Source organism: Zea mays, chromosome 9 (genome assembly GCF_902167145.1).
Source record: "Zea mays cultivar B73 chromosome 9, Zm-B73-REFERENCE-NAM-5.0, whole genome shotgun sequence".
NCBI lineage: Eukaryota > Viridiplantae > Streptophyta > Magnoliopsida > Poales > Poaceae > Zea > Zea mays.
In genome coordinates this window covers 26,908,538-26,980,626 of record NC_050104.1, presented here as the reverse complement: position 1 = coordinate 26,980,626, position 72,089 = coordinate 26,908,538, and the positions used below count along the sequence as shown (strand labels likewise).

The window sequence follows — 72,089 nt, the reverse complement described above, 5'->3', positions numbered from 1 at the left end:
TCCACCAGGCTCCGGCGCTCCTCCGACGGCCACGACACCACACGAACCGGGTGCCAAAACCTCTCCGGCTGCCACGATGGCATGTACTTAGGGCGCTAGCTCTCCTCCGCTAGACACGTTACCACTCTGCTACACCCCCATTGTACACCTGGATCCTCTCCTTACGCCTATAAAAGGAAGGACCAGGGCCCTCTTACAGAGGGTTGGCCGCGCGGGGACGAGGATGAGACAGGCGCTCGCGTAAGGCTGCTCGCTCCCTCACCCGCGTGGACGCTTGTAACCCCCTACTGCAAGCGCACCCGACCTGGGCGCGGGACAAACACGAAGGCCGTAGGATTTCCACCTCTCTCACGCCCATCTCCGGCCACCTCACTTCCCCCCTTCGCGCTCGGCCTCGCGCCGACCCATCTGGGCTGGGACACGCGGCGACATTTCACTCGTCGGCCCAGGGACCCCCCGGTCTCGAAACGCCGACACCCTCTCTCTCAGACTCGTTTATATTTCTAACGCTAACCCAGCTTGTAGTTGTGCTTAAATTCATAAATTTCAGATTCGCCCTATTCACCCCCCTCTAGGCGACTTTCAATTGGTATTAGAGCCCGGTGCTTCATTAGAGCCTAACCGCTCGAAGTAATATCGGGAGCATCCGCCAAGAGGGAGATTAGAACCGGCGAGAAGCCCGCCACAAGCCATGGGAAGGCTCCATCCGGGGAGTCCGCCAACAAGGTAAAGGGATCCCCTTCACACGACAAGTCGCGTCGGAGCGGTGACAAGAAGAAGAAGATGAAGAAGGTGGTCTACTACGAGACCGACTCTTCGTCGCCATCCACCTCCGGCTCCGACACGCCGTCCATAACTTCTAAGCGCCATGAGGCAAGAAGTTTAGTAAGATCCCCCTATGCTACCCTCGCATTTCCAAACGTACCCCTTTACTTTCCGTCCCATTAGGTAAACTACCTATGTTTGATGGTGAAGATTATAATATGTGGAGTGATAAAATGAGGCATCATCTAACCTCACTCCACACTAGCATTTGGGATGTTGTTGAGATTGGAGTGCAGGTACCATCATGGGGGGATGAAGACTATGATTCAGACGAGGTCGCCCAAATCCGACACTTCAACTCCCAAGCCACCACAATACTCCTCGCCTCTCTAAGTCGAGAGGAGTATAACAAGGTGCAAGGGTTAAAGAGCGCCAAGGAGATTTGGGACGTACTCAAGACCGCACACGAAGGAGATGAGGTGACTAAAATCACCAAGCGGGAGACGATCGAGGGGGAGCTCGGTCAGTTCCAACTCAACCAAGGCGAGGACCCTCAAGCCATGTACAACCGCTTGAAGACCTTGGTGAACCAAGTGCGCAACCTCGGGAGAACCAAATGGGATGACCATGAGATGGTCAAGGTTATTCTAAGATCCCTCATTTTCCTTAATCCCACACAAGTTCAATTAATTCGAGGTGATCCTAGATACACGCTAATGTCTCTCGAGGAAGTAATAGGAAAATTTGTGAGCTTTGAGTTGATGATCAAAGGCTCAAAGAAATTCATCGAGCAAGACGGCCCCTTCACGCCCGAAGCACAACTGGTAGCATTCAAGGCAACGGAGGAGAAGAAGGAGGAGTCTACCTCAAGTAGACTACCCATCGACGCCTCCAAGCTCGACAACGAGGAAATGGCGCTCATCATCAAGAGCTTCCACCAAATCCTCAAGCAAAGGAGGGGGAAGGATTACAAGCCCCGCTCCAAGAAAGTTTGCTACAAGTGTGGTAAGCCCGGTCATTTTATTGCAAAATGTCCACTATCTAGTGACAGTGACAGGGGCGACGACAAGAAAGGCAAGAGGAGAGAAAAGAAGAGGTACTACAAGAAGAAGAGCGGCGATGCCCATGTGTGCCGCGAGTGGAACTCCGACTAGAGCTCCTCCGACTCCTCCTCCGACGAGGACGCCGCCAACATCGCCGTCACCAAAGGACTCCTCTTCCCCAACGTCGGCCACAAGTGCCTCATGGCAAAAGATGGCAAAAGGAAGAAGGTAAAATCAAAATCCTCCACTAAATATGAAACCTCTAGTGATGAGGATAACTCTTGTGATGAGGAGGATAATTTGCGCACCCTTTTTGCCAACCTAAACATGCAACAAAAGGAAAAATTAAATGAATTAATTAGTGCTATTCATGAGAAGGATGAACTCTTGGACTCTCAAGAGGACTTCCTAATTAAAGAAAACAAGAAGCATGTTAAGGTTAAGAATGCTTATGCTCTAGAAGTAGAAAATGTAAAAAAATATCTAGTGAGCTAAGTACTTGTCATGACATTATTGCCAACCTTAGAAATGAAAATGCTAAATTAATTGCTAAGGTTGATTCTAATGTTAGTGATGTTTCAATTCCCAATCTTATAGATGATAATGTTAGTTTACTTGCTAAGATTGAAGAATTGAATATCTCTCTTGCTAGCCTTAGAAATGATAATGAAAAATTAATTGCTAAGGCTAAAGATTTAGATGTTTGCAATACTTCCATTTCCAATCTTAAAAGTGAAAATGATATTTTACATGCTAAGATTGTTGAACTAAAATCTTGCAAACCCTCTACATCTACCGTTGAGCATGTTTCTATTTGCACTAGATGTAGAGATATTAATGTTGATGCTATTCATGATCACCTAGCTTTAATTAAGAAACAAAATGATCACATAGCTCAACTTAATGCCAAAATTAATGAGCATGACTTAGAAAATGAAAAATTTAAATTTGCTAGAAGCATGCTCTATAGTGGGAGACGCCCTGGCATCAAGGATGGCATTGGCTTCCAAAAGGGAGACAATGTCAAACTTAATGCCCCTCCTAAAAGATTGTCTAATTTTGTTAAGGGCAAGGCTCCCATGCTTCAGGATAACGAGGGCTACATTTTGTACCCTACCGGTTATCCCGAGCACAAAATTAGGAGAATTCACTCTAGGAAGTCTCACTCTGGCCCTAATCATGCTTTTATGTATAAGGGTGAGACATCTAGTTCTAGGCAATCAACCATGCAAAATTGCCTAAGAAGAAAACTCCTATTGCATCAAATGATTCTAACATTTCATTTAAAACTTTTGATGCATCTTATGTTTTGACTAACAAATCCGGCAAGGTAGTTGCCAAGTATGTTGGGGGCAAGCACAAGGGGTCAAAGACTTGTGTTTGGGTGCCCAAAGTTCTTGTATCTAATGTCAAAGGACCCAAAACCGTTTGGGTACCTAAAATCAAGAACTAAATTTGTTTTGTAGGTTTATGCATCCGGGGGCTCAAGTTGGATCATCGACAACGGGTGCACAAACCATATGACTGGGGAGAAGAAGATGTTCTCCTCCTACGAGAAAAACCAAGATCCCCAACGAGCTATCACATTCGGGGATGGGAATCAAGGTTTGGTCAAAGGATTGGGTAAAATAGCTATATCACCTGACCATTCCATTTCCAATGTTTTTCTTGTAGACTCTTTAGATTACAACTTGCTTTCAGTTTCACAATTGTGTAAAATGGGTTACAACTGTCTTTTTACGGATACAGGTGTTACCGTCTTTAGAAGAAGTGATGATTCAATAGCATTTAAGGGAGTGTTAGAGGGTCAGCTATACTTAGTAGATTTTGATAGAGCTGAACTCGACACTTGCTTAATTGCTAAGACTAACATGGGCTGGCTCTGGCATCGCCGACTAGCACATGTTGGAATGAAGAATATTCACAAGCTTCTAAAGGGAGAACACATTTTGGGACTAACAAATGTTCATTTTGAGAAAGACAGGATTTGTAGCGCATGTCAGGCAGCGAAGCAAGTTGGTGTTCATCATCCACACAAGAACATCATGACGACTGACAGGCCACTCGAGCTCCTACACATGGACCTATTCGGCCCGATAGCTTACATAAACATCGGCAGGAGTAAGTACTGTCTAGTTATTGTGGATGATTATTCTCGCTTCACTTGGGTGTTCTTTTTGCAGGAAAAATCTCATACCCAAGAGACCTTAAAGGGATTCTTGAGACGGGCTCAAAACGAGTTCGGCTTAAGGATCAAGAAAATAAGAAGCGACAACGGGACGGAGTTCAAGAACTCACAAATCGAAGGCTTCCTTGAGGTGGAGGGCATCAAGCATGAGTTCTCTTCTCCCTACACGCCACAACAAAATGGTGTAGTGGAGAGGAAGAATCGAACTCTATTGGACATGGCAAGGACCATGCTTGATGAATACAAGACTTCAGATCGGTTTTGGGCGGAGGCGGTCAACACCGCTTGCTACGCCATCAACCAGTTATACTACACCGAATCCTCAAGAAGACATCATACGAACTCCTAACCGGTAAAAAGCCCAATGTTTCATATTTTAGAGTCTTTGGTAGCAAATGCTTTATTCTTGTTAAAAGAGGTAGAAAATCCAAATTTGCTCCTAAGGCTGTAGAATGCTTTTTACTAGGATATGATTCAAACACAAGGGCATATAGAGTCTTTAACAAGTCCACTGGACTAGTTGAAGTTTCTTGTGACATTGTGTTTGATGAGACTAACGGCTCTCAAGTAGATTAAGTTGATCTTGATGAGCTAGATGATGAAGAGGCTCCATGCGTCGCGCTAAGGAACATGTCCATTGGGGATGTGTGTCCTAAGGAATCCGAAGAGCCACCACAAGCACAGGATCAACCATCTTCCTCCATGCAAGCATCTCCACCAACTCAAGATGAGGATGAGGCTCAAAATGATGAAGGAGAAGATCAAGAAGATGACCCACCTCAAGAAGAGAGCAATGATCAAGGGGGAGGTGCCCATGATCAAGATGAGGAAGATGAACAAGTTCCAAGACCGCCACACCCAAGAGTCCACCAAGCAATCCAACGAGATCACCCCGTTAACACCATCCTCGGCGATATTCAAAAGGGGGTAACTACTTGATCTCATATTGCTCATTTTTGTGAACATTACTCTTTTGTTTCCTCTATTGAGCCACACAGGATAGAGGAAGCACTTCAAGATTCGGATTGGGTAGTGGCGATGCAAGAGGAGCTCAACAACTTCACTAGGAATGAGGTATGGCATTTAGTTCCACGTCCTAATCAAAATATTGTAGGAACCAAGTGGGTCTTCTGCAACAAGCAAGATGAGCATGGTGTGGTGACAAGGAACAAAGCCCGACTTGTGGCCAAGGGATATTCACAAGTTGAAGGTTTGGATTTCGGTGAAACTTATGCACCCATAGCTAGGCTAGAATCAATTCGCATTTTACTTGCCTATGCTACTTACCATGGCTTCAAGCTTTACCAAATGGACGTGAAGAGTGCCTTCCTCAATGGACCAATCAAGGAGGATGTCTATGTTGAGCAACCTCCCGGCTTTGAAGATAGTGAGTATTGAAAGTCGCCTAGAGGGGGGTGGATAGGCGAAACCTGAAAATTAAAACTTTATCCCCCAACTAGATCCCTTGATTAGTGGTTAGAACAAGATATATAATTATCGGAGTATAAAAACTAAGTCCTTGCTTGTAAAGAGTATTGCTTTCAAATAATGCAGAATTGATAAATCAATACTACTAATAAGTCTATGAGAATAAAGCAAGAGGGCTTAGGCAAGAAGAGCAATAAGACAAGTTCTCTCTTGCAATATGTTGCTTTACTAAATGAGAATTTAACTTAAAGCAACACCAAAAAGAATTAGCAAAGAGTAGTGCAAGAGAAACTTAGAAAAGGGAAAGGATAAACAAATCACAAGCAATAAGCACACGAGACACGGGTGATTTGTTTTACCGAGGTTCGGCCCTCGAATGCCTAGTCCCCGTTGAGGAGTCCACTAAGGACGAGTCTTTTTCAACCCTTTCCCTCTCTCCATCGATCACTCAAGATCGGCGAGCTCTTCTTCTTCTCAAGGATCACTTAAGACCCCGCAAGGACCACCACACTCTTTGGTGTCTCTTGCTAGCTTTTACAAGGCCTCCAAAACTTTGGAGGAAGTTCAATGGGAGTCAATACTCCCCGCATAAATGAACACAAAGATGTAGCACACACTATCTCTCAATGAATCTCACAAGGCACTAGTGCTAAACTCAAATGAGTAGCTCTCTCTTGCTTTCTTTCTCTTTTGTGGCACTTGTGTTGGTTGTAGTGGTCTAAGTCTTGTGTATAGGATGGATCAATGAATATATGTGGTTGGGAGGGCTTGAGTATGTCAACTAGATGACTTGGAATGTTGCTTGGTCTCTCACACCTTGAAGTGGCCGGTTGGGGTGGTATTTATAGCCCTCAACCACCCATATAGCCGTTGGGGCGCATCTGCCAGAAATTGCACTGGCGGATGGTCCGCGGCTAGGGCCCGGACGGTCCGCGACCCTCCAACGGTCGATTCTGACATCTCCAACGGATACTTCTGACAGATCAATGGTTAGATCAACGACTATCTGCCTCGGTGACACCACGCGGACGGTCCGCCCTTGGTCCCGAACGGTCCGTGCCAGCTATATAATTCCTTTTGCTCAACTTGTCACCTTCGGGCTGAACCAGGTCTTCACCCACGGACTGTCCGTGAATTATAGCCGGACGGTCCACGACTTAGTCGGACTTATCCATGATTTATAGTTCCTGGTCAAAGTCAAAGTGGTGTCGCGGACGGTCCGTCGCAAGGGCCCGGACGGTCCGCGCGTAGTCTGTTTTTCCAAAAAGCTTCTCCTGTCCGGAATAATCTACGGTATTCCGGACAGTCGATTTAGTATAGTTGTAGTTGAACCTTTGGCACCTGTAGAAGATATAATCTAGAGCAAACTAGTTAGTCCAATTATTTGTGTTGGGCAATTCAACCACCGAAAACATTTAGGAAAAGGTTTGAGCCTATTTCCCTTTCAATCTCCCCCTTTTTGGTGATTGATGCCAACACAAACCAAAGCAAATATATAAGTGCAGAATTGAACTAGTTTGCATAAGGTAAGTGCAAAGGTTACTTGGAATTAGACCAATTTACATTTAATGTTTTAGACCATGCTTGCACCAATTGTTTTGTTTTTGCAAACTCTTTTGGAAATTCTTTTCAAAGTGTTTTGCAAAACAGTCAAAGGATAAATGAATAAGATTTTGAGAAGCATTTTCAAGATTTGAAATTTTCTCCCCCTGTTTCAAATGCTTTTCCTTTGACTAAACAAAACTCCCCCTCAATGAAATTCTTCTCTTAGTGTTCAAGAGGGTTTTAGATATTAATTTTGAAAGATGTCATACCAATTTGAAATTATATCAAAAATAAGATACCAATTGAAAAACTTCTTTAATACAAATTGAAAGACTACATTTTTTTTGAAATTGGTGGTGGTGCGGTGTGGTGCGGTCCTTTTGCTTTGGGCTAATATTTTCTCCCCCTTTGGCATGAATCGCCAAAAACGGATACTTGTGAGTGAAATGTAAGCCCTTGTTACTTTCTCTCCCTATGGTAAATAACATATGAGTGAAGATTATACCAAAGTTGGAGGGCTAGCGGAATACCGGCAAGGAAGGATAATACCAATGGCGTTGAGTGGAAGCGATGTCTTTGCCGAATACTCCATTTCCCTTTCAATCTAAGACTTAATACATGAGATTCTCATGAGAACATATTAGTCTTAGCCTTGGCACAAAGAGAGATAAGAAATATGCAAAGGTACCAAAGGAAAGAGATATGATTAAAAGGATATGTCAATTAAGCTTAAATAATTCTATATAATATAGATTGCTCCCCCTAAATATGTGCATAGAGAGGAAAACAAATTTTCGGTTTTAAATGCCAAGTGCACATAATTAGGTTAATGAGATCATATCTATATCATAGAGAATGTGAAGTGCATTGTGTCATAGTATAAGTGTGATGCTCATGACAATTGATGCACTTATGAAAGCATGTTGTGAATATCTCAAGTATTTACCCTTAAGGATTTCAAAGAGGCTTAAGGACCATCCACCTTTGAAACAAAGGCAACTTATCCTCGTTACAAGATTAAGCTTTAAGCTCTTTGACAATAATTCACTTCATCTAATTTAAACAAAGATGCATGAATAAATGTCTGATAAGTTAAACTAGATATGAAGCAGGGATAATACATGGACATGCTTTCTCTTCCTTTTAAAACAAGATATGCAAAGAAAGTATGGAAAAATGAAGATTTAGGTACAAGGTAAAATGAAAGGTAGTTGTTTTACCCTTTTGTACCTTCACATGGAGATGCTCTCTTCATTGTGCTTTGTCCTTAGTCTTAGTCGCTTAGGAACTATACTCAAGACAATATATGGAAATATTTTGCACAAGGGAGAGTTCTACAACTAGTGATCTTTTTCAAAGTCATCGTTATTATATATATCAAGTAGATCACAAATTGCATAGAAGTATCATGAATTCTCCTTTTAACTTAGTGCATATCAAGATAGATATCGATTGAGATTACATGATGCACTAAGAAGCATAAGTGTTAATTGAAGCTATTCAATGATCAAACATACAACAGATGCGATCAAAAGAACAACATAGGCATTAGATCATTAAACTAGCTTAAAATGGGAGAATCCAGTAAATATGCTACTTTAACAATGAAAGTTACAATCCTTTATAAAGGGGACATCATTTTACCAAGTTGGATTGAAATGAAGTAGCATGCCTTATGAGAAACTTGTTTTCATACATGAGACTATACGAGATTACTAAGATAACGTGCTAGTCTCAATATAATCAAGATATAGAAACAGGCTCCCCCTAAAGATATGCATCCAGAATGAAAGAAATGGGTGGATGCACCCACTTTTAAAGGCAATTAGGGAGAAGCATTACTTATCTTGATCAAGGCTTAAAAGATTTGCAATAAACAATTTTTGCCTAGTATTCTCATAATGAAAAGATTTAGAATGCATACAACCACACCATTGAATGTTTTGAAAATCTCATTATCCAAGTAGGTGTTGTTGCTCTTGATGTCTTCCTTTTTCATTTGAGTGTCCTCCCTTTATAGTCGACTCTTTTTCCTTCCAAACTTATTGAAAATACTCAAGAGAGATGTTAATAGCACAAGGGAGTAAATGATGAATGATGGTTTCTTTAGATGGAAGATAAGAACAATTCATCATCCATAAGTCATGAAGTAAATTTCTTAACATTAGTGCACATCAAAAGAAATATGCACTCTCTAAACATTTTGATCAATCACAGGAAATTTACTTCTTCATATTGAATTTATTAATCATTAATATGAGAACATATATATCAAAGGTATGAAATAGATTCTAACAGACAAGTGCATTTTTGAGAATGAGATTGAATGCACATCTAGCCGATTTTGGTCCAATACAGAATCTATTCTTCACATAGGTAGAATATGATAAATTAGAGTAAGCAACCATTGATGGGAACTATATTTGATTGAGAAGATGAGTTCCCATACCTTTGCTTTTACCTTCCTTCCTATGGGTGAAGAGCAACCCTTTGAGGCTTGAGGCTTTAAACTTGCACTTACTCTCTTGTAGATTTTCATAAGTGAGCTCAAGAGAAATGTTAATAGCAACACAAGCACTAGTTTCCCTTTGAGTAATCATTTTGATAAGGAATGGAAAATAGATTACTAAAGCATGGAAATTTTATAATAAGAATTAGGTTATTCCATGATGTATGCTTAATTTTGCTTACAAAACAAGCATAAATCATTCTTTTAAGATTATGAGAATAAATCTAATTCATAACATGGAGAGCGATAAATATAGAAGAATCATATCCAACTTAAGCAAGAGGCAAAACAACATAAATCATTGGATTGATTTTTCCTTTTATGTTAGATTACGCATCTCCAAAGAGAAACTTATTCTCTACATGTGAGACTACTTAGGTTATTTAGATAAAAACATTAGTCTCACGATTTCAAGATATAAAGAGAGATTCCCTTTATAAATGTCCTAAGGAATTGAATTCCTTACGTGACACCTTATTCTTTTAAGAACATGGAATAACTCTCTATATCTAGAACATGGCAATAATATGATGATTAGTGAAAAAGCATGCCATGAGGAACTTACAACAATTTAAAGCATGTAGATTGCTATGGTATAGAAATGATGAATATGCAATCTACCATATGCGAGGAATTTCTTCAAAGAATGGTGACTTAATTTAAAAACATTTGAAGTGCTTTCTTTTTCTAAGTGACTACACAAGACACATAAGAAATGATGATTTATGATACTTAAAAGCATAATTGTTACCATCCTTTGACTTTCCTTCAAGTTGTAGGTCTTGACTTTTCGGCATAGGATTAATTCTTTATTTCCTACAACATCAATATCTTCCTTCGAGATGATATGAGCTTAAGATATAGTAATTTGAAGAATAACCTTGGGTCACTCATGGATATAGATCATTGAGGATTGATAGCTTGAGTTAATAAGAATTGACTTGACTCTCTCAAGCACCCCAAAGTTTCACATCATCTCATTCTCCTGCAAAGCTTGTCAAGCATGTTTTGGTACCCATCGCTTGATGGGTCCATTATGGTTAGTCAACAAAGATCTAGGATCCAAAAAGTCCTTTGTGTTAGCGCTTGGTAAACTCATTACCTTATTAGCACAAGTTGCAATTTTGGGTTGCCTAGTTACATGAGAATTAATTGACAAGCTAGGAGTGGAATAATTACCAATGGGACAATCCTTGCATTGATGTCCCTTCTTTTGGCATATGTAGCAAAGGCGATCTTCAAGTCTTGAAGATTTCTTCCTTCCTTGTTTCTTGCTTGCTACATGGTTAGTAAATATTTTCTTTTCTAGCCCTATGCCTTTTTGTTTCAAATGGGGACAAGATTTAATAAAGTGTCCCTTCTTTGAATATTTAAAACAAAGTTTATCATCCTTGTTAATAATCAAGCCATTTTTAATATAGGGACATGATCTAATCAAGTGCCCCTTTTCAAAGCATTCACTACACTTCTTATTTCTATTTGTATGAAGTGTGACTTGATTATTACCTTGGATGTTACCTTTTATGGAGGCATGGTTGAGGCTTTTGGAAGAGGTATTGATTTTCTTCTTTTGCTCCGTCCTCTTGGCAATCCTCAAGTCCTTGAAATTTTCTTCAAGGGATTTAGTGCATGCCACGGTTGTTCCTGTCTCAAGCTTCTTCACCATGTGATCACGGTTATCTTGAGAAGGTTGAGCAATGCATTTCCCTTTTAGTTGGGTCAAGCTAATTTTTAGCCTCTCATTTTCTTCTTTGAGCTTGTGATGTGTATCATCGTTTGCTCCTGCAGATTCTAGCTCAAAGGAAGATTTGCTTGTCGACGGACAACAAGCATTAGCACATGTTAATATAGTTTCAATTTGAATACATGTGCAAGAGTGAGGTTGTTGGGATTTTAAGTTTTCTATCACAACCTCATGAGCAATATTTAATACGATATGATCATCCATAAGATTTTCATGAGAGCATAGAAGCATATCATATTTTTCTTGAAAAGCTAGATTTTCAACTTTTAGCTTTTCTACTTGGTCCTTAAGCAAGGTATTCCTATTTACTAATTGAGCGATACAATGTAAAGCGTTATCTTGCTCAATTGAAACAGTTTCATACCTTTGGACCAAATCAACATGAGAGCACTTTAGCTCCTCATGTTCTTTAGTCAACTCGTCAAGGTGTAGCATTTTCATGGAGAGAATATCTTCTAGCCTTTGACGAGCTTCGCTTTGCTCTCTCGCTCTTTCTAGAAGTTTGAGCATGACCGCCTTATCTTCTTGGTTTAGGCGAGCGTAGAGATGCAAGAAGCTTCTTTCTTCCTCCTCATCCTCATTTGTCCTTCCGCTATCATTTTCATTAGCCACACAACATATGTGGGAATCGAAATGGGAAGACAAACCTTTTGGAGAGGTGGATTCATCATTTGGTCTCCATCGTTCATTTTCTTCTTCTTCCTTGCAAGGGTTAGTATCACAAATACCAAAGGAAGTAGAGGCACAAAATGAACTATCATGTTTGGACTCATCAACTTTATTTTTAATTCTAGTCCAAATATCATGCGCATCATAAATGGATTCGTCATTATTTGATATGAAGGCATGATAATCCTCATTGCTATTAGAATTGCTTAAGATGTCATAAGCTAGGTAGTTTAAGCGAAAACATCTTTGATCCTCCTCGGAGATAATTTTTCCATTATAACTAGGAGGGAAGATACTCTTGTCCATAATTTGTTCTAATTATGGATCTACGGTTCTAAAGGCATTTATCACCCTAGTAGACCAAGAATCATAATTAGAACAATCAGAAAGTAATATTTCAAGAGTTACCTCCTTGTTGTCCTTCGGAGTTGTCTTCTTGTTCTTTTGGGATCTTCTACGAGCCATCACTTCGAGTTGTTAGACTCAATATGAAGTGCCTAGCTCTGATACCAATTGAAAGTCACCTAGAGGGGGGGTGGATAGGCGAAACCTAAAAATTAAAACTTTATCCCCCAGCTAGATCCCTTGATTAGTGGTTAGAACAAAATATATAATTATCGGAGTATAAAAACTAAGTCCTTGCTTGTAAAGAGTATTGCTTTCAAATAATGCAGAATTGATAAATCAATACTACTAATAAGTCTATGAGAATAAAGCAAGAGGGCTTAGGCAAGAAGAGCAATAAGACAAGTTCTCTCTTGCAATGTGTTGCTTTACTAAATGAGAATTTAACTTAAAGCAACACCAAACAGAATTAGTAAAGAGTAGTGCAAGAGAAACTTAGAAAAGGGAAAGGACAAACAAATCACAAGCAATAAGCACACGAGACACGGGTGATTTGTTTTACCGAGGTTCGGCCCTCGAAGGCCTAGTCCCCGTTGAGGAGTCCACTAAGGACGGGTCTTTTTCAACCCTTTCCCTCTCTCCACCGATCACTCAAGATCGGCGAATTCTTCTTCTTCTCAAGGATCACTTAAGACCCCGCAAGGACCACCACACTCTTTGGTGTCTCTTGCTAGCTTTTACAAGGCCTCCAAAACTTTGGAGAAAGTTCAATGGGAGTCAATACTCCACGCACAAATGAACACAAAGATGTAGCACACACTATCTCTCAATGAATCTCACAAGGCACTAGTGCTAAACTCAAATGAGTAGCTCTCTCTTGCTTTCTTTCTCTTTTGTGGCACTTGTGTTGGTTGTAGTGGTCTAAGTCTTGTGTATAGGATGGATCAATGAATATATGTGGTTGGGAGGGCTTGAGTATGTCAACTAGATGACTTGGAATGTTGCTTGGTCTCCCACACCTTGAAGTGGCCGGTTGGGGTGGTATTTATAGCCCTCAACCACCCATATAGCCGTTGGGGCGCATCTGCCAGAAATTGCACTGGCGGACGGTCCGTGGCTAGGGCCCGGACGGTTCGCGACCCTCCAACGGTCGATTCTGACATCTTCAACGGATACTTCTGACAGATCAATGGTTAGATCAACGGCTATCTGCCTCGGTGACACCACGCGGACGGTCCGCCCTTGGTCCCGGACGGTCCGCGCCAGCTATATAATTCCTTTTGCTCAACTTGTCACCTTCGGGCTGAACCAGGTCTTCACCTGCGGACTGTCCGTGAATTATAGCCGGACGGTCCGCGCGTTGTAGCTGGACGGTCTGCGACTTAGTCGGACTTATCCATGATTTATAGTTCCTGGTCAAAGTCAAAGTGGTGTCGCGGACGGTCCGCCGCAAGGGCCCGGACGGTCCGCGCGTAGTTTGTTTTCCAAAAAGCTTCTCCTGTCCGGAATAATCTACGGTATTCCGGACAGTCGATTTAGTATAGTTGCAGTTTAACCTTTGGCACCTGTAGAACATATAATCTAGAGCAAACTAGTTAGTTCAATTATTTGTGTTGGGCAATTCAACCACCAAAATCATTTAGGAAAAAGTTTGAGCCTATTTCCCTTTCAAGTATCCTAATCACGTATATAAACTCTCTAAGGCGCTTTATGGGCTCAAGCAAGCCCCAAGAGCATGGTATGAATGCCTAAGAGATTTTCTTATCACTAATGACTTCAAAGTTGGAAAGGCCGATCCTACACTCTTTACCAAAACACTTGAGAATGATTTGTTTGTATGCCAAATCTCTACTACTCTTAAGAAGACAACGTAGGCGTCCACAGCCACGGTTCTGCCCTGTCCCTATCTCCGACATCCTCCCCTTGCCCCGCTCTTGGTCGCGCAATCCCAGGAACCCTCCATCGCCGCCCACCATCATCGCCCGCTCCCGAGCTCATGCCCATGCTCTCTGTCGCGGGATCCCAGGAACTATCCATCGCCGCCCCGCCATCATCGGCCCGCGCCCGTGCGCATGCCCCTGCCCCTGACATCCTCCCCCGCGCCCTTCCATCGGCGACCGCTCCCAACATCCTCGCTGTGCATCGTGCCCTCGCCCCCATCAACCACTCCATGCGTCGATGCCTGCCCCTGCCCCCACCCCCGTCCCTGCGATGCCCGCGGCCACAACACCCCCGCGCCTCGACGCGCTCTGCGCGCCATGCCTGCTGAGGCAGCGCCGCCGCGGTGCACCCCCTTTGTTTGTGCCCACCCGGACATCAGCCACCCCCACCGCGCTCTGCTCCCCGTCCTTCGTCACCTCGCCTGTCACCTCCACACAACGAGACGCAAGAGGAGAAGCGAGCATGCAGTGGTCCTCCTTGCTGGTTCTAGCTCCAACGACGGAGGTGCAGCCATGGTCTTTTTGCCCTTGATGAGCCTAGACCTACGCGACATGGCGAGAAGAAGCTAATGTGATCCAGGATACGATTTGGAGATATGCTTTTGGGGTCATCCATGTGTGGGTCAGTAATTCAGTTGCCGCCCAATTAAATTTGATCGAATATGTGCAATCTTATTGTTATGGATGTGTGAATATATCATTTACATCATTGGCAGAACAACAGTTATTGCTTTGCTACAACCCGCACCTGAGACATATACGGATTGTTTGATTATAATTCTCCTATCAGGTTGAGTCAGTTAGCTTCAAATGCCCTTAGTGGAAAGGTGTAGCCGACTTAAGTGAGTTTTGAACTTCCATTGCAGTTCTGTATCATGCGTTTTCTAGCAGGGTATTTTATTAAAAATAAAAGTACACATTTTAGAAGTATGTAATGTCATGACCATATTGTTTAGTAGTGGTGATCTATAATAATGCACAAGATTGATGAGAAATCGTTGAAATGTGATAGGTTAATCAAAGAAAGATTAGACACAATATTGGAAACATGGTGATGACACCTACAGATACGTCCCTGTGAAGGAGTTTGCAGTGCTTCAATAAAAAATGGCTTGAATTTCTGCAACTCTCATATGTCGTTCGAGAAAAAATGATGCCACACAACTCTTCTATGTCGTTTGAGAAAAAATATTTCTACAAATTTCATGTGTATCAATTGCATTAACATTGTTACTTGTTGTTACTCCACTAAAATCATCAAGTAATGAAGCTCAGACTCATTTGTCGTTTGTGCACACTCACGAAGAGGAGCATTGGGCACTGCTCATAGAGAAGCAACTACTCTAGAAAAAATTTGAGCATGAAGAAGTTCAGAGTTGTTCTATTAATGTTGTTCTTATGGGTTCATCAGAAGGTCATAAGAAATCAGTCTATCTGTGGAGAAGCGTATCTGGATAATTATGCAGATGAAATTAAGAGGTCTTCCCTTAATCCTCTCAATTTATACATAGCCAAGGGTTGAATGAGATTCTATGTCCTGCTCCGTGTTCCTTGATCTTCTAAATTTTACCTTTCTCACCGCGTGGCTACATAGAAATCATCCCCTCACGTACTCACTGTGATGGTTGCAACTGCACCAACTGTTTTAATACCCTGAGAATGAAGTTGTCAGGCGTTAAGTTATTGAACCTACATTGGACGTGATCTAGATGCTTTCAGGCTTAAGATTGGGAGCATCCCACATACAACTAGGAATAATGTATGTTATGTGATCCAAACATTGTTCGTGTGGTTACTTTATAAATGAACATTTATTGCGGGTCATTATTTGGTCCGTGATACCAGATATCAAACATTCTTTGTTTGGGCATGGCATTGACATGCTGCTTATGGTTGTTCTTTTCCAGTATATCCTAAGATTATATCTCATATTTTCCTTGAATGATAAAATAGTCCAAACTACTAGAGTGTTTGCAAAGACTGCTTGGCAAGGGGCTGCCCACAACCTGCTATTAAAGTTTCAAATTTTGGGAGTTCGCCATATTACTTTTAGACTGTGCTGTCCTTTTTTGTCTTGCTATCCTACAGTGGAATTTCAAATCATGCAGTTATCTTCTTTCAGGTTTTAGGAGTGCTGCTTGTACAACTGTTTTGACTTTTGAGATGAGAAGGTCTTTGATACATTTTAAAATAAAAATGATCAAATATTTATGGTATTTGTGGGGGGTGACATTAACTGTTCTTACCCTTGTGTATCCTGATCTTAATTATAGCAAAGGAAACTTGAGTTGCAGTATAGATAATTGCACGAGCAAATCAACTTGGGGAAGATCCTTTTAGCTTAAGCAAAAGGTTCTTTGATGACTTCTTGTCAGACATGGCCAAACTTCAATGTTTACAACCATCTGTGGAGCCCCGTGTTTCAGATCATGTCGATGAGATTATAGATATGATTAAACAGGTACATATACTTGATTCTGTATGCAGTACTTAGTGACTTGCTTATGCAGTTTCTTTTTGCTGTCCACTTGTGAAAATTATTTACTAATTTCTATACCAGGCTTGATTGGATGTTTAATCTCAGATTGGTTGCAAGGTCCTTTTCTTTCACATAATTTAGTTTAGATTGAATTATTATGATATTAATATGAAAATAGTTAAATGCCATTGTTTAACAAATATTTTGTCAACCAAACTAAGAGGAAGCAATTTAGTCACATTTGACCTTTCAGAGCTAATAAAGGTCAACATCTTTTTTATGTGTAGCTCATTAATTAAGTTGCATGTAGAGATGACAATGGTACTACTAGAAAATGTCTTAGTTATTGTTATTATCCACCACAATTTTACATACATAGAGACAATGATTTAGTGGAGTTTATGCACTACCTTCTGTATGCGCATGTGACTTAAAAGCCTAAATAAATATTCCTGGCTCCTGCCATTCCAAATTGCAAGCCACTTTTACCTTTTATATGTACACAATTTTGGAAATGGTGTATACCTAACCTAGGTGCTTATCAAAATCTAGCATGCCTTCTGTTCTACTTCTATGAGTAGAAATAACCCACCCTAAATAGGGATATGTATGAGATGAATCTTGTATTTATGTTGCTGCCTACTCATGGATGTGCATTCCTCCCTTTTCAGAGCTATGTAGAACAGCTTGCATGACCCAATCCATGTAAAGATCATGAACTGCATCGAGCTCAGGGCAATGTAAGATTCCATGTTCATCTATCTCTTGTTTTCTTCTTACTATCAGTATGCCATGTAGTGTTAAAAAAATTCAGTATGTGCGTAGATCTGCCCGTGCTTCTTATATGCATTTGGTTACTCCATTTTATCAATGTAAGATTCCATTTTCATCTGTCCACTATTTTTCTTCTTACTATCAGTACGGTAGGTAATGTTAAACAAAAATTTTAGTATGTGTTAGATATGTCCGTGCTTCTTATATATTTTGTTCTACATGCACTGTGATTATTTAAACAAGTTCATTTGTGGGGGGGGTCAAGACAGCAAGCGTGAGGAGAAAATTGATGAGAATTTAGGCAGTAATCCTATCGAGGTCCAAACCCACAGTCTGGTTAGTGTTTTTTTTGCTATGCAACATTGGGAAAACTGAAACCTTTATGCTATTTTGAATACATGACGATTATTTAAATTACATCATTTGGGAAAAATGGGTTTTAGGAGAGCAAACATGAAGAGAAAAATGATGAGAATTCAAGCAGCAATCCTGTCGAGGTTCACGAGCACGATCTTGTCAGTGTTTTTTTTGCTATGCAACATGGGGAAACTGAAACCTCTTATGCTATTTATGCAATTGTTATCATAGCCTTATGTTGATTATTTCTTCTGGATTTGTGTTTTAGGAAAAAGAACATGCTAAAGAAGTTGACCAGAAGTCAAGCAGCAACCATGTCGAGATCAGTGAGTAAAAAATTCGGTATGTGTTAGATCTGTTCATGCTTCTTATATATTTTATTCTACGTGCACTGCGATTATTTACACATGTTCAGTTGTATTCTCAAAGGAAAACATTCAGGTTTCATAGTTTATCCTTTTGATATTGCTCAGAATTTGGAATATTTGTCTTACCTCTGTTTCCCACCTGATCAGTTCTGCGCCGCGATGTCGAGGAACATGGCGGCTTCGTTGCTGATCGAGGAGCCGCCGCCGACGAGGTCGGAGAGGGAGCGGATGGTGATGAAGGGGACGTCATGTTGGTGAGCGAACAACGTCGCTCTCCATCTCCACGGGGTGCCTTCAGGCTGCACGTTGCAAGATACCCCCAATGTCTGCAAGGTACAACATAGCAATTACTCTATCTCCTGTACTTGGAAGATTTCAGGTAGGTTTTATGTTTAGATGTCTAGCAAATCCTTGCAGTGAATTTCCTGTCATGGCCCATGTATACCAGTATGCATGACTTTGGTATTTTTCAGAAATGCCCATATTAATTCCTGATAATTGTATTGTACTTGTGATAATAATAAGAATCATCATAATCCTCCGCACGATGGTAATATCGAACATAATACTTTGTGTTGTTTAGTCAGAATACTACCTATTAACTGATGTTCTAGATCTGACACTTCTACCTTGCTTTTTTGTTTAGTTACCCGCTCCATCTAGGGGATCATATACTTCTATGGATTGAGCCCTCTAGGTATCTTCTTGTCTGTTGTTTAATCGATGTGACTCGTCAAAATTTTGGCACTTTTTTCTTGTTCACCACAATGAAGAAAAGTAATTTCATCCTTGGTTTTGCATCTGAGCTTTAATAATCTTTAATGTGTAATCTTAGGGGCTCTAAAGATCTCTTTTCCCTGTGCCTTGTGAGACAAAGTCCATCGACTCGACAGAGAAAGCAACAATTTGGTTTTGATGGGCAGAACAAAAGAAAGCTTTACTCGACTGCGGATGGTGTCTACTAATCCTGCTCACTTTGCAACTAGAGTGTGTAAGATTTTACCTTCGGCTGATTGTTTTGTGTAAGCAAAGTTTGTACTAAAACTAAAGAAGTTGTGTGAGTCAACTCTATTTACACTGCTCGCCCACTATTTATGTTGCAGAAGGTTTTCACATCACAATTTGTAAATGGTTTAAATAGTATACATTCATTTTTAATGGCAGCAGTCGTGCAACCTGAATTTATGTCATGTTCCACAATTTGTAAATGCTGGAATTTTCATTTGTTCAATATCCGGCACGTGCAAAACTGGAAAAGAACATTATTCTTTAGTTCTACTTGTGGTTAAGGTCTCACTCTCCACCTACTTTTGTTCTTTACCACAATCAAATTGGAAGACCCCAATTTGGACCGGACATGAAGTATGAAAAAAGTGTGCCTGGATTTTTTCCTATCGTTGGACTGAATCACATGCTGCATTTCGAATAACCTATTTTCGGTAATAACAATTCTCTATTTGCTTGGTAGCAAGATTCATAGCATTGTATTCCTTAGATGTTTGATAACCTGAAATGAATGTTTGCCTATATTTCCTGTATGAGAGAAAAAATCTTCAAAAGAACTGTTACCGGGTTCAGTGCTTCTGATTTCTGAATGAAGGTTAAACTGTCTGTCTTAAACTAAAACTTTGGTAAGCTTGGTTCATTGGACTCTAGCAGGTGCAATACAGAACTCCAGATTGGTGTCATTGCCATGGAGCCACCCCAGACTAATATACTCTTATATGGGTACCACTTGCTAGCTACCTTTGGACCACTAAGCTTGTATGCACACAAACAGTTGATACTTTATTATGAGTTCTTAATCCTTTGCATTTGCCTTAGTATTCAAATGATTGCAACAGAAATGTATTGAATTATCTTTTTGGTACTTTATTGTAAAGATTTGGACGTGTTTGAATAATTATTCCATTTAAATAAGATTTAACTATGTGATATATAGCCGTAGCGACGAGCTACCCAACTAAGATCGACTGCAACCGAGTACAAGCCACCCATCTATGTTCGCTTGGGGACAATCGATATTCACATTTGTATTCACAATCTCAATGTATCTTAATAAAATGTATTGATCTCAATGTATGTTAATAAAATGTGTTGATTCCGTAGCAACGCACGGGTATATACCTAGTTTATGTTGATGATATTATATTTGGGTCTACTAACGAATCTACATGTGAAGAGTTTAGTAGGATCATGACACAGAAATTCGAGATGTCTATGATGGGGGAGTTGAAGTACTTCTTAGGATTTCAAGTGAAGCAACTCCAAGAGGGCACCTTCATTAGCCAAACGAAGTATATTCAAGACATTCTAAACAAGTTTGGAATGAAGGACGCCAAGCCCATCAAGACACCCATGGGAACCAATGGGCATCTCGACCTCGACACGGGAGGTAAATCCGTAGATCAAAAGGTATACCGATCGATGATAGGTTATTTACTCTATTTATGTGCTTCACGACCGGATATAATGCTTTCCGTATGCATGTGTGCAAGATTCCAAGCCGACCCTAAGGAAGCTCACCTTACGACCGTAAAACGAACCTTGAGATATTTAGTTTATACTCCTAAGTTTGGGCTTTGGTACCCTCGGGGATCCACATTTGATTTAATTGGTTATTCGGATGCCGATTGGACGGGGTGTAAAATTAATAGGAAGAGCACATCGGGGACTTGCCAGTTCTTGGGAAGGTCTCTGGTGTCTTGGGCTTCAAAGAAGCAAAATTCCGTAGCTCTTTCTACCGCCGAAGCCGAGTATATTGCCGCAGGCCATTGTTGCACGCAATTACTTTGGATGAGGCAAACCCTTAGGGACTATGGTTACAAATTAACCAAAGTTCCTCTTCTATGTGATAATGAGAGTGCAATCCGCATGGCGGATAATCCCGTTGAGCATAACCGCACTAAACACATAGCCATTCGGTATCATTTTCTAAGGGATCACCAACAAAAGGGGGATATCGAGATTGCATATATTAACACCAAAGAATAATTAGCCGATATCTTTACCAAGCCACTAGATGAACAAATATTTAACAAACTTAGGCATGAGCTAAATATTCTTGATTCTCGGAATTTCTTTTGATGTCTTGCATACATAGCTCATTAAAATACCTTTGATCATGTCTCTTTTATATGCTATGAATAACGTGTTTTCAAGCGTATTTCAAACCAAGTCATAGATTGAAAGGGAATTGGAGTCTTCGGTGAAGACAAAGGCTTCCACTCCACTCCGTTGAATTTACTCATCCTTCGCCGTCACTCCGCGCCGCTCTCCAACTTTGGTATAATCTTCACTCATATTTTGTTCGCCAAAGGGGAGAAAGTAGTTAAAAAGGGCTTATATTTCACTCAAAGTATCCGTTTTTGGCGATTCATGCCAAAGGGGGAGAAAGTATTAGCCCAAAGCAAAAGGACCGCACCACCAACGAATTTTAAAAATGATGTTTTCAAATTGATATCTTCTTGTGTTCGAAAGGGGGAGAAAGTACTAGTATCTTCAAAAATTGCAAAACCCTCTTGAACACTAAGAGGAGGATTTTTATTGAGGGGGAGTTTTGTTTAGTCAAAGGGAAAGAATTTGAAACAGGGGGAGAAAATTTCGAATCTTGAAAATGCTTCTCAAAATCTTATTCATTTACCTTTGACTATTTGCAAAAGGACTTTGAAAAGAATTTACAAAAGAATTTGCAAAAACAAAACATGTGGTGCAAGCGTGGTCCAAAATGTTGAAAATGAAAAAGAAATCAATCCATGCATATCTTATGATAATAGTTATTGGTTCAATTCTAAGTAACCTTTGCACTTACATTATGCAAACTAGTTTAATTATGCATTTCTATATTTTCTTTGGTTTGTGTTGGCATCAATCACCAAAAAGGGGGAGATTGAAAGGGAAATAGGCTTACACCTTTTCCTAAATTGATTTTGGTGGTTGAATTGCCCAACACAAATAATTGGACTAACTAGTTTGCTCTAGTCCATAAGCGTACAGGTGCCAAAGGTTCACAACAAGCCAATAAAAAGACCAAAGATGGGTTCAAATAAAGAGAGCTAAAGACATCTCAAAGGCACCCTGGTCTGGCGCACCGGACTGTCCGGTGTGCCACCGGACAGTGTCCGGTGCACCAGGGAACTCGAAGCTGAACTTGCCACCTTCGGAAAAATGGGAGGCCGCTCCGCTATAATTCATCGGACTGTCCGGTGTCACACCGGACTGTCCGGTGTGCTAGCGGAGCAACGGCTACTTCGCGCCAACGATCGACTGCAAACGCATTCAATGCGCTACAGTGCGCGCTAGAGTCAGGGCAGCGACAGACGGCGCACCGGACAGCCCAGAGGCCCCACCAGTCAGAGTTCCAACGGTCAGAACCCAACGACCGGCTGATGTGGCTGGCACACCGGACAGTGTCCGGTGGCGCACCGGACTGTCCGGTGCGCCATGCGACAGATAGCCTCCCAACGGCCACTTTTGGTGGTTGGGGCTATAAATACCCCAACCACCCTACCATTCATTGCATCCAAGTTTTCCACCTTCCAACACATTACAAGAGCTATAACATTCAATTCTAGACACAACCAAAGAGATCAAATCCTCTCCCAAGTCCGGAATCACTCCAAATCAAATAGTGACTAGAGAGAGCGACATTTGTGTTCACTTGAGCTCTTGCGCTTGGATTGCTTCTTCTTTCTCATTCTTTCTTGTGATCAAACTCAATTGTAATCGAGACAACAAACACCAATTGTGTGGTGGTCCTTGTGGGAACTTTGTGTTCTGTTTGATTGAGAAGAGAAGCTCACTCGGTCTAAGTGACCGTTTGAGAGAGGGAAAGGGTTGAAAGAGACCCGGTCTTTGTGACCACCTCAATGGGGAGTAGGTTTGCAAGAACCGAACCTCAGTAAAACAAATCATCGTGTCTCACTCTTTATTTGCTCACGATTTATTTTTCGCCCTCTCTCTCGGACTCGTTTATATTTCTAACGCTAACCCGACTTGTAGTTGTGCTTAAATTCATAAATTTCAGATTCGCCCTATTCACCCCCCCTCTAGGCGACTTTCAAGAGTGATACAAGACGTCGACCAGATAAAACTATATTTCAGAAACATATAGTTTGCAGCAACCAAGGTAATAGAAAAAATGAGCCATCACAATCAACTACAAGGACAGGTTGCAAAGCTCGCGTCCAGTTTAGCATTAGCAGGGAAGGGGTTTGGACAGTGCAAAAGGTTGAACTTGAACATAATCATACCCTCGCTAGTCCGAACAAGGCACACAAGTTAAGGTCCCAACGACATGTTATTGAAGCGGATAGACAACTCATTAGCCAAATACGGGAAGCTGGAATGAGACCAACGCAAGTGTATGAATTTATGAAGCAATTTTATGGAGGTGCTGATAAAGTTCCATTCTCGAGGATTGTCACACCCGGATTTCGGGGCACCAAGACCCGGGCGCAAACATAATCACCAGGTGTGCTGAGACCAAGTCTCACACATATGATGAATCATGGCATAGGATCGAATGTCACATCTTTACTACATAACAAGAGTTCTATACAAAATAAATAATTACATTATAAGGAGACAACGGTCCAGCAACCCAAAGTTGACTGGGAGACGACGGCCTAGACCACTCACGAACTCATCACAGCATCCTCCACGCGCCTCATCCTGTGGTACCTGCTCTTGACCTGTGGGGGGTGTGAGACAGCAAGAGTGAGCTCACATACGTTCATCGCTCAACAAGTTGTGGGGAATAATGTGAATGAACTCGCCAAAGGTGGGAGCTCACGTGAAGTGTAAGGCTTACCAAAGAGGATGGTTAGAGCTGAGCATTGCTTTTAAAGTTGGTCAAAATTTTATTAACAATTACTAAGTATAAGTAAATACCAACCCAATTAAGTAGTAGAACAAAAGTAACAACCTCACCTGCGATGCAATGCATATGACAAATTGAGTTTAGGTTCCATATATTAATCATGTGAGGGTCCGAGCTGCTCATGACTGTGAGCACGGCTAGTATACCAGTTTTACACTCTGCAGAGGTTGCACATCTTTACCCACAAGTCATGTTGCCTGGGACTTGAGATTCCAGGTACCAGGATGATCTTCAGATGACTCGTGACCTCACACTAGTCATAGCAATACAAACAAACAGTGTATAGGCAAAATTAACATTACACCAAACATAAGAATAAACTGCGTAATAATAATCTACGTGCCAAAACGAGATCGTAGAAACAAGAACCACTAAATTCAGAGCTACGGTTATTAAATTATGAATTTTCGAAATTATTTAGCACCTAGAATAGATTAATTCAATTGAAAATTTTTAATTCAAGTCTCATGGTTAAAATAAAGTACTAAGTGATAAACAATATTAATACAAAATTATTGCAACTGGAATGACTTAATCTGGAGCTAAAATGAATTTAATATGAATTATATAAGTTTATGGATTTATTTTTGTATTAAAAATCAATTTCCAGAATTAATTCTCTAATTTTACTACTCTCTGGACTGGAGACACGATTTCTAGAGAGCCTAGGGTCGTTTTCATCAATTTTAGGGCCTAACTGAAAGTACTTTGTACAGGGAGTGGATGGCGGAGCAGTATTTTCTTTTCTCAGGGTCTCCTATGCAAAAGTCGCTCGGCGAAGGGGTATAGAGAGATTTGGGCCGTTCGATCAAAACCGAGGGCCCAGATTAGATCCGGCTTACACTGAATCCGTATGCGATATATACCGCTAGATCTAAATCCAACGGATCACAACCGATCTGAACCCCAGACGTTAGATACCCGATCAACAGTCCACAAGCATCTTCTTCACCCCGCGCATGTAAACACCTTGACCCAATCCCAGCCGTTGGTGGCAGGATCGATGGACAAGGGATGCCTCCTACCTAACGACGCCCAAACACGGATGAACGCCCCAACGAATATGGCGGCGACTCGCCGGAGCCATCCCCCGATGGCGCACCAGAGCACTTTTTTTATCCAAGAGGCGCAATACGACGAGAGGAGAAGGGCGAACATCATGGGGGCAACTTACTGGAGATAGTAGCCTACGGAGCGTTGGCCGCGGTGACAGGCAGAAGTGCACCGGCGCGATGACGACGACGAGCAATTCAGTCGGCTCCGACCGCCGAACCTTCCCAGCGAGAACCCAGGTACTGTCCTCGGGGCGCGGCGGGGCTTCTAAGCTCGATCCCCACGACAAATTGACGGATTGACTCGGCGGCGAGTCGAGTTCCAGCTGCACTATGACGCAACGAGCATGCTCAGCGCTCCATGGCGGCCACCGCACACGGACCGTACGAGTCCGGGGAACGCCGCAGGTGCACGACGACGGCGACCAATACCCTGGTTCTCAATCTACGACGGAACTCCCCTGGGCGGTACTGCAGCGGCTAGAGCACGAGCTCCTCTTTCTCTCTCACGGGTGACAGCGTGTTTCTCTCTTTGTTTTGATCTAGAGCTTGGTCAGGGGCTGGGCTCGGCTTCTCGTTCGTGGACACCTGGTTTCGCAATGGTCGACCAGGGCAGTAGAGGCAAGGAGCTCCGCCTAAATAGCCTTGAGGGAGCACCGGGATCCCCAGCCAATTTCTCCGCGCCGCTGCAACGACCCAGCAAAAATCTCGGGAGGAAGACGGTCCTCCCAACCTGACCCCACGCGCAAGTGACCAAGGGAAAGGCCTACGCGCAGGGTCCACACTTCAGAGGGACGGCGCGTGGAGGGAGGGGGAAGGGAAATTGGCTTCCTGGGCCGCGCTGGGTGAGTTTCAGCCCACACGCAGGCGAGCATTCCTTCTCTCTTTTTTTTATTTTCTAGTTCCCATTCATATTATTTACAAATTTAAATCTAGTTTCAAAATTTCAAACTTAAAGTGAATATACAAACCAAAATAGTTCAACATGAATGCAAGGTATGTATTATCTTTATTTAGGCAATTATGTTAAATATGCAATGCGCACAAAAGAAAATAAATCACATTCCTAATCGAAATTTGAAAACCTTTCTTTTTCAAAGTTCATACTTATTGTCAAAATTCAAATCCAAGATAAAGTTTAAGCATTCAAATTTAATACACGCTCCAAATCAATTATGATGCATTAGATGTATATTTATTTTAATTATTTTATTTATTTGATAGATGTTAGAACTATGAAACACACTCTTATTGTTCTCTCCCTTTTTAGACAAAATAGTATTTTAAATGTGAAATAAGAAGTAAAAGTCACTTCCAAATTAAATATTCATGTAAATAAAGGCTTATGGTGCATCATTTAATGATATGCATAATCATTTGGTTGAACTAAAACCTTTCTACTACTTCTTTTCTAATATAGTTCTTAGTTTTCAAAATTCAGTGCTCAATTGTTAACACTCAAGGATAATTTAAGATATCTGAATTCACTATTTCCTTTCTTCACATGTTTATTTTATTATTTTTTATACGCATTTTGGGCCTTACAAATCCTACCCCCCTTAAAAGAAATCTCGTCCTCGAGATTTGTAAGAAAAAGGATATAGAAGGATTGGCTTGTAATTCAAAAAAAATTTGTCTATAATTGGTTCAAAAAAATCCAGATTCTCACTTTATTTTATTTTATTATTTTTTTATAGTCAATAGTGGGTGATTAGGAGAGTATAGGTATCCAGCTACATATTATGTAGGATATAAGTTGGACAGGTTGAGGTAAGAAAGATTATGGCAATAAGAAGACTTTATCCAAAATGTTTAAGTCCTAATTCATCTCGAGATTCGTTTTGACTGTTATATCCTTCCTTGTCGATGTTGATATTTTCTTCTTTGGTCTTGGTTTCATTGATTCGAGGTTAGTGTATATCATCGGAGTTGGGTGATATGGTTAAGATAGATATGGGTGAGATAGACTACATGATGTAGGTCAAAAGTTTATTTGATGTTAGGTGGGGATAGATAGATTATACAATTTGTTATGACTCTATGGGTTGGGTTAGCTCATCTACGCATGGTTGAGTTGGTTTAATGTACTAGGTTAAGTTTAAGTGCATGAAGGGAGAATAAGGTTTATAGGAGTAGGATCCAATTTATTTCATCAGTATTTACCTTCTTGTTAAGAAACTTACATTAGATTAGCTCCTGGTTGTTATTCTAGGGTGAGATAAATATACTAATTAGGGCAAGATGAATCCATAAGAATAAAGTAGAATCTTTTGAGGTCATTTAGATCTATTAGGATGACATAAAATCTTTTCAAGATAAGATGAATCCACTAAGGTAATAGAGTATCCTTTAAGATAAGATGAATCTATTATGCTAGATATATTTTAATTAGGATAAGTTAGGATCTTTTGAGATAAGGTGGATCTATTAAGATAAGAAAGAATCTTGTAGGATAAGATGGATCTATCAAGATAAGGGAGAACCTTTTAAGATAAGAGGGTCTATATGAAATAGATACACTTCAATGGAGGATAATCTAAGTTGTTTAGTTATCTCATGAATTCTATTCATTTATATTTATGCCTATACGTATATGCAGATGTAATTGTGGACATTACTCCACGACTAATCACACTCAATCAAAGATCCAAATCATACAAATATCACAAGAACAAACACTCAAGCGTATAGATAACTCTAAAAAAAGGTTTTTTTCTAAGAGTAGGTCTCTTATTCCTAAATGTCACTTTAGGTACGGGATTTCAAAGTGTGAAATCCACAATTGTCTTTAGAAAGATAAAGGTAAGAATAATCAGAGTAAAGCGGAAACAGATGAGAAAAGATTAAGATAAGTTTAGAAAAGAATCAGAGTAGCAAAGGTAAGTAGATAATGGTTGTCCAGTTCTATCTAGGTTTCGTCCTACAGTCAACATTCCTCTGATACCACTTCTGTCACACCCGGATTTCGGGGCACCAAGACCCGGGCGCGAACATAATCACCAAGTGTGCTAGGACCAAGTCTCACACATATGATGAATCATGGCACAAGATCGAATGTCACATCTTTACTACATAACAAGAGTTCTATACAAAATAAATAATTACATTATAAGGAGACAACGGTCCAGCAACCCAAAGTTGACTGGGAGACGACGGCCTAGACCACTCACGAACTCATCACAGCATCCTCCACGCGCCTCATCCTGTGGTACCTGCTCTTGACCTGTGGGGGGTGTGAGACAGCAAGAGTGAGCTCACATACGTTCATCGCTCAACAAGTTGTGGGGAATAATGTGAATGAACTCGCCAAAGGTGGGAGCTCACGTGAAGTGTAAGGCTTACCAAAGAGGATGGTTAGAGCTGAGCATTGCTTTTAAAGTTGGTCAAAATTTTATTAGCAATTACTAAGTATAAGTAAGTACCAACCCAATTAAGTAGTAGAACAAAAGTAACAACCTCACCTGCGATGCAATGCATATGACAAATTGAGTTTAGGTTCCATAATTTAATCATGTGAGGGTCCGAGCTGCTCATGACCGTGAGCACGGCTAGTATACCAGTTTTACACTCTGCAGAGGTTGCGCATCTTTACCCACAAGTCATGTTACCCATCTGCCAAGAGATCGCGACTTCCCATACACCTCTACCGAGGAGGCGAGGCAGGGTAACACTACGAGGCCTTTACAAAGTTCCACTAGCTTCAGAAAACCCGCTACAGTTTATAGGAAGCTCCAATGCAGGGTTCTTGCCTGACCGCCATCGCAGCAAAATCAACCAAGGACCTCCCTACACTGACCACTCCCCTACTGCCCTTGCCCCTTTCGGGTAAGGTAGTCCTCCACTAGCTTTCCTAATTAATCAGCCAAGGGCGTCCATAAACCCTTGTGGTAGCACTGTTTTCCCGGGTGGTCGCTCCATGTTCCAATTAACATAATGATCTTATCATGAACAGTGATAATAAACAGATAATAAAAGTGTGATCATGAATAATGTATCTTCATACCCAAAACCACATAAAGCACTAGCAAGTACTACCCAAAAAGTTCAGTGGTAAACAAGGTATAAAGATAGACAAACTAGGGTAACCTATTGGGTCCCATCAAAATTAACCTATGCAGATCATTATGATTAATCAGAACATGAGTAGGTAAAAAGAAGTGATCAAGGGCACAACTTGCCTGGGACTTGAGATTCCAGGTACCAGGATGATCTTCAAATGACTCGTGACCTCACACTAGTCATAGCAATACAAACAAACAGTGTATAGGCAAAATTAACATTACACCAAACATAAGAATAAACTGCGTAATAATAATCTACGCGCCAAAACGAGATCGTAGAAACAAGAACCACTAAATTCAGAGCTACGGTTATTAAATTATGAATTTTCGAAATTATTTAGCACCTAGAATAGATTAATTCAATTGAAAAATTTTAATTCAAGTCTCATGGTTAAAATAAAGTACTAAGTGATAAACAATATTAATACAAAATTATTGCAACTGGAATGACTTAATCTGGAGCTAAAATGAATTTAATATGAATTATATAAGTTTATGGATTTATTTTTGTATTAAAAATCAATTTCCAGAATTAATTATCTAATTTTACTACTCTCTGGACTGGAGACACGATTTCTAGAGAGCCCAGGGTCGTTTTCATCAATTTTAGGGCCTAACTGAAAGTACTTTGTACAGGGAGTGGATGGCGGAGCAGTATTTTCTTTTCTCAGGGTCTCCTATGCAAAAGTCGCTAGGCGAAGGGGTATAGAGAGATTTGGGTCGTTCGATCAAAACCGAGGGCCCAGATTAGATCCGGCTTACGCTGAATCGGTATGCGATATATACCGCTAGATCTAAATCCAACGGATCACAACCGATCTGAACCCCAGGCGTTAGATACCCGATCAACGGTCCACAAGCATCTTCTTCACCCCGCGCATGTAAACACCTTGACCCAATCCCAGCCGTTGGTGGCAGGATCGATGGACAAGGGATGCCTCCTACCTAACGACGCCCAGACACGGATGAGCGCCCCAACGAATATGGCGGCGACTCACCGAAGCCATCCCCCGATGGCGCACCAGAGCACTTTTTTTTATCCAAGAGGCGCAATACGACGAGAGGAGAAGGGCGAACATCATGGGGGCAACTTACTGGAGATAGTAGCCTACGGAGCGTTGGCCGCGGTGACAGGCAGAAGTGCACCGGCGCGATGACGACGACGAGCAATTCAGTCGGCTCCGACCGCCGAACCTTCCCAGCGAGAACCCAGGTACTGTCCTCGGGGCGCAGCGGGGCTTCTAAGCTCGATCCCCACGACAAATTGACGGATTGACTCGGCGGCGAGTCGAGTTCCAGCTGCACTATGACGCAACGAGCATGCTCAGCGCTCCATGGCGGCCACCGCACACGGACCGTACGAGTCCGGGGAACGCCGCAGGTGCACGACGACGGCGGCCAATACCCTGGTTCTCAATCTACGACGGAACTCCCCTGGGCGGTACTGCAGCGGCTAGAGCACGAGCTCCTCTTTCTCTCTCACGGGTGACAGCGTGTTTCTCTCTCTGTTTTGATCTAGAGCTTGGTCAGGGGCTGGGCTCGGCTTCTCGTTCGTGGACACCTGGTTTCGCAATGGTCGACCAGGGCAGTAGAGGCAAGGAGCTCCGCCTAAATAGCCTTAAGGGAGCACCGGGATCCCCAGCCGATTTCTCCGCGCCGCTGCAATGACCCAGCAAGAATCTCGGGAGGAAGACGGTCCTCCCAACCCGACCCCACGCGCAAGTGACCAAGGGAAAGGCCTACGCGCAGGGTCCACACTTCAGAGGGACGGCGCGTGGAGGGAGGGGGAAGGGAAATTGGCTTCCTAGGCCGCGCTGGGTGAGTTTCAGCCCACGTGCAGGCGAGCATTCCTTCTCTCTTTTTTTTATTTTCTAGTTCCCATTCATATTATTTACAAATTTAAATCTAGTTTCAAAATTTCAAACTTAAAGTGAATATACAAACCAAAATAGTTCAACATGAATGCAAGGTATGTATTATCTTTATTTAGGCAATTATGTTAAATATGCAATGCGCACAAAAGAAAATAAATCACATTCCTAATCGAAATTTGAAAACCTTTCTTTTTCAAAGTTCATACTTATTGTCAAAATTCAAATCCAAGATAAAGTTTAAGCATTCAAATTTAATACACGCTCCAAATCAATTATGATGCATTAGATGTATATTTATTTTAATTATTTTATTTATTTGATAGATGTTAGAACTATGAAACACACTCTTATTGTTCTCTCTCTTTTTAGACAAAATAGTATTTTAAATGTGAAATAAGAAGTAAAAGTCACTTCCAAATTAAATATTCATGTAAATAAAGGCTTATGGTGCATCATTTAATGATATGCATAATCATTTGGTTGAACTAAAACCTTTCTACTACTTCTTTTCTAATATAGTTCTTAGTTTTCAAAATCCAGTCCTCAATTGTTAACACTCAAGGATAATTTAAGATATCTGAATTCACTATTTCCTTTCTTCACATGTTTATTTTATTATTTTTTTATACGCATTTTGGGCCTTACAAGGATGGATTATAATAATGAGATCGGTCGCGAACGAAAGAAATATTTAGAATCCAATGATGCACAAACACTATCGGAATACTTGAAGAATAAGCAAATAGAGGATCCTGCATTTTTATGCCATTGAAATAGATCTGGAAGAAGGTGAGCAATATGGTCGGATAGCTAATTTCTTTTGGGCTGACGATCAATCTATATTAGATTATGCATGCTTTGGAGATGCTGTTTCATTTGACACCACATTTCAAACAAATAAGTTTGAAATGCCTTTTGCTCTACTACTTGGAACCAACCATCATAAGCAGACAATAGTCTTTGGGGTTGCACTGTTATTTAATGAAACTATTGAATCATTTGTTTAGCTCTTTCAAACCTTTTTGACAGCAATGTCAGGGAAGCATCCAAGTACAATTTTCACTGATCACGATGCAGCCATGGCATGTGCAATTGCTTATGTGTTCCCAAATACAAGCCATCGACTTTGTTTATGGAATATTTATCTTAATGCCGCTAAACATCTAAGTCATATCATTCATAACCATCCTAAGAAGTTTCTACCTGCATTTAAAAATTGTGTCTATGAAGATAGGTCAGAGAATTGTTTCAAAAGGAAGTGGAATGAATTGTTGATTGAATATAGCCTTGAGGAGAACTTGTGGATGCTAAATCTATATAATTTAAGAGAAAAGTGGGTTGTTGTTTATCGTGACTCTTTTACAGCGGATATGACAACTACTCAAAGGAGTGAAGGTATGAATAATGTCTTTAAGAAGAGATTCCATAGGAAACTTGGGCTTTCCGAACTCATTGTCGAATGCGAGAAGGTTTCTGCTTCTCTTCGCGAAAATGAGTTGGATGAAGATTTCAAATCACGTATGAAGAATCCAGTTAATTACATCCAAAATTTACCTTTGTTGAAGTATGCTGCTGAATCATATACAAGGAGGATGTATATGGAGTTTGAGGAAGAATTTAAATGTCAGTTTTCATATTCATGTAAATTGTTACAAACTGAGGGGTCAATATCAACATTTATGGTTACACATATGCATTCAAATTATGGAGCAACAGTAACATTCAATGTTGCAAATTTGACCATTACATGTTCTTGCAGGAAGTTTGAATCCATAGGTATGTATTTTCATTTCAAACTATAGTTTTGGTTCTAATACAAATTGCAAAACTTTCATATCTTATAGGTATATTGTGCAAGCATGCCTTCAAAGTATTTAATATGAATGATGTTTTCATTTTACCACCGAAATATATATTCTAGTATTGTTGATAGTGATTTATTTCTATCATTTATGTGTATGACACAAGAGAAGGTTTAAGCAAAGTAACAGACAATAGAGAGCATGAACATGATCCAGAATATTTGAGCCAGAGCAATAATGCTAATATGGGAATACCAAATGCTTTCACCAACAATATGTATGTTGATTTTTCATCAATGGCGGCTCCATTGATGCAAGGAGGATACACCAAGCTTCTGCTTGGAGTTGATCAAGATGCATCAGCTGCTCGGAAATTAAATTTTGATGTAGCAGACCATGTAACATATAAGAAGTATTCATAATACACTCAGCAACTTGACGTTGTCAGCTTTGTAATTAACATTGCACGTAGAATCCTTTGTGATGGCGATGATTACTTATGCTAAAAAATGCAGTAGCTGTAACTATCTTCAGAGTTCGCCTCTGTTTGTTCTTCTTTCATGTAACCGTCGTTGACCTGTTACATCTTGTTTGCTTGTCTACGGCTGGCTCGAAAGACTGGCTCGAAACGTCGGCTTCTAATATTAAATTAGTGTGGCCAGCCGATCTGAAAGATTGCTTTGAGATTAATAATGAACATGTGGCATCAATCCGGTAGGTGCTACACAGATACCGCTCTGCAGCATGTATGTATGGAATTTTTTCCCTGGAACCAGCCTTATTAAGGGTGCCTTTTGGTACTGAAAAAAAGACGTACACGTTACGACTTACGAGGCTGTTCAAAATAGTGTAAGGCTGTCTCCAACAACAAACTCTATACACTCCTGTACGCTAAATTTAGCGATCCAAGCGTCCGCTACATCCTCCAGCAACGAACGCTAAACCAGTCGCTAAAGTAACGGACGATGTTCGTACACGCTATTCTCAGTGATTCACTGTGCGTCCGCTATCTGTCCTTCCTGTGAAATCGAGCATGGACTTGGGAGGTGGCGGCGGCGGCAGCGATGACCGTGGAGCATGACGCCGTCGACCAGCAGTGCACGGAGTCGCTTCATCCGGCCAGAGCATCGATTTCTTGGGCTTAGTTGGAGAAAGCAGTCGTTGTTGGGAGGAGAGGGAGCGGCGTTTGTAGCAGACGACCGAGTGGAGGTGGCGCTGGCCATGTCCTTTACAGCTCGTTATTAGTTTTTTAATTAATATATATGCTAAAAAAGTGACGTAACGCAAAATGTTAATTAGGTTTTTTGAATTAAGTACATTAGAACAAATTCAAATTACATGCAAAAGATAGAATAAATATGATAGTTTATAAATTCTGTCAACACTGTAGATATAGAGGACCGAATTTAAAGAACGTTGCTGGAGATGCAGAATATATAGAGGACGGAATCTTTTAGAGAGTGTTGTAAAGGACAAAGAATATTCTTTTAAAGAACGAAATTTAGAGGATTTTGTTGGAAACAGCTTAAGCACCAAAACTAATCCAGCAGCCCTACTTTTTCTAGAACTGTTCTTCAACCGTTGCCCTTTGTTTAGTTTTCCACGGTTCAATGTAATTACCAAAATATCTAAAACGACAAAATATTTGTGAGTATTGGTCTAAAAAATCCTTTGCTTTCACTATTACAGCAAGATCACTAATAGAGAGGGCATAGCCGATTTCCCACCTGACAAAATGTTCAGATGAATGAAAACCATACTTGTTTATTCCATTTCCTTCTAACTCGGAACAGAGATTACAAGCTAAACAGACATGGTGAAAGAATGACAAGTGTACATAAAGAATAAAGAATTACAACTACTAACAATTGAATCTTTTATCCTATCACCTATAAAAACAAAGCTACAAACAAATCTTTCTTACTCCTTTGCTTCTTTTTTTTTGTTCTTCTGATTGTATAAAAGAATTGTCAGACTGTATAATGAACTAAGTTTTCAGTAACAGCAAAAGAACCACTGAAAAACCATGTTCTTTTCTTCTTCACTTCACCTTGTGTCTTCCCCCCATTCAGCTATGCTGAGAATGGGATGCTGTGGTGGAGACAGACGCAGACACCGTGCTGCCCCCGTCGCTGACCGGCGTCCACGCGGACACGGTGTACATGGCCTGGTCCATCCACCGGAGCGTGAGCCCCTCGCCGTCGCCCTGCACCTGCACGCTGTAGTTGCCCGGCGCGAACATCCTCGCGATCATGCGCCCCTGCAACGCCTCCCGGTCGCCGATGCCGGCGTTCTGGAACCCGCCTTCCTGCATGCGCTGCCGCCACCCGGTGAAGGTCTCGTGCCGCTCGAAGCGGTCCGCGGCCTCGAACGCCACCGCGTTGCGGATCTCCCGCGCGAACATCTCCTCCGCCTTGGCCCTCGCGGGGCTGGCGTCCGCCAGCCCAGCCGCCTCCACGGCGTCGAACGCCGCGGCGTAGTACCGCAGCGCGCGCGCGAACCGCGCCTCCCACCGCCCGGAGTTGAGGGCGTCCTCGTGCTCGCCCAGGAGGAGGATGGCGGCGCCCGTGCTGCGCGTGAGCCCGAGGAAGTCGGCCACCGCGGCGCCGGTCTCGTCGCGGAGCAGGCGGTGCGCCGCGAGGACGCAGTTCACGGCGACGCACTCGCCGCGCTTCACGTGGAGCATCCACAGGCGGACGTCCTCGAGGCGGTCCACCACGGCGTGGAACTCGAACGCGAGCCCGAGCGCGGCGGCCACGCGCCCCAGCCGCGCGCCGGTCTCCTGCAGCTCCTGTCTTGACTCGCCGACGCCGGTGATCCGCACGTGCGCCGGGGGAGCCACGCGCGTGGCGAGGCTCTGGAGGAGGCCCGGCCACTGCAGCCCCTGCTTGATGTCGAAGTCAATGACGTGGACGCGGTCGTGGCCGTCGAACGCGCGGAGCACCCGCTCGTTGAGGGTGAAGTGCAGGAAGCGCGGGATCGGGGTGACGGCGTTGAGCACCCGCAGCGCCGTCGCGTCGTCGTCGGCGGCGACGGCGCCGTCGGTGAGCTCGCGCGGCGGGCTAACGTCGAACACCTGGGGCCACATGCGCACCACGCGCAGCGTGAGCGCCTCCGCGAAGTAGGCGGCCACGCGGTGCATCGGCGTGGGCCCCGCGGGGGAGGCCATCTCGCCCAGCCGCGCCAGGTAGTAGTTGGCGGCGTCGTGGTTGCAGGCGGCGACGGAGTCGGCGCAGGCGGTGAGCGCGACGACGAGCTCCATGGCCTCCACCCGCGCCGCGGCGCCGTTCTGCGCGTGGAGCTGCTCCGGCCACGGGACAGCCGACGAGCCGCCGTCCGTGCCGCCCGACGAGGCCGGCGAGTTGGACGGCGACTTGCTGAACTCCTCTTTCTTGGCCACGGCCAGCGACGGGCCCGCGGCGGCGGCGGACATGCCGTGGGGGAACGCCGCGGCGCTCGGCACCAGGAAGGCCTTCTCTTCCTCGGCTTCGTGTCCGTCGCCGGACCCGGCCGCTTGCACTGTCCCTGCAATGGATCGATGGAACCATACCTTATCCCCGTCCCCGCCCATCCTCGTCCGCTTGGCGCGAACGACGGGGCCGCCGTACTCCTCGCCTGCGTCTTCCTCATGGGCCCGCTTAACGGCCCTGCTCCTCTCCCACGCAGCGCCATTGCCGCCGGGCTCCGGCTTGGCGCCCCAGGAAACGGCCTGCGTGACTGGCGGCGCCGGGTGGGCGCGGAAGGAGCAGGTGCCGCCGCCGCCACCGCTCCTGGCGTCGGGCGCCGCGACGCGCGGCGCGGCGCCGGAGCCATCGCCGCGGTTGCTCGCCCGCTTGGAGAAGCCGTAGGGGAGGATGTCGAATCGCTGCGCGGTGCTCATCTGATGCCTCGACGACGAGAAGGAGCAACCAGCCAACATCCCGGAGACGCGGCCGGAAGCGGTGTGGCAAGAAGAGACCTACTCTCCTCTGCTCTGCCCTCCTGACCTCCTCTGTGGCTTCGTCTTCGTCGTCTTGTTCGTCTTCCTCCTCTCTGCCGATTCACTCCTCACTCCCACTTCCCCTCTCCTCACTGCCTCTCTCCGTGCTATCTGGATACGGCCAGAGGATCTTTCTTTCCCTGTATCGTGTGAGGTGAGCTGCTGCTGTGTACGAATGAACGAACGAACGGATCGATGTACAAAAGAAAGATTAGAGCCCGTTCGAAAACCAGATGATCTTGTTTCCCGGATGAAAGAATTTGGTCAGTTACTTTCTTTGTGTATAAAAAGAAAGAAGAACAAATCAATGTCTATGACTACCAGAGATGGGTATGTGTATGTTATGCTGTATATGCAGGAAACAATGGGGATCAGTAGTACAAAAGAATCAAAGAATGTAGTATAGGAAGAAGGAGAAGCTGCCTAAAACATCTAGAAAAACCGGGCGGCGATGCCGGGGCGGCTCACCCTCTGCAGCAGAGCCCGCGCGGCGGCGACGGCAGTGGAAGCCAGGCAGCGGCGAGCGGCGGAACCCAGCACCACCTCCATTGCCCAAACGACGAAAAGAAGTGAGGAAGAAGAAGAAAAAACCTTTCCAAGAAACCAGGAATCAGGGGATGACGAAGACGATCTAACTAACAAGTTAACAATGCAATGCAATGCAATGCAATGCAATGCAACGTGTGGTGTTCCTAGTTCCTAATGCTACTGATCCTCTTGCCGCACCATGAATGAGCACTCTATCTCTCTCACTCACTATTCTGTGGCTGGCTCTCTTCCTCTCCCACTCACTGCTCTCGGACCTCTCTCTCTGGTGGAAGCGGGGAGGGTGGGAAGGGAGAAGAAAGCCCGCCCCCGGGGGCCAGTGGGAGTGAAACGGCCGTTCTGGCAGGCTCGAATCCCGAGGCGGCGCGCGCGCCGTCGGATCAGGACCGGACGGCTGGCGAGTGCGTGCGGGGGGTGGTCCTCCAGGATGTGACCGTTAGGGGGGGAAGGTGCCTTCCTGCCCCCGCCTGTGGTCAATGTGACCGTTGCTTCTGCCGCCGTGGAGGTGGAGGAGGAGAGGCGTCAGGTGCGCGGCACGTGACGACCGCCTCGCGCCACCGCCCCTACTCTTCCTTCTCCCCGTTCCTTGTTACCGTTGGGGCTCCACTCCACCCCCACACACGCCGTCCACGTGTCCGTGATCCGGCAGGGCCTGCCGGTGGGCCACGCCACACGGGCGGGATACGGCCGTTGTCGCCTTGGAGAACGACGAGGCGGCAGTGAATGTGGCCGGCCCCGCATTTTTTTTGTCCACGTGGGATGCTGACGCGGCGGCGTCCCGTGCGTGTGTTGTCTTGAATGCATGAAAGAAGAATAGTACTCGGTTACTTAAATGCGATACGGAGTTGGCATTTAGGGAAGGCCGTTGGAATATTTAGGTGGTCGGTATAGCACAACTCTGGCTTGCAAATCAGTAATCACAATTAGCGTCCAAACTAAGAGATAATTGAATACACTAGAGATAATAGTTAGTGACTAAAATTAGTTAGAGACATTCAAACACTCTATCTAATATTTCAGCTATTAGCTATTTTTAGTAAATTAACTACTATTTATTAGCTAGCTAATTATACTAGTACTCCACGGACCTGCAGGGAATTACACTAGAGCTAATTCCACTAGAGCTAATTACACTAGAGCTAATACTCCACGGACCTACCCTATCCATGGCTAGGGCAAGGGGTTACCCTCTAGGTAACATGATCATGAAGCACTTCGAAGAAACAATATCTAGGCTATCAAGTCCCCCTCCTTGCTTCGTGACACTCAACCACACATACTTAGGGCATGTACAGCGGCATTAACTTTGCCGTCTGTATACTGCCATCTCAGCAAAATAATCTGACGTGGAAGGGATTAAATGAAGGGAGAGATCGCTCCTGTCGTCTCGCAAGGCGACGGTGACGGCTCGTGCTCCCATGCTTTATCGTCGGTAAAATCGCCGTTGTACGATGCGGCTGCGACTCATCGACAAGCGAAGGTGATTTGGTGTGGCTGGGTGTTTTGGCGCGAATTTTTTCCTCACCACACGGTAATTTCGCGCTAATTCCTCCAATCTTTGGTTCATAAATCTCCTCCCATCCAGTGCCTTCTCCAAACCAAACTCCGATGGATCCATTGGATGTGCAGGGGAGGAAGGCATCCGCGGCGCCGTCATTTGTGCTGGATGCGACGAAGATGCAGGAACTTCTAGATGCGGCGGCGGCGCGGAAGCAGACTGGCGATGCAGCACCGTCGGTGGCCAAGAGGACCGGCATGGGGAAGGCGGCAACAGCAGGGTCGACACGCTTGCGACATGCTATGGAGGCGGACTTTCAAGGAGCAGGCACAGCGGAGGGCCGCCAGCGGCCAGGCACAGCTTTGGGATTGAAGCGGAAGGTGGCCGCTGTCGGTGTTTTGGGTCCGACCGCACACCCAGGGTTGCCCCTCGAGGTGTTTTTAGGAGTAGGACGGTGTCAACGACTGTAGCAAAATGGTTCGTGCCGATCGCACGAGGGACAATGGACAAGATTTGCAGGTTCGGGCCGCTTAGAATTGCGTAACACCCTACGTCCTGGTGAGTATATGAGCGTGGTTACAAGAAGATTCTCTGCAGAGAGTTTTTTGTGGGTGGCAAAGTAGAACCGGGTCGATCGATCTGAAGGGGTGCCCCCTAGGCCTTATATACTCGGCCGTGGAGCAGTACAGGTGATACGATAACAACAAGTAGCTAAAAGATAGTGAACCTCTTGAGTTTATCCCTACGTAATCTTCGCCGACTTATCCTCGCATGGCTCTGTTGCATGGGGGCTTCAGCGCGGGAAAGTCGGGTCTCTGTTTGTGATTCATTCGTTCGACGTTGTGGGCCGCCTGTGTTTGCACTAATCAGTCTCACGTCTTCTTTATTGGTTGTCTTTCCCTAGGCCCACGAAAGAATGACCTTACGAATTATTGGGCCCTTGGGCTTTTCGTGAGGCCTTTTACTTCTTTAGTGGACCCAGGGGATATCTATCCCCCACAAGCCCCCGATCTTTGGGTTGATTTAGAGGTAATCAACCCAAAGATCCAAGGTCCAGAAAATGACTTCCTGCTATCTTCTCTGGCTCTGATCACTCGTCCGACCAAAGTTTGGTTTTGTGCTTGTGCCTTAGAGGTCGGCATTTTGGATTGTAAGACTCCGGACTTCATTGGGTGCACCGGAGGTGCACCCAATGGGTGTAGCCCCCGACCTTTGAGTAGATTTTGGAAGATAATCTACTCGAAGGTCTTCTTCCAAAGGTTATCTCCATTCGCGCTCCTGCATCTCGGTTGAGGATTAGTCTTTTCAATCTTGCTCTACGCCTTAGAAGTCGGCGCTATACTGGTTTAGAATAATATTCCATGGGGTGCACCGGAGGTGCACCCAATGGGTGTAGCCCCCGACCTTCAAATGGATTTTTTAAGGATAATCCATTCGAAGGTCTTCCTTTCACTCGTGGAAACTGGCATGAGGCTATTTTGCATTATGCTTTGGAGGTCAGCATTATGTCATCAATATTTTGCTGCCAAGGTCAGCGTATATTTTGTCTTTAGCAGCCGAGTTTGCAATCCATCCATATCTTGCTAGGTAGTGCAATTTATTTGCTTCTGCGATTGATTGGACGTTTGATGGACGTTCTCTGTCTAGTCTTCACGTCGCTTCTGTCGGCCATATCTTGTACTTTGCTGGTTATATTTGGCTTTCCTCTGATCCTTACTGATATCTCATTTTTGTCTTGAGGTATTCACTGCATGCCCTGCACGGATGTGACCGTTTGAAAAATATACTGATAATTCCTGGGCGTCCCCCCCCCAATGGGTGTGGGCAAGGGATGGCTTGGTACGCTGAGTGTTTTAGCCGGTTGCCTCTGAGTAGTAATGCGATGGGACGGCTAGTGTAATCATATCCTTTGCGCTGTTGACTGGAGTCCCAATGGGTGTAGTGTTGCATGAAACGGCGTCCGCCGTCTGACGTGTCTTCGGGTGGGTGGAAGTGCTTATTGAATGCCTTGCGACTGTTCAGTGACCGCGGTTAGAAGTGAGCGGTTGCCTTTCCCGTCTATAAATAACCCCTTTGCTTCTCTGGTTTCTTCACATCTCTTCGCTGCTCCTTACTGCCTTCTTTTCCTTCCCTCTGTCTACTTCCGCCATGGGCAAGAACAACAAGCGCAAGCGCGAGCCGACTCCTCCATCGGAGGATTTCGGTGACTCGAAATACTCGGAGGAGGAGTTCTCCTCCGAGTCCGAGGGGTCTCCGGCTCCCGTCTCTCCCCCGGCGTCGTCCGATGACTCGGACGACTCCCAGGGGATAGCCGCGGAGGTCTGGACGTACATCCGGGCCGTCGAGCGCTCCGGGCTCGAAGGCTCGGATGAGTCGGAGTACTCCTTGGATGAGGAGGACTCGGACGGCGGCGACGAGGGTGAAGACGACGACGACGACGACGACGACGGCGACGGCAGCGGCAGTGGCAGGGGCGGCGGCGACGGCAGCAGGGACAGCACCAAGGGCGACAGCAGCAGGGGCAGCACCAAGGGCAGCAGCAGGGGCAGCACCAAGGGCGGCGGCGGCGGCAGGGGCAGGGCCAGTGGCTAGACGCCACTGGTCTTCTTAGATATTAGTATAGTTTAGTATAGCTAGAATAATGTAGTAGTAATTAGTGTAATTTAGTAGTAGTAGTAATGTAGAGTAGTATATTGTAGTTTAGTAGTAGTAGTAATGTAGAGTAGAATTAGGGAAGCACCAACTCGTGAAGAGTTGGTTTGTAAACTCGTTAACTTCCCTTTAATGAAGACTGTCGTTTATCCCCCCTTTTGATGACTTGTCATTGCTTTTGCTGAACGTTGAACTGATTCTTCTGATATAGTAGAAACAACGCCGAGCGATGTGAAGATTGACATCAGCGTTTTAGAAGTAACACTGAGCAATCGAACACAAGACCAGCGTTTTAGAGGTAATGCCGAATGATAGGAGGTCGGCATCGGCATTTTAGAAGTAATGCCAAGCGACAAAATACGGGGCTGGCATTTCAGAAATAACGCCGAGTGATTGAATGTCGGCGTCGGCATTTTAGAAGTAATGCTGAGTGTTTGAACACGTGGTCGGCGTGTTAAAGGACACGCCGAGTGATTGAAAGTCGGCGTTCGGCATTTTAGAGTCAACACCGAGCGATTGAGCACGTGGTCGGCGTCGGCATTTTAGAAGTAATGCTGAGCGTTTGAACACGTGGTCGGCGTTTTAGAGGCAACGCTGAGTGATTTGAAGGTCGGCGTCGGCATTTTAGAAGTAATGCCGAGCGATTGAACACGTGATCGGCGTTTTAGAGGCAGCGTCGAGTGATTTGAAGGTCGGCGTCGGCATTTTTAGAAGTAATGCCGAGCGATTGAACACGTGGTCGGCGTTTTAGAGGCAGCGCCGAGTGATTTGAAGGTCGGCGTCGGCATTTTTAGAAGTAATGCCGAGCGATTGAACACGTGGTCGGCGTTTTAGAGGCAGCGCCGAGTGATAGCCAGCTTCTCAAGTTACTTTGAGGAAAATGACCGAGTGATGAGGTGGCACATTGGCTTTCTTGGAAATAACTGTTGGATATCCACGTGGCATGCTGGGATTTCGGAGATGACCGCCGTGTGATGACTGGACACTTTTTGAAAGGGTATCTGGCTCAAGAATATCCCTTAAGAGTCGCGCTTTTAGCCGCCTTTGCTTTCCGTGCCCTAGTTCTTGCATTTCCGCATCTGAGTCTTCTCTGCCACTCGCCTCCTACTCTGTTTCGCCAGCGAGAAGCAAGATGGCGCCCAAGAGGAAGACTGCGAACTCGTCTGCCGCGGTGATCCCCGCCATCGACCCCAACAGTCAGTTACCCTTCGCAGGTAACCATATGTCTGTGATTTCTGAAGTTGAGCTTTTCCGCCTTGTTTCCATCGGGGTTCTCCCTCCACGGGAACTCTGTTCTTGGCGGGCTTGCCACGGGACTACTGTCCCAACCGAAGATACCCACGAGTCAGTGGTTTACACTCCTTTCCTTCTTCGCGGCCTCGGCCTTCCCATATCTCCTTTTTTCCGCGGCATCCTTGATTTTTATCACATCAACCTGACTCACTTGAACCCTAACTCCATTCTCCAAATCTCTATTTTCGTTCACCTTTGTGAAGCTTATCTCGGCATGCTGCCGCACTTTGGTTTATGGAAATATCTGTATCACTGCCGTCCTGGGATGGCCGGGGGGCAACATCAGTTGGTCGGAGGTGCAAGTTTAGAGATGCGCCGTGGGCGGAAGACCGAGTATCTCGAGATACCCCTCAAAGACAGCATTAAAGGTTGGCGTCTGGAGTGGTTTATAATGGATAATTATGGAAATTCTCTCCCTTCCCGCTCAGGAAGACAGCCGGACGTTCGTACTCCGAGTTGGACTGAGTCTCCCACGGACCAAGAAGTGGCCGAGGCAGGCGTGTTGCTTACTGAAGTTAAATTACTGAAAGAGAGAGGTCTGACTGCCGAAGCTGTGGTCACAGATTTTGTTTTCAAAAACATTCAGCCGCTGAAAGACAGGGCCTATCCAGCATATCTTTACCGAGGGCTGGCCGACTCAACCCGAGTTACCAATAGGAGAATTCCTTCTGCTGATTTGGTGAGCCGACTCGAAATGATCCTCAGAGGTAAAGTTTCAAACGTTGGTGCTCCAGTGGCATACTCGGCTTGGAACCTGCCTTCTCCCAAAGATTTCACTCTTTTTGTGTCCAATCCGCCCGTGACAGATAGCAATTTGGGTCTTAGAGTGCAACCTTCTGCTGAAGAGGTCCGTTCCTTAGTTGCTTCGCTCGGGGAGATACCTGATGATGAACGGCAGGTTTATTTTGAAGTGCCCCTGAACCCTAGTGATGCAGACATAAATGACATGCTCGATCTGCTAGCTGAGGATTCATCTGATACTGCTCCTGATGGTACATTGGCAGTGGTGCCCCTTCCAGAGGTTGATGCGACCTTGGATGTCTCGAAACCTGTCAATACTCGCCCGAGGCGTCCTAGCCGAACCAGTCAGCCCGAGCCTTCTGCTGATGAGCAGAAGAAGAAAAGAAGACGCCTCCGGCGAGTGTCCAGCTTTGACGAGGATGCCAGCACCTTAGCTCCTGCTGCCGAAGAAATGACTGCAACTGGCCTTGCTGACATTGAACCCAATGGGTGTGCTCCGCCTGCTGCTGACCCCAATGAGGATGCTGTTTGTGCTGTTGCTGTGGAAGATGAGGAGGAAGAGAATGAAACTCCATTAACTCGGAAAAACAGTCGGCAGTTCGTCGCTAGCGGTGGTAGTAGTGGGGTTCCTTCTCCTGCCTTGTCTGCTCTTATTGGTCTGCAAGAACTGTCCATGGCCAATTTTGATCAAGCTCTAGAGGATATGGTCCCTGAGAACTTGTTGTTGGAACCTGCAGACGTTGATGCAACAGAAACTTGTGCAGCCGTGCCAGATGCTGGGTTGAGGTTGTCCCGTGCCTCGTCGACCTTAGAGCACGATCTCGAGGGTCGGGATGATGATTTGGATCGTCCTGATCCTATGGAAGTAGCTGAAGGCCCGTCAACCTTAGAGGTGGTCACGGCAGAGAGCTTGGATCCCTTGAATAGCGCTGACATGTGCCCAGCCCCCGAGGGTGTCGCCGGGGAGGACTCAGCTCAGGTGAGGAGTGTAGGCCACTACCCAGCCCCCGAGGGTGTTGCCGGGGGTGACCCGGCTCGAGTGGGCAGTGCCAACCTTGACCCAGCCCCCGAGGGTGTCCGAGCGAGGTCTCCCTCCTGCACTTCCATGGATGTTCATGTGGGTTCACCTCCACACTCTGGCGGCATAATGGTGGCTCAAACTCCGGATCAGGGGGTCGCTTTAGAGGGCAGCATCCCCACTGGTCTGGCGTTAGGCTCTGCTGAATGTACTGAGCTCGTCCCTGCTGGTCTGCTACAAGCTGCTTCGGGTGGTGGTCTGGCACCTGGTCATCATCCGATTTCTCCTGACTTGGGGATCCCTTCGTTTTTTTCCAACTTCCAGGTGTTGTACTGTGCTTTAATTTGATCTTTATGTTGCATGAATTGTTGCCATTATGTTCATCCGCTCTTCTTATCAGGCTTTGGTGGATGGAATGGTCGGTCAGCTGAAGTCGCAGGGTGCTTCCATCCCGGAGGTGGCTTCATCTCTTGAGCGTTGGAATCCGGTGTTGCTTCGGGGTCGTGTATCTGAGTTGGAGGCCACTAATGCTGGTTAGTGTCCTTTCTTCTTCTTCTTTGTTCTTGCCCGTGGGTTGTTTTACCTTCTGACCTCATTTTGTTTGAATACCTCTTGATAGGGAGGACTCGGCAGATCACAGTTCTTGAAGAAAAACTTTCCCAAGATCAAGCTGAAATGGCTCGACGATGCGCTGACTTCGAGGAGAGATATTCTCAAAGTCAGATCGAGTTGAGTCAAGTCTCTGCAGCTTTGGATGATGCCAACGCTCTGAGTTCTTCTCTTCATGCTCAGCTTGACTCTGAGAAGGTAGCTTACGAACCCGTGCTTCGCCTTATCATGCTCTTGGATTCTGAATGAGTTGATTTTTGCTTGTAGGAAGAAAAACACATCCTTGCTGCTTCTCGCGACAACTTGGACAGATTGTACCAAGATTCCAGCAACTCGCTGACCATCTTGGAGAGGAGCCACCGTTTTACGATGGAGGAGCTTGACAACCAGCGCCGTCAACTGCAAGAATCCTCGGACGAAGTGGCCCGCCTTACACAGTTGCTATCGGCAAAGGACGCCACCATCAAGGGACTCCGAGCTTCTAAGAAATCCATTGCTCAGGAGTTAGAAACTGCTCAACAGGCTGTTAAAGTTGCTGAAGAAGCTGCTGTCACTTTCAAAGCTCAGCGCGATAAGGCCCTGGACAAGGCCATTCGGGCGGGACGAATCTTGATGAGAAGACCCGGCGTGGTTGTCCCTGAAGATATAAGAGCCGATGTGAATGCTACCCCTGATTCCTCGAATTGCCCTTCTTCGTCAGTCGTTCCTGAGAAAGACATTGGAAAATAAAGAAACAGTTCACGTGCTCTGAGCGCGCAGTTAGCATGATCAAGTACTCGTTAGAGGTTATCGGCTTGTCATTCAAATGACGTGATTACTCCCTTATTGTATCAGAATTTATTAGTTTGCAAGTTTGTGGTAACGCTGCACGATGATTATGAAGTTTGTTTGCGGGATATGGAGATCATCCCTTGAACTGCATGAGCGCGAGTATGCTATACCGATTTAAGCCGTCAATGACTTTTTAGCCGGTAACTCCGTTAGTAGGGTATAGTGGTCACCCTAGGTAAAGTAAGCGTGAGCATGTTGCACCGCCTTAAGTCGTTGCCGACTTAAGTCGATTGCTCCGTTTGTAGGGCATAGTGGTCACCCCGAGTTAAGTAAGCGTGAGCATGTTGCACCGCCTTAAGTCGTTGCCGACTTAAGTCGATTGCTCCGTTTGTAGGGCATAGTGGTCACCCCGAGTTAAGTAAGCGTGAGCATGTTGCACCGCCTTAAGTCGTTGCCGACTTAAGTCGATTGCTCCGTTTGTAGGGCATAGTGGTCACCCCGAGTTAAGTAAGCGTGAGCATGTTGCACCGCCTTAAGTCGTTGCCGACTTAAGTCGATTGCTCCGTTTGTAGGGCATAGTGGTCACCCCGAGTTAAGTAAGCGTGAGCATGTTGCACCGCCTTAAGTCGTTGCCGACTTAAGTCGATTGCTCCGTTTGTAGGGCATAGTGGTCACCCCGAGTTAAGTAAGCGTGAGCATGTTGCACCGCCTTAAGTCGTTGCCGACTTAAGTCGATTGCTCCATTTGTAGGGCATAGTGGTCACCCCGAGTTAAGTAAGAATGCAAGTCAATCATAAATGAGCCAAGTATCTTTGAAATCTCTCTTTATTGATGACGTATTTCCATTATACAGAATACATGGTCGCTCTGGCTGTTTTGAAATACAGCTAGGGGTAGAACTTTCGGAGGTGCTCTATGTTCCAGGAGTTCCCAACTTCCGTGCCATCCATTTGGGTGAGGCGATATGATCCGGGACGAGTGACTTCTGCTACTACGAAAGGTCCTTCCCATAAGGGTGATAACTTGTGCCGTCCCTCCCCCGTTAGAATTCGGCGGAGGACGAGGTCTCCCATCGAAAAGAAACGTTGCCGCACAGCTTTGTCGTGGTAGCGCCTTAGAGTCTGCTGGTATCGTGCTGATTGAATCACTGCATTCAGTCGTTCTTCCTCAAGTACGTCAATATCCTCCAGCCTAGTGGCTTCGGCTTCTGCTATGCTTTCGAAGATCAATCTTGGCGCCCCAAACTTGAGATCAGCAGGTAGCACTGCCTCCGACCCATAGACCATGAAGAAAGGAGTGTTTCCATGCAGGGCCCGGCTAGGTTGGGTTCTCAAGCTCCAAACAACATAAGGCAATTCTCTTATCCATTTTCCTGCGAATTTTTCATTTTTATCAAAGACCCTTTTTCTAAGTGCCTCCAATATCATTCCGTTGGCTCGCTCAACCTGCCCGTTGGCTCTCGGATGGGCTACAGATGCATACTTGATCTGAATGCTTTTTTGCTCGCAGAAGTCAAAGAATTCTGAACTGGTGAAGTTGGATCCCAAGTCAGTGATGATACTGTTTGGTATCCCAAATCTGAATATTATGCTTTGTATGAATTCCACGGCTTTAGCAGAGGTTAAAGAGGCAATGGGCTGGAACTCTATCCATTTAGTGAATTTGTCAATTGCCACCAATACATGGGTGTATCCTCCTTGAGCTTTCTTGAAAGGTCCAATCATATCCAATCCCCAGCATGCGAAAGGCCAAGTTACTGGTATGGTTTGTAGCTGCTGCGCTGGCATGTGCTGTTGCTTCGACAGGTATTGGCAAGCTTCGCATCTCTGAACTAACTCGGCTGCATCATTCTTCGCCGTCGGCCAATAGAATCCTGACCTGAAAACCTTCCCGACTAATGTTCTGGATGCTGCGTGTACTCCACACTGCCCTGCATGGACTTCCTCCAGAAGTTGCTTTCCGGTGGACGGGAGTACACACTTCATGAGGACGCCTGACGCGCCCCTCCTGTATAATACCTCCCCAATGAGTGTATAGTGAGCTGATTGTCTGGCAATGCGCTCTGCCGAGTTCTTGTCATCTGGCTCTTCTTCATTCTTTATATATTTAATAATCGGTTGCCTCCAGTCATCAGAGTCTGACTCGGGTTGATCTATGATAATGCACTCTTCTATTTGATCCGTTGAGATGCTCGGCTGGAGAATTTCTTGCACGAAGACCCCGGGCGGGACTTGAGTCCGACCGGATCCAAGCTTGGACAGTACATCAGCCGCCGTGTTCCGATCTCTTTCTATATGATGAAACTCCAGACCTTCGAATTTATCTTCTAGCTTTCGGACGGCGGTGCAGTATCTTCCCATTGAATCACTTGAACAATCTCATTCCTTGTTTATCTGACTGATGACTACCAGAGAATCTTCGTACACCATCAGTCTCTTGACACCCAGTGATATGGTGATGTTTAATCCGTGTATCAAAGCTTCATACTCGGTAGCATTGTTAGAGGCCGGGAATAGCAACTGGAGAGCATACTTGAGGTGCTCGCCTCCAGGTGCAGTGAAAAGAATTCCTGCTCCTGCTCCCTGCAGCTTCAGCGAGCCATCAAAATACATTCGCCATACTTCTGCCGTTTCTGGATTATCCGGCACTTGCTGTTCTGTCCACTCTGATACGAAGTCGACCAGTGCTTGAGTTTTGATGGCAGTGCGAGGTCGGAACTCGATATCATGGGACCCCAACTCGCAAGCCCACTTGGCTATTCGGCCAATGGCTTCCTTGTTGTGAAGAATGTCCCCTATCGGAAAACCAGTAACTACTGTGACTTTGTGATCGTCAAAGTAGTGGCGCAGCTTGCGGGCAGTCAGAAGTACTGCATATAATAGCTTCTGAACTTGAGGATACTTTTTCTTCGATGGGCCTAGAACTTCACTGATGAAGTAGACAGGATGTTGTACCGGGTAGGCATGCCCTTCTTCCACTCGCTCGACTACCAACGCAGTGCTTACCACGTGAGTCGTGCAAGAGATATATAGCAGCAGATCTTCAGCCGGCTGAGTCGGCGTAGCTCGCCGGGGCGGTTTCAATACTGGCGGTGTTGTCAGGAATTTCTTCAGTGCGTCTAGAGCTTCTTGTGCCTCTGAAGTCCATTGAAACTTATCCACCTTCTTCAGCAGTTTATAGAATGGCAGGCCTTTTTCTCCCAGCCTGGATATGAATCTGCTCAGGGCTGCCATACATCCAGTGAGTCGCTGAACCTTCTTTTGCGATCGAGGAGCTTCCATCTTCATGATAGCTTCAATCTTATCTGGATTAGCTTCAATTCCCCGGTGGCTGACAATAAATCCGAGTAATTTTCCCGCTGGTACCCCGAAGACGCATTTTTCAGGATTGAGCTTCCATCTATATCTTCTCAGGCTGTTGAAAACCAGCTGTAAGTCTTCGATGAAGTTTTCCGGATTCTCCGTTTTAATCACCACGTCGTCTACGTAAGCCTCCACACGCTTGCCCCAGTGATCGGCTAAGCATGTTTGAATAGCTCTCTGATAAGTCGCTCCAGCGTTTTTGAGGCCGAACGGCATGGAGGTATAACAGAAAGCACCAAACGGGGTGATGAACGCCGTTTTTTTCCTCGTCTTCTTTTGCCAAACTAATCTGATGATACCCAGAATAGCAATCTAAGAAAGACAGCATAGAACATCCAGCGGTGGAATCCACCACCTGATCTATCCTCGGGAGCCCGAAGGGATCCTTTGGACAGTGTTTGTTGAGATCAGTATAGTCGACGCACATGCGCCAATCCACTTTATTCTTTTTGAGTACAAGAACAGGGTTGGCTAACCACTCGGGGTGTAATACTTCTCTAATAAATCCGGCCGCGACCAAGCGGGCTAACTCGGCACGAATGGCCTCTCTCTTGTCGGGCGTGAAACGACGCAGCTTTTGCCGGATCGGCCTCGCCTGAGGATAGACTTTCAAGTTGTGCTCGGCCAACTCCCTCGGGACTCCCGGCATATCCGCAGGTTGCCATGCGAATACGTCTCGGTTATCTTGCAGGAACTGGACGAGCGCGCTTTCCTATTTGTCATTTAAACTGGAGCTGATGATGGCCGCCTTGCGCTCATCAGCAAACCCCAGGTTGATCCGCTTAGTGTCTTCAGTCGGCCGCATAGAGGTCGCGGCCTGGGCTTCGTTTGCCGGCACGGCGAGGTCTTCTTCAGGCTTAGAGTTCGCCGGTGTAGAAGGAACCGTTGACGGCTTGGTGGTGAGGGCTGCTTGGATGGCCACTCGGAAACATTCTGCGGCGCCTTGGAAGTCGGCGCGCACAGTTATGATTCCTTGCGGCCCTGGCATCTTCAGTATCATGTACGTATAGTGTGGTATGGCCATGAATTTGGCCAGCCCCGGCCTCCCGATGATGGCGTTGTACCCGCAGTCGAAGTTCGCCACCTCGAACCTCAGGAACTCGGTTCTGTAGTTATTTGGGGTCCCGAAGGTGACCGGCATGTAGATGTGGCCCAGCGGGTATTCCCCTTCCGTCGGCACGATGCCGAAGAAAGGAGTGTCTGACTCGTGGAGCTCTTTGAGGTGAACTCCCAAGCCTTGGAGCGTACGGGGGAAGGTGACGTTGATGCTGCTCCCCCCGTCCACTAGCACCTTCTTCACCCGGCTCTCTCGGATCACCGGATCGACGAGGAGCGGGTATTTGCCTGGGTGGTCGAAGTTGAGCCATTGATCCTCCCGAGTGAACGTGATTGGGTGCTCCGACCACCGGTACGGGGCGGGAGGGCCGGTGGTCGCCACCAGTATCTGGCGGTCGTTGAGCTTTTGTTGTCTCTTGTTTTCCTGCGACCCATGTCCACCGAAGATGACGTTGACCTCCCTGTCAACGCGCGGGAATGCTCCTCCTCCCCCCTCCTCCGGCTGATGGGGCTGTCGTGGTTCATCTGGTCCTCCCCTCGGCGGAGGAGGTGGTAGAGGTTGGAAGGGTCGGCCATGCCCGACGGAGTGCTTGAAATCCCGGCAGTTGCGGAGAGTGTGGCGCATATCCTTGTGGTACGGGCACTGGGCGTCGAGGATGTCGTCCAGCGTGCGTTCGCCTCCACGAGGTCCTCCTCGGGCGCGAGAGGCGGGTGGTCCGGCGGCGTGTACCTCTTCGCGAGGCCTCTTCTCCCAGCGCTTGTCGGGCGGCTGGTTCGCGTCGCGTCGTGGCGCTGCCGGTGTGGGCTTTGTTCCTCCGATGAGGTCCTAGGCCCGCTCGTCAGTGGTGATGTAGAGGTCGGCTTCCCGGAACAGCTCCTCGGAGGTAGTCGGCGCCTTTTGCAGTATGGCTCGGACGAAAGCCGAGTCGTTAGATCCTCTGTAGAAGTCCTCGATCACGGCCGCCTCCGTGACCTCGGGGATGCGGTTTCTCATGGTCTGGAACCTTTTGAGGTATGACCGGAGAGTCTCATCCCCCCGGCGCTTGATGGATTTGAGGTCCCATGGTTGCGCTGGCTTGTCGGAGAGAGACTGGAAGTTGGCGGTGAAACGTCGACTGAAGTCTCCCCAGTCGTCGATGCAGTGTCGGGGTAGATGTCGTAGCCACTGCAGCGCGTCTTGCCCGAGGACGATGGGCAGATACGCAGTCATGACGTCTTCGGATGCCCCGGCAGCCCGAGCAGCGGTGGTGTAGACGGCTAACCAGCCCCCTGGATCCTGCTTAGGTTCATATTTATCGACATTGGATACCTTGAAGTTGGGAGGCCATTGGATGGCCCTAAGGCGCGGAGTAAGGGCGGATACTCCGCACGTGTCCTCCTGTCGTCGAGGATGTCGTCTGTCCCGGGGAGGGGAGTGGCGGTGGTGGTTCCTCGACCGTCCCCGGGTGGTTCCACCAGTTGAAGCTGTTGCCGACTCAGTTCGGGTGGCCTGGCTTTGAGTCGGGAAGCCATGATCTCGGTCATACTCCTCCCGACGGCGAATTTCGTTCTCGTGCCGTCGTTCGCGCGAAGCATTGATAGAGCTCCGCGTGTCTCGGCGACTGTTGATGGCGTGTCGCAGATCGTTCGGCGGGTGAGCGAGCGGTAGAAGATGGTTGGCTGCCTGAGTGAACAGGCGCCGGTATCCCTCGGCGTCGGGGGTCCGAGGAAGTCCGTCAGCTATCCGGGCTAGAACGCCTCCGACTTCGCTCGGCGTGTTCATAGCTCGGGCGAAGTCAGGGTTCAAGTTGCGCCCGAAGAGCGGATTCCCGCGTCGTTGCCTTGCATCTTGCTCGGCTTGCTCCTGAGTCCGACGGCGATCACGTCGTCGGGAGTTCCTTCGTTCCCTGAAGACGCGTTCTTCCGGAGTTTCTCCTATCTCTGAGACCTCGTCTCGCGAGACAGGCTGCTCCGGATCCCATTCTCCAGCTGTGTGATGTCGTCGAACGTTCCTGCGTCGGTTCCTTCGTCGGCGGGATTCTCACTGAGGCGGTTCTTCTCCGGGCGCGGTCGGTTCATCGTCGGAGACGGCGGGCGACTCTGCCCTCCCGATGAAGAGGACGTCGGGGTAGAACGGTATTGCTGCCGTGGCGACTTTCTTTCCGTTCTCCTTTGAGGTCGGAGGAACGGGAAGAACGACTGGCCTCTCCCTGGTCTCCTTCTTTCTCATGACCTGTGTCCATTCTTTCGTCGGGGAAGTAGACAGCGGAGTCTTCCGGGTCAGCGAGCTTCTAGCTCCAGCCTCCCCGGAGACGATCTTTTTCCGAAGACCCGGAGGTAGCGTCTTTCCAGCATTTTCGGAGTTTGTTGGAGGAGACTTCTGTTCCGGCAGATCCGCGAGGCGGTGTAGAATTCCTTCTTCGTCCGCCACGGATGAGATTGTCCCGAAGCAGAATATGGATCCGGGACGCATGGTGATCTTGCTGTGGAAGGTGACGGCCATTGAGCTAGCTTGGATCGTCGACACACCCCCTACCTGGCGCGCCAGCTGTCGGTGTTTTGGGTCCGACCGCACACCCAGGGTTGCCCCTCGAGGTGTTTTTAGGAGTAGGACGGTGTCAACGACTGTAGCAAAATGGTTCGTGCCGATCGCACGAGGGACAATGGACAAGATTTGCAGGTTCGGGCCGCTTAGAAGTGCGTAACACCCTACGTCCTGGTGAGTATATGAGCGTGGTTACAAGAAGATTCTCTGCAGAGAGTTTTTTGTGGGTGGCAAAGTAGAACCGGGTCGATCGATCTGAAGGGGTGCCCCCTAGGCCTTATATACTCGGCCGTGGAGCAGTACAGGTGATACGATAACAACAAGTAGCTAAAAGATAGTGAACCTCTTGAGTTTATCCCTACGTAATCTTCGCCGACTTATCCTCGCATGGCTCTGTTGCATGGGGGCTTCAGCGCGGGAAAGTCGGGTCTCTGTTTGTGATTCATTCGTTCGACGTTGTGGGCCGCCTGTGTTTGCACTAATCAGTCTCACGTCTTCTTTATTGGTTGTCTTTCCCTAGGCCCACGAAAGAATGACCTTACGAATTATTGGGCCCTTGGGCTTTTCGTGAGGCCTTTTACTTCTTTAGTGGACCCAGGGGATATCTATCCCCCACAGCCGCCATGGCAGCTGCTCCATCCGTGGTGGCTCCACCTGTTCATGATTTCACGACCTTCTGTAGCACAGCTTCATCCATCGCTGGGAGCCAAGCCTTCAGCAGCATCCCAAACTTCACGAGTGGACATGCAATTTCTTCACCGACAACTCCTCCATGGATACGAAGTGAAGCAACGGATCCAACAGCCTGGTACGTAGCAAGGCAAGTAGCAGCTTCCTCCTTGGTTGTGTTCTCCATATCGTACGCGATTTGAGCTTATCTCCTTGCCAAGTAGCATGTGCACACCCTGGAAGTGATACTCCCCTTTGGTTACCACCTGTTCGATGAAAATCCCACATGCAAATATGGACATTTATGTGAATAATAGCTTATCTCCTTGGTTGTCTGCTAGAAATAAAGATTTCCACAATACTTCCAGAATACTTTCACATGAATATATGCAGATTTTGTGTGAAGATTTTATGTGAATAATAGGTTCAATCATTCATTCAGAGACAACAACCTACACCCCCCTGGTGGATTTACAAGGCTAGTTAGCAACCCACCACAAAACATTCATTTTGTTGGGCCAACAGGATGCTCTTCGCCTCCAATTGTGGTGACTCAAACTCCACATTTAAACCAAAATTCTATTAATCTGGACAGTGGGGATGAGGTTGCAAGAACAGAGAAACGAATCCTTTGGACTCAGGAAGAAGATGTTAGGCTGGTGAGGCATACATTTTCATTAATCGTTTTTCATTTCCATACATAGTAGTCACCATTGAATGATGCTTTTCTTTACGTTTATAGATGAGCGCTTGGTTGAAGAATTCAACGGATCCGATTAATGGAGCAGATAGGAGGAACGAGCAATATTGGGGTGATGTTGTTAAGACATACAACATGACGACCCCAAAACATAGAACTAGAAATCAGAAGCAAGCAAAAGACCGTTGGCACAAGATCAATAAATGGGTTGACCTTTTTCATAGTGCATGGTTGAAGGCTCGTAGAATTTATACCAGTGGTCATTCGGACCAAACGTGGATTGACAAGGCACATAAGTTTTACGAAGAGGACAACAAAAACTTGAACTTAGGACACTTCGTGTTAACAGATGTATGGTATGCTGTAAGAGGGGAGACAAAGTGGATTTCTTATAACAGTGATCTGAAGAAAGCACGTCAGAGAAAGTCCAATCAGACCGAAGAAAACCCAATTGATATAGAGGACGAAAATGTTCATGATCTCCCACGACCTATGGGACAAAAGAAAGCAAAAAAATGGCATTAGATTCTAAAAAAGAAGGAAAGTCAAGGGAAAGTGCAATAGATGTTGAACAGCTTGAAAAATATAGCCAACTCCAGTCTGAAGTTCATGCAAACTGCTTACAAGTATTAGAGGTACAACAGAAACTATCATCTGAGAAGCTTGAAGCATCAAGGCTCAACCATCTTGCAGCTCTTGAGAGCAAAGAAGCTAAGATGTTGGAGACATACAATTCTCTCCTCTTAAAAGACACAGGAGGGTACTCTGCTGAAGAGAAAGATGAACATTTGGCTGCACTTAGATGTTTGAGGAAGCGTCTTTTTCCTGAAGATTAAGCTGAGCAAGTAGATGATTGAGGAAGCGTCTTTTTCTTAAACATGCAGCAAAATAGCTACAAAGATTCAATGTATACTTGATCAATATAGATCAATAAAAGACTTTTTATGAATTAAATAGTACATAGACAGTCTTACAGACATAGCATTGTATGAGCTGTCTTTTTTACTGTCTGTGTGCGACCTTTAATACACTTCAATACACTTAGAGACGACAGTCGTCTATACCATTGTACATGCCCTTAGTCCTTCAGGGTCCTTTATTGGTCCTTAATGTTCCTTGTCTTGAGCAATGTGGATGGCCGGGCCCCGGGCCTCGGGGTTCGGGCTCATGTGGTAACAAGAGACTTGCTATGACTAAGTATAAGCTAGTCCACATGACAAAAGGATGTGTCTTGTCTCGCTAGGGGCATTACCACTATAGAAAAAGTGATAAAAAATCAATGGCAAAAAAGCCATCAAAATTGTCAAAATTATGTTAATTTTTATGGTGTCGAACCAATCTCAACAAAATTAAGCATATAAGTTCGAGGACCCCATCGGAATTTGTATAGTTTTGATGGCCTCTAGATGTCATCGAGTTTATTTTGAATTAATTACGCACCTACTAAAACTCAATATTATAAGTGATTTATCCCGTCTACCAATAATTCTCAAACTTATAGGCAACATCAATTTTTAGTTTCCTCTAAAATCATAATTCATAATAACTTTGTTCTAAGAGCATATGAAAACATTGAATTATACCTAAGACATGTGAGTATGCATAGTGTTGGATATAATCTCATGCCCCCGATGGAAAGCAGCAAAAGATATCAAATATACATAGAGGACTACATGGTTACGTTTTGTCATCTCGTGTACTGACATGTCTCGCTAAGATCCGGTGGCTTGCTGTAACGATGCTCATGTGAAAGATGGCAAAGAGGCACAATGTTGTCCTCTTTGTCTCTCGTGTGTAGTCGTGGATGCATATAATTAAATTGCAGAGAGTGGCCTTCATTAGGCATTAGTGACACAATTCATGAGGATACAACTAACTAGCATGACCAGGCTGAGCATGGAAATACTTTACTCAACAGAATGGTGGTCCTCAATTTACTATCTTGAAGAACATGGCATGCAGATAGTTTTATTGTGTGTGACTATGTTTCATGGCAATGGCATGTGTCCATATTACTAATAATCAAACTAATCGACCAAACTGTTTCGTGAGTCATGCAACTCATAATCTTTCTAGAAAAAACTCCATTTCACTTTTGGCCTCTAACTCTTCTTTATATAGACCCACGGAGCTCTGAGGGATTTGTACATTCATGTGATGAAATGGAACTTCACATCTATTCAACCACCTTGTACAATAACTCATCCAGTCTGAAACCAATTTATGTACGTGTGAGACTACGAATTGAGATATTAGAGGAAACTGATAGTAGCTGATGATATATATATTTTTTCATCATCTTAACCATAGATTATTTTGGTTAATTATGTAAGCATTTTAATGTGTGGCATAAACAAAATCGGTGTAGTGTCCAATTTAGTCGGTAGGAAGCCGTTGCAAGAAACAATTGTCGGAGCAGGTGTATTGAGAAGTGTTAGTGTTTGTATGTCATCATTTGTCACCACTTTATCTTCAAAACTGTATTTATATGATTCGCAAACAACTTCGAGCAAATAATGACATGATTGTTCTCCATGAACTCCATTCTCGATTCGCAAAAAACTTCAATCAAATGAATACATAATAGTCCTCTATGAATTCTAACATTATCAAACAATATGATGCGATGAGAAGAACCTACCAGTATTTACTATAAAGATCAAAACCGCTCAAAAACCTGAAAACACATAGGTGACAAGCCGCTACCACTGAAAATCAGATTAGTTTTATGAAATGTGTATGAAATAGTACATTTTAGTTCATCGCAACTAAAGTATCTCCCACTGTCACCACGGTCAAACAACATCCTCACAACCACGAGGCACTATAAGCTAGATGGTGTCGTCCAAACAGTGCATGTGGCGTTGTCACCTCCTTTAGCCATTGTTTGTTGTGTGCTCGACACTCGTATGTCCTCAAAAAAGCAACGCTCTTACTCCACCGTGAACTGTCATCAGTGAGTAGATCGTAACGCAATGAGCGACTGGTGGGGTACAAGGCGGTGGGACTATAGCTTGGCGGAGCAGGAGGATCGGACAACATGTGTCTCAAGTCATCCCGATGAAGGATGTGGAGCCATGAAGGACTGTCTCATGTCCTCCAGTCTCCAGATGATGGATGTAGAGCCACGAAAGACGATGCTGCCCCCATTTCGCTGCTGATGTTCTTGATGACCGAAAACATAACAATTTGCATATCATTTGATCCACATTTTTAGCGAAACAGTTGTTGTCTTCTTAGGGCAGTTTCAATGATAAATTCACGTGAGCTATATATAGCTGACACAAGGAATGGAAGTGGCAACAGCCAAGAGTTGAAAGGCAATCAGGGATCAAAGACAGTGGAACGGGCACAGGAATGATCAGGACATATCATTAATACAACCTAGAACCTTGTGTTGTAATCACAGTATATAATACATACAAAAGCAATGAACTGACTAACTCCAGACACAACCAAGAAATGAATATCGAACTGGGGGCGGCAAAGCGCCCCCAAACACACCAAACGCTGCAAAGTTAACTGGGTTCTACTTCTAACATCCATGTCCGTGGTAACCAACATTCTCGGCTTTGAGGTCACGTAGTTGATAATATACACCATTTGCAGCTCCTCAGCTCTTTGAAAAGATTTGGTTTCGTTCATATACATCCGTACGACGCTAACTGAACTATCACTCAGGGGGGAAATGTGATGAATCATTTTGAGAGCTGGAACCTCCCTGTTGGCTTCTTTTTTCTCCACCCCTAACAATTATTGGGAATAACATACCGTCAGACTTGATTTCTTCTATAGTTATTAATGTAAATGACTAAGCACTTCATGAAAAGGAAAGGACTTACAAATATAGCATAGTAGAAGAGTGTGAGGATGGCAAGAGCAACAAAGCCATACTGGAAAACATTGTACCTGCATGTTTTGTGGTTCAAGTATCAAAGTACGTTCAAGTTTTAAATATCCACAGCAATACCTGTAAACAAAGCAACTAATTTCACTCTTCATTTGAGACTCACTTGTAAAGATACTTAATTCCACGAAGGGATTGCAATGTGTGGCCAAAGATCTCTTGAGCAGCAGTTGCTTGTGCATAATAGGCAAAAGCCGTGGCACAGAACTGAATCACACTGCACACATATGGCAGGAAAAGTATGGTAGTTAGATTAAGATGATTTTTCGATCACGAAATACGAAGACAAAGCTCAGCAGCCAAATAAACCAATCAAATCAATAAAACTCATGCTCATACAGCGATTTTCATCTTCAGTGCATGCAACATAGGAAAAAACAATTCTAGTTCCATTTACCATGTTAGATTGAGGACATGCCAATATGAGCATTCTATGACTATGACTGCCTTTCCAGATAAAAGCTTCAAAACAATTTCAAATACAAATAATGCTGCAGATATGTAATAAAATATCCATTACCCTGTAATGACAGGTTACAACTTACAACGTAACATTTAAGGAAGGCATTGATGTCATACCTGATGGAGCAAAGTAGTATGAGCCCAACATTAAACAAAAAGGAGTTCATTAAAGTGCCTCCCCATCTGAAACGAATTGATTGGTTTGTTAATGAGATTTATAATAAGTAAAAGTGCACAAAAAATAGCATGCTAAGGTATGAGCTGGTTACTTCATTGGGTGAATTGTGATGAAAACAAGTTTCAAACCAAGCATCATCTCCCCAGCAATCACTGCAATAAGGAGATAGAAGCAGAAGAATGCGAAAGCAGCAGTCCCAAGGAGACCTGGTACACAAATTAGAAGATTAATTGGATTGTTCTCATCAGCACCATAAGTTGACAAGACTGGAAGATGAGAATTCAGAAGATACCCCAAACACCATCCAACTTTATGAAGACTTCATTCAGGAAAGAAGATAGAGGAGGATCAATCAACAAGTATATGACGATATGTGCAACCCAAGCTATTGAAACAATTAACCTGCAAGCACAACATTTTGAAGAGATCACTTTGGAAATTGACTTGATTAAAATACAGGACAAAAGTTTTGCACTCACCCAACAACACCAAATATAAGTTTTCCAATGTACCCAAGGACTGTGAATGCCCAAGTAGCCTCTGCCTGTGCCATAACATGTGTCAAGGAGAGAACCTTAAACAAAAAATATGACATGGTAATTTATGTCGGATTACCTGTTCTCCTTGAGGATACATCTCTTCTAGAGCCTTCATGTCATCTTCCAGAAGTAGTAACTCCTGATATTTGAAAGATTGAACTTAGCAATTAGTGTCACTACAATACACAAAAAGGTATGACAGGAACTACACTACAATAATCAGGGACCATATGAACAACACATGTGGCATGCACATGGACACCAATTCAACTAGAGGAGCTGTTAACCACCAAAACTCCAAAATGAGGTGTCTTCTATAAATACATGTTAAAAATACTTTCAATTTTTCTTTAAACAAATATTTGAAATTGATATATTCTTTATTCTGGTCATCGACATACATGAGACTATGTATTGCAAATCGCAGAGTTCCCAGTGGCTAAAGGAAGGCAAAGACCCTCAAGAACCTAAGTTGTTGCCATTACACTAAATAAATAGCTAGGGTACGTACTCCATTCCAAATTATAAGCCATCCCAACTTTCTTGGAGTCGAAGCATCTCAAGTTTGACCAAATTTTTATAATAAAATAACAGCAGTTATGGTACCAAATAAGTATCATTAGATTCTTCATTAATTATATTTTCATAGTATACTTATTTGATGTCATAAATCTTTGTAATTCTCTCTATAACTTTGGTCAAACTTGATATGCTTTAACTCTCCAAGAAAGTTGGAATGCCTTATAATTTGGAATGATGTGAGTAGCTTTTATGTATTTGAAGTAGCATGCCTACATCTGAAGATGACATATGCCATCAACTAATCTCTTGGGGTTACTTTATAACAGCACATGTAAAAGGCTAAATATAGTGGTGGTTGTTTTGTGAAAGTTATAGCTAATAATAAACATTACCAATGCCTGGGAAAAGCAATTTAAATACAGATGTGTACAATGTACCTTCTCTACAGCCTTCACGTTTTTTCGCCATTTCCGGCCCTTGTTCCCACTTCTTTCTTCTTGGTGAAGAGCTTCAGCCGCCTTTTTCAGCTCCCTGGCCTTCTTCCCCAATTCAGTTGCTTCCTGCAGGGCAGATTTTAACCTCAAGGAAACATTGATATCCAAACAATCAACAATTACTATAGCAATAGAAAGATTGATCACAAATGAGGCAAGCATCCTTTATGATCAAAATGGTGTACATGAGAATGTATGCCCACCTTTATATATTGTGAGCGTGTAATTACAGCTTTTGGACGCCGAACAAATGAGAATATAAGTCCCAATGGAAGGCAGGCAATTCCGACACCACCAAATATCTACCAAAAAGAATAAGGTATAGTTAGCAGAATGAAAGAAAAAATGCAGAATTGATGACAGCATGATGACAAGTTACAGGAGTACTAAATGGCAGGCGAACACCGTGTTCTCACTTCACGTTCAACTTACCATGTCTAAAAAACCTAGGAAAATTTGAACAGGGCAATACCTATACCAAAAATGCCCATAACGTAAACCATTAAGTTTAAAATAAACTCACCGTGAAAAGCACAGATCCAACAATTGTAGTAAGAGCAACCACATATTCAGGGAAGGTAGCACGCATTGTCCAAGTTGTTTGCGAGTTAGCCGGTGCAGTAGAAGCCGCACACTGTAAACACAATATGGGGGAGGTCAGTTCCATCTAGTCACCAAATCTGTAGCCCTAATTGTTGCATAAAGCCGGAAAATGGAGAACCAAAGACACACAAATAGATGCAGTCAGAGACTAGTACTTGTTGCCTTCAGTGAAACATAAAGACAGAGAGCAGATACAGGCTAAAAGTCATCAACAGAGAAACAGGTAATTCCATGTTTCCATCAATGACTAACCTGACGAGTCAATGGACTAATGCACGGCTGGCCACTTGAGAATCCAGAAAATGAGTTTGGAAATGTCTGGACCGAGGAAGATAGGTGCCTGACAGTGAAGTCCACTTTACCAACAAGTCCTGAAGCGACAAAATGGAGATGGGATCAGCCTACTTAGGTAAACACACACCATCACAAAACTGAAAAGGTTTGACATTGCTGAAAGTTAGGAACTTGATGATATCTGTTTATCATTTGATGACATAAATGTGTATCCATAATCATCGCATGTTGTTAATTATCAGAAATTTGTGCAATAGGATCTGTATATAAGGTAAAAATAAGGTTTCCATCAAGGCATACCATCCTGCGCATTGCAACTACCAAAAAAGTTGTACAGTTTTGTCTGACGGTCATATAACTGTAAAACAAGGAGACAAGCTAATCTTGTTCCGTAAACTAAATAAAATCCCCTGAGGGAAAGAAACACATATACACAGTAGAAAGAAATATAAACCAAGTTCATGAAACACGGGAAGAGAACAAGGTAACTGAATTCTGGGTTTGGGCAGTTGTAGGCTTGTAGCGATAAAAGATTGAATTAGGATAGGGAAAAAAAGGTTCGGAGCTCAAAGATGTCGCTTCAATCCGAACACCAATGCAGGGAAACGCTGGAATCCACCACAAGGTTCGGGCAAAGGACACCACTTTTTTTTAATTGAACTACACTAGAAATGGTACTCCAGTAGCTTTCAGGATGTCACTCCAATCCTGGAGAAATCACAAGAGCATTCTGAGTGGAGGAGGTGAGAGAGAATGGGAGAAGCATGGATTGGTCCGCGCGCGCGCACCGTATAGGATGCCGAGGACGAGGCCGCACACTACCGCGGACGCGACGACCCAGATGAGCGCGGTCCTGAGCCTCTTCCCGACGGACCTGCAGGGAAGGCGGGTCCAAATCATCAGCGGACGGATGGAAGAAGAGAAGGTAGGGAAACAGCGAGGGGGGTGAGGTTACTTGTCCTGGTCGCCCTCGTAGTAGAACATTGCGAAGGGGATGACGAGGAAGACGAGGACGGCGTCAACGATGTAAACGACGAGCCAGAGCGTCCTCATGGGGAGCGTGAGGCTGCAGGCGCCGTTGTAGACGGCCTTGCGGCATGCCTGGCGGTTGGCGACGTCGGCGGGGAGCATGAGGATGGAGAGGACGGCGACGGTGAGGCCGAGCACGACGACGAGCTTGGGGAAGTAGGCCTGGTTGACGTCGTCGGGGTGCTGGTAGTTGACGAGAAGGTAGACGCTGACGAGCAGCACCAGCACGCTGACCACCGCCGCCACGATCACCAGTGCCACATTGAAGTCCCCCATCGGGGCGGCCTCCGCCGGATCTCGCCCCTCCGCCTCCTACTGCTCGTCCTAGTAGGGTATGGGCAGTCCCCCTCGCTCCGGCGGCGCCAGCGGCGGGAGAGTGAGGACTGAGGAGGGCACCACCGGCGAGCGGGATCTGGGTAGGCAGGTAGCGCCGCGGGGATGTGGGTGCAGGAAGCGAGGGAGTTGCGGGCTAGCAGCAGCGGGTGCGGTGATTGACGACACCGAGGGGAGGGAGACACGGTGGGGCGAGGCGACTGAGAGAGGAGAACAACAGCGTGGGCTAGGCTGGCGCCTGTGAGTGTGCGGTGGGGTGCGTTGGGTTCGCCGCTGTTGGAGCGGACGGAGTTGGGGGGCCAGCGCACGCCGTTTTGGCGTTAATGACTGGAAAATCGTTTTACGGGTTCTACAGAAAATCCCTTTTGTATCATTTGATACGATTTCTTCCTCTTCTATGTCATTATCAGCGGCATAGAAAGATTAGAACATGCAAATTTCGTACTCTTAAATACTACCAACGATAACACAGAGGATAAGAAAATACATCCAAGTGGCATTGAAGGTATCAACAATGACGATATGATAATGGATAAATTATAATAGCATGTAAAGAATTTTCTCTATTATCTTTATGCCTGTACTACTCTTCAAATACTCATCTCGTGATATCTTTGTGTTAACTAGTTCTCCCCAGGATGTCTTTGAAGTTAATACGTCTACTCCATTGTCATAAATTAATATTTCTTATGCCCTAAAATAAAATTCGTTTTAGATAATTATTAGGTACATACAATACTTGATGTGTATTTTATATATATGTATCTAGATTCATCATCATTTATTTGAATACAGATATAAAAACCAAGTACTAAAATAAATACTATTTTAGAACGGAAGAATTATAAAAGATGACAATATGGTGGAAAAGAAACAACAAGGAAAGCATGAGAGAAATTAGACAGATGAGACACTTTAAGGCCTCCTTTAGAACACAGGAATATTAGAGAAATTATACATGAACTTCACAATATTCTGTTCATCTTCACAGGAAAAAAACAATCAATGGAAAAAAAATCGCATTCCAAAAGAGGCCTAAGTAAATTTCCGTCAAGTATCAAGTGATGTGGAGATCATCTCGACACATGTAAAACTTTATTCACAGCGGTTTGAATTAAACTATGCCCTTCAATATATAAATCGATCTATCTTTCTTCAAAATTTTCACACATTATGCAATGATTATCCTAACAAAAATGAGCTGTTCATACAGTCCACATTGTAGTTAAAACATCAGGTTTACTTGATTATGAATAGGTTATGTACTATCTTAGAAACAAGCAATCATATAAACAAAATTGTGATAGGATATAATCTATCAAATTTATCTTGCGTGCAAAAAATGGCTCAGAATTTATCTATATGCAAAAACCATATGTCCATAGGACCATATACTAGTAAGGGATGTATATCTATATGCAAGAACCATATGTCCATATACTAGTAAGGGATGTATTTATATGATTAATTGATAATACCTTGAGTAATTGGTGTTGGCGATGACCGCAGCACTGCCATTAGGTCATCTCCAACATTAGGTCCAGGAGAGGAGAAAACGAATGGGATTGTGTATTCCCTAATATTTCTCTTCCTACAGTTTTGCTTTGGGTACCCAGTCATCTACCTTCTACAAATTTTCATTCTGAATATATTTTTCAATCCTCTGCTACATGATCGCATTTCTATAGGACCAGCCGGTCGAAAGACTGCCCATGACTCGCACTTGGATTCTTTAGTTACCTCCTGCAGATTACATCCTCTCTGCCAAGTTAAGCACAAATCGTTTTTTCCCTTTCACTCGTATTTTCCCGGAACGAAGCACACTAAGGGCTTGTTCGGTTATTCCTATCCCATGTGGATTGGATGAGATTGGAAAAAATTGTGAAAGATTTTGACTTGTTTAGGATTGAAACTCATCCAATCCCACCCAATCCACATGGATTGAGAGCAAAACGAACAAGCCCTAGCAGAGTGTTGGAAAATGCTTTCCCCGCAACAGAGAACGTAGAAACAAACAACGAGAGTATGAAGTTGCTACTCTTTAGAACCTATGATGGACAAAGGATCGAATATCTTCGATCTTTTTTATTTGTGAGCAAGAATTGAGCCTACAACACGCTCCAATAATTATACTGGATGGCTCGAACTTAAGGACCTAATAAAAACTAGATATACAGCGTTGATATTCTCCTGGTCGTTGGTGCCCTTTGGAACTAAAGGTTAAGGACATGTACAAAGCTAATTAAGGTTGTCTTCAGTAATATCCCCTAAATTTTAGAGGCACACTTACATTAGTATTGTTGGATAGGTATAGAATATCATCAATCTATAAATATCTAAATATAGCAGAGAGGAGCATATATCGGACGTTGTCGAAGATAGTCTAATAACTCGTGTTTTGAGTCGTGTCTAGAGGGCTGATTGTAAAAAAAAAACAAGATACAGATCTTGTTGAAGCCACCGCTCTAGCTCATTGCTCGAGACTGAAGAAACGACATCGTTGTTGTATTGTATGTGTCAACCACTGTCTTTCAGATCCTACAATATCAATACCAACGACAGACACGTTATCCTCAGCTGCATGCTCTTCGTGTAGCTGAGTTCGTCGTGGCACGGTGGCAGCCGCAAGCCGCGACATGTACCCGGCGGCCAATACCTTACGTCTCTGCCGACCTATATCTGATGTCCCTGAGCTCGCCGTGGCGGCCGTGATGTCTGTCGAGGCTGTGACCGTGAGCTTTATGGCCCCTTGCGTGCAATGAATATGATCACGAACTCACAACATGTTCAAGCTCACCTTGCGCGCATTGAAGATGACCACGAACTCACATCATGTTCAGGTGGACGTAGAACGGGACAGGTTATATTTGGTGTGGATGTGGACAAAAGAGAAGAAAGACCAACGGGCCGAGAGAGATCAAAGAACACATTATTTTTTTACTTGTCTTTGAGGCAGGAGAAGAGAAGACACCGATGGATGTGAGAATGACAAGCCCATCATTCCGGACTCATGGGCCAATATCGAATGGGCCCATCGTGCTGGAGTTTGAAGGACGAAAGCCCAACCACAACAGACGATGATCATCCAACGTCCGGAATGTTAAGTAACCCTAGTTAGGGTTATATGGGCAAATACCTGCTTTGCCTCTGAGGGGTCTCACATCTCTATATAAGGAACATGTACACCCCCTCATAATACAGATATCAGAAAGAGGCCCAACCCTATATCATGTGTCTCGTGTGTTTCCTCTGTCGTGCTTATGGGAAGGGAGACGGGTTCTCTACAGCTTCTCGCGCCTTTACTGCTGACGGGAGGGAAGGGAGCGGATCTGGTGATCCGTGGTAACGTAGTTCTCAACACGTTATCAGCACGCTCTACCTCGACGTTGCTGCGGATCCGATCGACATCAACTCTCCATCAAGCTGGCAGGTCCCTCGGTCTAGCCAAACTGTCCTACGCGACAGGCTTCGATTTCTCTATACAATAGAGTTGTATGTATTTCTTAGTACATTTAGATCTACTGTTCTATATTGTTCATCGGAAGAGAATGCGTGTTAGCCGCCTAGCCCTGCGTAGTAGCCGATGGCTACTCGGCCACACGCACCTGAAGTGTCGCGTGGCGCAGCGAGCGAGAGGAGTGGAGTGCATGACGGCGCCCATGCCTGGCAGGGGAGCAGCGGCGGCGGGGCCCAGGACAGTGCTCATCACGAGGTCAGCAGTGGCCTGGGCCCTGGGCCGGACCCTGACGGTCGAGCTTGTGCGTCGCGGGCATGCGGTGGTCGGATGTAGCCGGTCCACCGAGCAAGCACCTCCGCTCTCTCAAGGCAGGGATCATGTCGTTCTACGCCACGCCGAAGACCACGCCACGCCGAAGACCATGGCATTACGTGCGATCCACGGGACGGTGGCCCTGGTGAGCCGGTCAACCAAACGGCTAGCGCGTCCAAAACGCTCCTGCTCTCGTAACGGCCGCACGCTATTTTTTTCTGGTCAAGCGGCGGGCAGTTGAGAGCTATTCTCTTCCGTAAAGAAAACAAAAGAAAAGAAAATTTTGCATGCGTGCATGCAGGACTCCTTCGTAGGAGTAGATAAAAATTCAAAGGTTGTGTCGTGCCCTCATCCAATCGTGGGAGCATACGAGTTTTTTTAATACAATTTTGTTAAATTAATAAACATTGGTACAATTAGTTTGTATACATGCTCTGTAATATATTTACTCTACTTATGTCTCATTGCAAATAAATAGAGTAAAGCATGTTTTTGCAATCTCTACCTTAATTAATTATTTCATGTGCAAATAATTAATAGAAAAATACATGCTTAAATATTGGAAAAAATATTTTTACACCCGATGTGTTAAGATTATGCATTAATATTGGTATTTATTTTTTCTGTTTTATTTCCTGAAGTAAATAGTAGAAAATTATTAAATGCATGTGGAGTATATATTGGGTATACTTAAATCGATCTAAATATTTATATTATGTTGAGCTTTTGGACTCATATCGAGCGATTAAATTGTATTGTGGGTACTCGAACGCGCTGATCAGTCTACGTTATTAATCGGCTGAGTTATGATATTGGCTGCGCCCTGTCATCACGACACAATATTTGTGTCGTACGAACTTGTCTGCTTCATGTGATTGCTATGTCGCACCCTCATTTAATCGAACCGCTCCTGTTGAGTCGGACCGCCATCGCCGAGCCGCGTATTTTTCGCATGCCCTGTAGGCATTGTCTGTCTGCCACGAGACACAATTGTGCCTATTGCGCACGTTGCGCGGACTTGTCTTGTACCCCGACTATCGAGTCACAACTGCGCCTGTTGCGTTTGTTATGAAAGCTTGTTGTGTTGTAGTAGCCCTGATGGCTGCACATGCATTGACGCCGGATACGCTTGAGCTTGTATTCGTGTGGATTATGGTGGATTGTTCAAGCCCATGAAGTCACATTACGCGCAACCTCCGTAAACAATTTTGTTTGATTATATATTTTATTTGATTGTGTTGTGTGACATCATATATTTATATATATCGCCAAGTGGCCATAACAATATATTAAATCTGGGAAATTAAATCGAAATACAATGAAACACAGATAAGTTAAATCTCTGCTCTCATCTCATGCATAAAGTTTTATTTGAAGTAACCCGAAGATATATAATATAATGCATGAAAGCCTTTTTGGCACAGAAGACATCACAAATTGGGATTTTATTAGTAAGCAATAAGACCTTACCAAATGATTTAAGGCTATAAATCTCAGTTATACATTGCTCAACCAGATGTTGACACGTTGCTTCCTTTGTCGCTGAACGACATGAAGCGAACTTTGAGATAAATGGCTAGTACCCTAGCAACACGAAGTTGCGAGTACATCGAAAGGTTACTCTGAGAAAAATTTCACTATGTTGGTGTGAAAAAAAACATTGTATGTTCCCGTCGAACCACTTTACTCGTCCTATCTAGGACCTCTATGCTTGTGTTGCATATATTTCTCATAATTGTAAATACTTATAGTCACTGAATTGACTCGGGATAGTCCTTTAACAAGTTTGGTATACATTGTAAGCTAAATGGTAAAGGTCGGTCCTGAATGGACACATATCTAGGGTTTATGTAGCCGAACTACACTGAATTCCACCCTTTGGCATGCTTACTATTATCTATCTCCGATCTACCAGAAGTGAGAAGAGTAGACAAATAACTATGAAATCCCACATCACCACAGAGCTTGAAGCTAAATTAGACATTAACATGTCCTTGGTCCTCAGAGCCAGAAGAGTCATATGTCTTGACCACTAGACTGCTAGTGATGATAATTTGTGATAGAAATATGAAGATCTTGTAGAGACCTATTGTATCCTCGTATGAGAGCAGTAATATCTGTTGTTGAAGATGGATCCTGGCGAACACCAGTCCTATTTTCATTCTTGTCAAGCAGTTATCATCATTTGCTTCATCAAAAGCTAGTTATATGGTGATTTTTCCCAGATAAAAAAATAAATTCTTGGCCTTGTCTGTTCTATTCTAAAGCTTCTCTTTTTGCCGAACAACGAAGAGATCGAAACAATGCTTTATAGAACAAATTGGTATATAATATGAGGAGAAATGTTTGCCCTGCTGGCAGCATCACAATTTATTAACTATTGTTATAAATTCTCTCTCAAAATTATAATACCTAAAATGTTGCATAAATCGATACCCAATTTCAGAACGGTATGAGTAATCGGGTAAACCATGGGCAATAATAAAATGAGCTGGACTATGCATCTCTGCATATAAAAATCTTTGCTTGGCAGCATTGGCTTGATGCTGTGCACTTTACTACCAATATAAACACGCATTTTCCTATGTGCCTCAAAGCACAATGCAACCAGTGAATGTCCTTGTGAGCGCTAAACCTTGATGGTCATTTTACTTGTTGACCTGAAGTCAACCAATGGCTCCAAACGACGAATGGTATGCATTAGCCCCTGAAGGACCCTTATGGATAAAAATAGTGTTGTGCATGTTAGTCTAAAATCTTAATGATTGACTGTGTATTTGGTAACAAAAACAATAAGTTTGCAGAATTGTAACCACGAAGCAACTTGTTGTTGCGTGTCTCGCTGAATGTTGAGACTAACCCTTCATGTTGAAGGACAAATATGTAGTATTCATGCCACTATATTAATCTAAGTCCAAAGCTCACTGTATAAAACCACTATCTGTAATGTGCGTAAGATTTCCCAAATAAATCACCACAATAGCATACATTGGCCACAACTGGATGATTGTGGTTGGGGATTTTATCTGTATGCTTTTAGAACATCTCGGCATTAGGGGGAGGAATGCCCATATAGTGTAATGCCTCAATATTCTATTAAACGCACATAAGCTAAACTGAACCTGCCGTTCGGTGTGTACTCCTGTGTATATGGAGTTTGCCAGAAATCGTTGAGGACTAACCATATTGGTCTGAATGCTTCTACCTGATGTAGATGTGGATATACCTGGGATTAATATCATATCCACATTTGACTTATTGGTATTTGATCTATTCTCGGGGATGCCTGCGAATATGATCCATCAGCCTTAGTCAAAGCATATGTTCTGATTGCAGATTCACGTGGTTTGTGATAACTTTCCTCCGATTAATTCACCCTGATGGTGATTTGCCTCACGAAGAGGTTCATCTTGATGATGAAGTTCCTAGCAATGCGCGCAATATCATTGTGCTGGGAATACGGAACAATGAATCTTTCGTTTTGGGAAATGACGGAGATCATTATTAAATGTGGGAGACAAATATGTCGACACCTATCTTGCCTCTCTAGATTGCAAAGGGATCCAAAACAAAGTCCTAGGCATGAGTGTTTGAAGCTCTCTTATCGGGTCAATGATAAATGCAATCGAGGTTGAACCAATAATCGCAAAGTGAAAGTCACGAGCTTGAAGTTCGGACATTATGGGCACTATTGAAATAATGTGTGGTGAATGCGATGGTTCAAGTGGTCTTGTGAGAGATCCATCCCACATATGTGCTGAATAAACACTGTTCCGCTATATGATATAATCTGGCAAATGGCATGAATTAAACTATGCAGTTAATAGGATTTAAAAGATCCGTCATGAGATCCAAGGAGGACTCATATTCTTGAATTATAAATATGCAACATATAAATCTCATACTGAATAATGTGTTCCTGATGAATGACCATTCTCAAGTGTAGAGAGAATATCTACTAGTTGAGATTACAGTTCCCTGATGGAACCTTTCTAGAAGAAATAAAGTCTGAGTTGAACACCAAAATTTGTTAATCCCGATAAAGGGATAAAGACCCATATAGACCCAAAAAGGAATAAGATGAGGTACCAAAGGACTTGAAGTTCACCGAATAAGCACATGTGCATTCCACGAGTTTTACTCATGGTAATGTTCACTAGATGTGGAATTACGGTATCCTCTAAAGCCCCGATGGCAGAAACTTATAAGGTTTAGGTGTTACTGGCAAAATATCCCCATTGTGCCAGAATGACAGACTATAATGATGTATCTAATCGATGAAAAATCACTAATGGATTACGATCTTTGATAGACTTTTGTTACACCATCATAGATGTTGCAATGGATGAACGCCTGGAGCGATGTGTCATATTTAGAATATGTACTTTTGCAACTATATTATCCCCTAAAGTCCTATAGAAGGACATGTTACTTGCTTTGCACAACTATGTATAAATTATGGTGTAAGATAGAAAATGATAGCACCCCGACCTCATCCATTCTCGTTATTCCAGATGAACAATGAGACATATATCTTGAAGAATATGTTTGAGTTATGAGGGATAACCACTTTGACAGATGTCATCGTCAGGGGGAGCGAATGCTTATATTGATCACAATCGTGAGACAATAAATGTTATATTCTATGTCCTGAAGGCGTGAGCTTGATGATCAATATGTGAACCTTTATGAAACTTTCTATTAAATATATAGATCCAGTTGATCGAACACCATCAGTCAAAGTGGCTTATTTATATTGATACGTGCATTTACCTCGTATATCCTAGAAGTGAGTAGAGGTAAAGTTCCTGAAATAGACCTTGCAAGGATATGCAATCCGTTTGCTGAATCTTTATGTGCATATACTTCCAGAAGAATATGTTTTGCCTTATTGATACGATTTTGCAAGGATCAGGGGAGCACATTTCTAAAGTTAGCCCTTGTAGAAGATTCGATAGAATCTAGATCCCAACGGATCGAAATATGTCACGATGACAGCTGTTGTACTCTTTTTCCCTTGGTGAGTTTTCTTGAAGTTTCTCACATGAGGTTTTTAACGAGACAACAAAGTGCAAATGCAATTTGTATCACCATGCACTCTTTCTCCACATTTTTCCCACTGGGTTTTTTGGAGTTTTAATGAGGCATGTGTTGGTCGCGGTATTCGCCCAAGGGGGAGTGTTAAGTAACCCTAGTTAGGGTTATGTGGGCAAATACCTGCTTTGCCCCTGAGGGGTCTCACATCTCTATATAAGGAACATGTACACCCCCTCATAATACAGATATCAGAAAGAGGCCCAACCCTATATCATGTGTCTCGTGTGTTTCCTCAGTCGTGCTTATGGGAAGGGAGACGGGTTCTCTACAGCTTCTCGCGCCTTTACTGCTGACGGGAGGGAAGGGAGCGGATCTGGTGATCTGTGGTAACGTAGTTCTCAACACGGAAAACCCCAATCCAACAGCTCCGAGAGCTCTCGTCGCGCCGCCGCCGGCGCCGTCGCCTGACAGTCTCCTCTCCCTTGCGCGCGCACGACGAGCGCCGGGCCGGGATATCCGCCAAATCCCTCAGACTATCTTCAACGGTTCCCCCTAAATTTCTCCCTCTATATCCTACTCATGTGCCATGTGAGCGTTCTCTTCCTCCCTATATCTCCACTCTGTACAGCCGTTCCCCCTAAATCCTTCCCCTATACCCCACTACAACCATAAAATATTAT

The 72,089-nt window shown here is 44.4% G+C and overlaps 2 protein-coding genes across 2 annotated transcripts; both read right to left on the bottom strand.

Moving 5' to 3' along the window:
* Positions 1-34,881: 34,881 nt before the first annotated feature.
* LOC100283946 (ATP synthase D chain, mitochondrial) lies at positions 34,882-37,575 on the bottom strand. Its single transcript, NM_001322060.1, has one exon. It carries the CDS (start codon positions 36,741-36,743, stop codon positions 34,893-34,895), a length of 1,851 nt encoding a protein of 616 aa, NP_001308989.1. The 5' UTR covers positions 36,744-37,575; the 3' UTR covers positions 34,882-34,892.
* Positions 37,576-57,589: 20,014 nt separating this feature from the next.
* LOC103638152 (LIMR family protein Os06g0128200) lies at positions 57,590-62,940 on the bottom strand. Its single transcript, XM_008661133.2, has 14 exons — positions 62,197-62,940; positions 62,030-62,115; positions 61,200-61,318; positions 60,868-60,978; positions 60,548-60,646; positions 60,288-60,410; positions 59,405-59,467; positions 59,269-59,333; positions 59,082-59,191; positions 58,881-58,995; positions 58,729-58,794; positions 58,256-58,366; positions 58,085-58,151; positions 57,590-57,988 (listed from the first exon to the last, which is right to left on the bottom strand). The coding sequence occupies exons 1-14, from the start codon at positions 62,544-62,546 to the stop codon at positions 57,941-57,943; spliced, it is 1,533 nt and encodes a 510-aa protein (XP_008659355.1). The 5' UTR covers positions 62,547-62,940; the 3' UTR covers positions 57,590-57,940.
* Positions 62,941-72,089: the final 9,149 nt, after the last annotated feature.

Bases quoted from the DNA above. Each gene is read 5' to 3' on its own strand.
- LOC100283946 (NM_001322060.1), bottom strand. From the start codon at position 36,743: ATGTTGGCTGGTTGCTCCTTCTCGTCGTCGAGGCATCAGATGAGCACC.
- LOC103638152 (XM_008661133.2), bottom strand. From the start codon at position 62,546: ATGGGGGACTTCAATGTGGCACTGGTGATCGTGGCGGCGGTGGTCAGC. The intron at 61,319-62,029 runs GTGCGCGCGCGC...TTGTCGCTTCAG, and splicing joins CGTCCTCGGCATCCTATACG to GACTTGTTGGTAAAGTGGAC. The intron at 59,334-59,404 runs GTAATCCGACAT...GTTATGGCACAG, and splicing joins TGTATCCTCAAGGAGAACAG to GCAGAGGCTACTTGGGCATT.